Consider the following 62,609-nt stretch of genomic DNA (forward strand, 5'->3'; position numbering starts at 1 on the left):
ACGCTCATATTTATAATTATACGGTTCTTGGAGTGAGTGCATACACTTGTGAAGTTTAGTAACTTCCGGTCACTGCAACAAGCCCAGGTACAGTTTACCGACGGATGGGTGCAGGACCTTGAAATGCACTGTGTAGAAAGTAAAGACCATCGTACGTATCATAAGTTTACCAGTCTCACAAATCGTCTTCATAAATACACATTCGTTAACCGTTTATTAATATAACCTTTGAGCTCAATGGTAATTAATTAGTAGTGGAAATAATTTCTGGTAGCATCACAGAAATGTAGCAGTGACAATAATATTGTATGCTGTAATCGCACTGGGCAATTAGTGATACAAAACAACTGTTTTATCCTGTGAATAAAAGTATATGTTTTTGTCAATGTACCATGGTAATAACAGAAGCGAAACACAATATTGTGTCAGGACAATTCACTATTTATGCACAATAAATAAAGGAGCATAGCGCGACAATTTCTGTTCAGCGCCAGACTTGCTTGTAACCTATATCACTAATTATGTTAAGAAAAATGACGTATTAACTACAACAGAAGACTGACCTTTGTGGAAATGCTTGGACCAGACTAACCTGTGAGCTGGAGTGTTCTGGGACGTTATATTTGCTCTTTGAATGGCTGCAATCCAGGCCACCCGTTGCCTCTTCGTTACTTCGGAAACACGGCTCGAACTATTTCTCTTCAACGACGTAATCCGATAACAACCGATCTCTTTACCCGTCGGCTTTCCGTGGCTGTCATGCGACTGGCTATTGCAGTTAATAATACAACAGCTTCTTGCCATTTTTTGTGTTTCTTTTTATCGCTGTATAACTGATTTCAATTGAAAGCCTGCGTGCGCTAGTACCTCTTGCCACGAGTTCCCAGAATTCTTTGCGGTTTTACCCCTGAGTGACGTCACATTTTCAATCTCTATTGGTATGATCCGAGCTCAGGCACTAAGCGACTGAGCGAGAGGGCGGGGCAGCTGCTGCCTGTGAGTGCGCTGTTGGAGAAACGGAGTCAGCCATACTAAGGAGACCTTAAGATTGACCAGGTACCAAAGCAAATCATTCGTACCATACAAATAATGTAAATATAACGGTGTATCATGAAAGATTGATATCAAACTGATCACTTGACCAATATTACGTTACTCGCTCTTCAAGTGAATCAACAAATGGCGAAATGAAAAGCCGAACAAATGCTATTTTTTTAGAGAGTCTTAGCTTACGTGTGTTTATTTCATATTTTCAGTTCTTACCCTCCCCGACTAAATCGGTTTCAGTAATGTACTGAAATATAAGAATGGACATTAGAGGGTTCTTTCAAAGAAAAAACTCAGGTAAATGTTATTTTATATATTATGCTTTGTATGTTGTTCAGTATATTTCTATGCAAAACAAGAGGAATTTCAGTACACAGCAGGATATTCACATTTGTAACCAGATATTTACATACTCTTTAGGGAGAAAACATAAAACATTTTTACTGTACAACATCAATTTAGAGTAAACTTTTGTTTTAGATAAATATTGAAATATATTTTGAATTAGTTAAATGTCAGAATAAAGAGAGACAGAGCTTCTATTTTTATCACTTTCATCAAATGTAGGAGTACATATACACTAAGTTTATTGTTAATTAATATGAAAACTCCAGACGATTCCATTCTGAGCTGAAGAAGCTTCTGATAGGTTAGTAGAGTCCATGTGAGTAAATTGGTGGCACAGCTGTGGATGCATATAAGGCAAAACACAGAGCCTGTTTCTTTAACATGGGAAAATCAAGAGATGTCAACCAAAACACCAGGAAAAGAATTGTGGAGCTCCATAAGTGTGGCTCAATTTTGAATACAATTTGGGTGTCATTTGCAATTAAGAAATACAGATAGTTTCTCTCTTTACTCTTAAATTTAACAAATATAAATTAAACATTTAGTCTAATTTGAGGTTTTACCTTAAATAAGTGTTTGTGTTTTTATCTGAAGAGCATGTAAATATCTGGTTTCAACTGTATATTTGATGATTGTCAGCACAAAGAGGGAGAGAGGAACAGAGAGGGAGATGGAGAATGAGGACAGAACAGGTGAGACAGACATGTTAGTCAAATGGTTGTTTACCAAAAGTATCACCGTATCATAGGTACTCATGTATCTCGTACCTAGTGTTTCTTTTTAGGTTTGTTATTTTTCAAATTCTGTATTTATTAAGTTATGCAGGCTTGTTTGCACAACAAGGCTAAATAATTATATAAACTTTTCTCAATCTAAATAGTGGACTTTGGTAGAATTAAAAAAAATAAGTGTAGTGCAGGTCTATCATCTAGTTCTGATTGTGGTTCTGTCTTGGTTAAGTCCTCAGTAGTCCTGATTTTGAACTGTTGTAGTCCTGTTTTAATTCCGGATCAGTTCTGGGTCTGGTTGAATTGGGGTTTAGTCCTCGTGTCTTGATACAGCCCCGACTTTGTTCTGCCTTGCTGCTTAATTAAAAAACTAGTTTAAGGTGTCCTGCATATGTGATATATATTTTTCCCCATATGAAGTCACTTTTTTGAACAAAACTCAAAACAGAGCCAATTAATCTTTCAGTCATTTCTAAACCCCCCCCCCCCCCCCCCCAAAAAAAAATAAATAAATAAATAAATAAATAAAAGAAAATCCCACATGCATACTACCCTTTAGGGCTAAGCCCCGGGTGTTTCAAATGTCTGGCTCCGCCTCTGGTTTATAAGTAGTTTTAAACCTTGTGATCCATAAAACAGCATAAGAGTAAAAGAATTGACTGCGTTACAGTCAGTGCAGGAGCAGCGGCTTCGCTCATGCGCAATTCATTTGCAGTTTGGACGCATAGGTGTGAACATCTTCTGCCCTGATAGCAGCTGGGGGAGGACTACCTCCGCCCGTGAGCGCTTTGGAACGGGCGAGGTGCCCACGGCAGCACCGCTGCTTATTGAGACTAAGAGCGATACGCACTTTCACGTCAAAAAGTCGTCATAAATAAGTCTCCAATAATACCAGAAAAAGCCGCTAGATTTATCGCTAGTCGCTTTTTAGAAAAAAAGTCGCTAAGGGGGTCTGAAAACTCGCTAAATATAGCGACAAACTTGCTTAGTTGGCAACACTGCCTCCACCAGGCGCGCAGGAGAGCGCCCTCTAACATCAGAGACTGGAGGTGAAAGCCAGTGTTGGAAAAACACAGACAGGCTGCAAACGTTAAACTTTTTTTTTTATGTCCCATTCTCGTGAACGCCACTATCGTTCTATTTCCACCCTTTTATCAGACACAGATTTTATTTGTCACATACACAGTACAACATATAGTGAACATGTGGTGAAATGCTTGTGTCCTGAACTGCGGACAGGCTGCAGACATAGCCGCGTCACTCCAGGGCTGGTTTTTAGAATGAGGGATCTAGCCAGAACCCTTACTGGATACTGGGTGGGAACTGAATTTGTGACCTGCACTCCAGAGGTGTGTAGTTTTACCACTACACTATCCAGCTGCAACTAGTCCAAATTCAGCAGGCGCACCATCCGAGCGACACGCAGTCAGGATCTCAGAGAACTGCATGGATCTCTGTGACCAGAACAGTGGACGGACAGAGGAGTGGTTCCAGAAAAGCAGTTTTTACACAGAGAGCTTTGAACACACCGTGAGGTCACCTGCAGTTAATAATAACAGAGTGCTCACCTGTTACTGGAGTTGGTGAAGGAGGCACAGAGCCCGAATGTCCCACCTGTCTGTACCTGTCTGACTTTACAGGCGAAATAAAAATGTAATACTCTTCAGAATAAAAGCTTTTTCTTTTCTTTTTAAACATCACTGGCATCACATACAGGTCATGAGTCATTCTCTGACTCACTGGAAGACAGAGTGACAGATCATGTCGGTCTGTCCACTTACTTTTGACTAGTTCAGAAGATCTGGTGCACCTGTAGAAAATGTGGCCACAGACCCTTCTGACCTGCCGACCATGTTAGAAACATCTGTACAGGAAGTGGATTATTTCAAGTCGATTGAACATTAGTACATGATGAGCAGTAACCATGGTAACAGCTGTTACAGGTACTCCGATACTTAAAAATATTCAGTCCACAACACAGCATAAAAACCAACTGTTTACATGAAGATTACTCAGATTACTGAGAATACTCCAATTACAGTCTTAGGGTGTTTTCACACCTATGGTGTTTAGCCCATTTAAGTCAGACTCGCATTTGTTTTCCCATCACTGCATTCATTTATGGCGTTCACATGATCTGACCTTATCCTATGTGAAACTTTACAAAGCCATCAGCTGACTCGGACCACAGGAAATGTTTAATGTGAGAATGTTTAATCAGAGAATTTAAGAGAAGCTTCACCATCAGGGGGCAGTGTTGCGTGCTTAGTTGTGCAGGTATAAACCAGCTGATAAAGTACCTGTCCTAAGTTCAAGTGGCGCTGTTACAGGAAGAAGGTTCAAAGATATCTCTGTTCTCCCACAGCCCAAACTATGGGATAGTAAAGGTGTGCCTGGTGATGAGCAGGTGACACACTCAGGTACACATGCCTCTCACCTGGTGGCAGTCAGAATCCAGACACACGTACATGATTCTGCAGCATAGCTCAGTTATCTCATCCTCTCACAGTTTATTGTTTTTAGATGTTTTTAGTAAAGAATGAGGATAAACGAGATCACTTTAGTGCTTCGTACCTGCTCTGGTGATCAGAGTCCTCAAGCCGGCAGAGTCATCTGCACCTGCTCACCTGGCTAGTTTGTGGCATTAAAGCCAGCAGGTATAATACTGCCAGCCTGAGGTTAGTTACCATCAGCTCATTTTCATCTACATGTTGGCAGTAAGCTACATTACTCTCTCCTAACTCTTTTAATGACAGAGTAGTAGTTCTGTGTCTCTGTGCCCTTTATTTAGATGCACTGTCATCTGAAGATCAGCAACAAAAATAAAAAATAAAAATTTTATTTGTATGTTTCATTTGGATCAAACCATAAAGATATGTTATAGTTGTTCAGGAGCAGAAAGCTGAACAATCTGGTCTCACTTCAAAGTCCCCAGTTTCTCTGTGTGCTGTTGCTTCTCAAAGAGTGAAAACATCGTCACAGCTTGTGTTTCTGAGAAAGTGTTCAAAATCAACAACGTGAAGCTCTTAAAATGTGAAGAGGTTTTTTGTTTTTTTTTTTTTTTAAAAGGGAAAGATCCCTGAATTTTAATTTGGAAATTAATTGGAAAGACAGTCTTCAGATTAGAAGACAGAGTCGTTTCCTGTCACGTTATATTCTATCTGCTGTGGACATGAATCTTGAGTCTATAGGTTACCGTGGCGTAGCAGAGCCAGGACACACCTGGCAACCTGCAGGTAAACACTTAGCTCTCTGAATAACAAATAAAAACATTTGAACAGCTTCTGAATAAAGACTGACCTTTGACCCCAAGTTCACAGGTAAACAAAGGTGTTTAATTATTCAAATGGATCAGCCAATCAGAGCAAAGATAACACAAATAACATGTAAAAATAGATTTCCAGACTCCACCTCCTCCCACATGACACATTGCTGCCATGCCAATAATTCTGACCACAATGCCCTGCAGGACATAAAGAACATGGAACACACAGCTAATAAGAGTCTGTCCTAATCTATAATCACTAATAAATATCACAAACGCTATGAGCATTGATCGGCTATCTGCTTCCATTACTTATTGGCTTCTTCAGAGTGGCCGGGGCCAGGCGGCGCCCAGCAGTCAGAGCAGTTCATACTGCCGCAGGTGCATCCGCTGGATGATGTCACGGCAGTCGTTGAAGACACGGCGGATGTTCTCGGTGTCAACAGCACAGGTGAAGTGAGGGTAGCAGTAATGTTTGCCGTCACCACTCGCTGTACTGATCCTCTGAAACGGGAGTCGCATGTTAGTCTGAACACGCCATCGTGTGATAGCGTGATGTCAAGGCGGGAAGCGATTTTACCAGAAACTCATCTCTGATGAAGAACTTGGCCCTCATCACTTTGGGGTCTTCATCAGTGTCTGGAACAGCTGAAACAAGTGTGCATGGTCAAGAGGTGTGTTCACGTGCTCGAGGCGCACTCACGTGTTGGTGGGACAGATTTCAATTTGTGTTTATTCAACCAGGAAAAAATAAAAAGTCTCAAGATTAAAAGTCCCAACCAAGAATGACAGCATTACAGGCGTAAGCTACACATATATATACACACAAGTCATACAGCAGTCAATCACACAAAGGGGGGGGGGGGGAGAAAAATCACGTACAGACTTCAGTCACAATAAGCCTTCAGAAGCAACGCTCCAAGGCCAGAAACAAAGCTAATAATATTCAGGAAAAACCATTTGCATCCTGAATTAACTGCATTCAGCTCATTTAAAATGGCCTTAAACTCAGTCAAACCTTAAGTCTCCTGCACATTCTGCAGCCTATTCCAGGAGGAAGGAGCAGCAAGTTTGAAATTCAGTGCAAACCTTTGAGACAAGGACATTAACTTTCCACACTCTTTGGATATTTACCATCAGCAGGAAGCTGGTAGTTGTTATATTCTGGGAAATAATCCTCCAGCTTCGACTTTCCAGCCAGAATCTTCTCAGCAAGAACATCCTGTTTGTTCAGGAAGAGGATCACTGAAATAGTCTTCAGGAACCTATGGCCAATCAGAGAACAGGACAGTCAACTACATGTACTCAGTTGGTAGGAAGTGTTTAGAAGAAAGAAGAAGAAGAAAGTGTACTTTATTGGTCCCCGTGGGGAAAATCCCTCTCTGCATTTAACCCATTCACTCAGTGAAGCAGTGGGCAGCCATTGGGCGCCCAGGGAGCAGTGTGTAGGGACGGTACCTTGCTCAGGGGTACCTCAGGGTAGCTGTTCAGGGGAATCGAACCCCCGACCTCCCGATCATGGGGCCACCACTCTACCTACTGAGCTATCCCTGCCCTGTTTAAGGCAGCCAATCAGAGTGTAATTGGCAACTTCAGTCAGTCAGAGAACCTGTTGGTCCAGATGGATCTGAAGAGGTCCAGAGATTCTCGCAGCCGATTGGTGGAGTTGTCCTCACGGATCACCATGTTGTAGCTGCTGCTCGCTGCCACGAAGATGATGGCGGTCACATCTGGACGCAAGTGCACACACACATCAAACTCCCTGCTGCTTTCAGGCTCGATCGATAAAGAATCTGTTTTTTCCTCACCGTTGAAGCACTGAATCCACTTCCTGCGTTCGTCCCGCTGTCCTCCTACATCAAACATACTGACACACACAAACACGGTTAGAGCTGTCTGTCAGCATCAGTGATGGGAAGGTTACTTTAAAAATGTATTCCACTACCGACTACATGCCCCAAAATGTAGTTTGTAATTTATTCTGTTACGTTACTCAATGAAAGTAACGTGTTTTGAATAGTACATGAATGTCCAATTGCTGTGTGATTTATTACTATTACTGAAGGTTACTCTCCATACCAACACCAGCTAGATGTTTAAATCTTAATATAAATGAGTAACAGTAGGTGGACATTAGGTAAGGCTGCACTTTTTGCAGCAATCTCGTATAGAAAACTGTTTGGCACGTATATAAAACAGGTCCGCGGCTCCGAACCATAGTAAAGGGACCTCTGGCTAATACGTCGGGTTCGTGTTGGGCTTGTAGCTGAAAACTAGCTTTACTTTGTTGTCTGGGTCGACTTTGCGAGAGACACAGAGAGGCATTGAAAGGCTGCTCCAACTGAACTTATTGTTTGGGAGGAAAACACGAACACAGTGTACAGTCGAGTCTTACCAGTCGATTATTGTCAAGGTGATGAGTAGTCGAGCAGAGCCTGGAAAGCTCTGCCTATTTCCCCTCATTAAAATTTTTTTTTTGAATAATGATTTTTAAAATTTTTAAGATTAGGCTTAAAACTTTCCTTTTTGCTAAAGCATATAGTTAGGGCTGGACCAGGTGACCCTGAATCCTCCCTTAGTTATGCTGCAATAGACGTAGGCTGCCGGGGCTTCCCATGATGCATTGGGTGTTTCCTTTCCAGTCACCTTTCTCACTCACTATGTACAGTGGGGCAAAAAAGTATTTAGTCAGCCACCGATTGTGCAAGTTCCCCCACCTAAAATGATGACACAGGTCAGTAATTTGCACCAGAGGTACACTTCAACTGTGAGAGACAGAATGTGAAAAAAAAATCCATGAATCCACATGGTAGGATTTGTAAAGAATTTATTCGTAAATCAGGGTGGAAAATAAGTATTTGGTCAATAACAAAAATACAACTCAATACTTTGTAACATAACCTTTGTTGGCAATAACAGAGGTCAAACGTTTACTATAGGTCTTTACCAGGTTTGCACACACAGTAGCTGGTATTTTGGCCCATTCCTCCATGCAGATCTTCTCGAGAGCAGTGATGTTTTGGGGCTGTCGCCGAGCAACACGGACTTTCAACTCCCGCCACAGATTTTCTATGGGGTTGAGGTCTGGAGACTGGCTAGGCCACTCCAGGACTTTCAAATGCTTCTTACGGAGCCACTCCTTTGTTGCCCGGGCGGTGTGTTTTGGATCATTGTCATGTTGGAAGACCCAGCCTCGTTTCATCTTCAAAGTTCTCACTGATGGAAGGAGGTTTTGGCTCAAAATCTCACGATACATGGCCCCATTCATTCTGTCCTTAACACGGATCAGTCGTCCTGTCCCCTTGGCAGAAAAACAGCCCCATAGCATGATGTTTCCACCCCCATGCTTCACAGTAGGTATGGTGTTCTTGGGATGCAACTCAGTATTCTTCTTCCTCCAAACACGACGAGTTGAGTTTATACCAAGAAGTTCTACTTTGGTTTCATCTGACCACATGACATTCTCCCAATCCTCTGCTGTATCATCCATGTGCTCTCTGGCAAACTTCAGACGGGCCTGGACATGCACTGGCTTCAGCAGCGGAACACGTCTGACAGTGCGGGATTTGATTCCCTGCCGTTGTAGTGTGTTACTGATGGTGACCTTTGTTACTTTGGTCCCAGCTCTCTGCAGGTCATTCACCAGGTCCCCCGTGTGGTTCTGGGATCTTTGCTCACCATTCTCATGATCATTTTGACCCCACGGGATGAGATCTTGCGTGGAGCCCCAGATTGAGGGAGATTATCAGTGGTCTTGTATGTCTTCCATTTTCTGATGATTGCTCCCACAGTTGATTTTTTCACACCAAGCTGCTTGCCTATTGTAGATTCACTCTTCCCAGTCTGGTGCAGGTCTACAATACTTTTCCTGGTGTCCTTCGAAAGCTCTTTGGTCTTGGCCATGGCGGAGTTTGGAGTCTGACTGTTTGAGGCTGTGGACAGGTGTCTTTTAATACAGATGATGAGTTCAAACAGGTGCCATTCATACAGGTAACGAGTGGGGGACAGAAAAGCTTCTTACAGAAGACGTTACAGGTCTGTGAGAGCCAGAGATTTTCCTTGTTTGAGGTGACCAAATACTTATTTTCCACCCTAATTTACGAATAAATTCTTTACAAATCCTACCATGTGAATTCATGGATTTTTTTTTTCACATTCTGTCTCTCACAGTTCAAGTGTACCTCTGGTGCAAATTACTGACCTCTGTCATCATTTTAAGTCGGGGAACTTGCACAATCGGTGGCTGACTAAATACTTTTTTGCCCCACTGTATTAATAGACCTCTCTGCACTGAATCATACTTGTTATTAATCTCTGTCTCTCTTCCACAGATTGTCTTCATCCTGTTTTCCTTCTCTCACCCCAACTAATCACAGCAGATGGCCCCACCCCTCCCTGATCCTGGTTCTGCCGGAGGTTTCTTCCTGTTAAAAGGGAGTTTTTCCTTCCCACTGTCGCCAAAGTGCTTGCTCATAGGGGGTCATATGATTGTTGGGTTTTTTCTCTGTATTTTCTCTGTATTATTTTAGGCTCTACCTTACAATATAAAGCGCCTTGAGGCGACTGTTGTGATTTGGCGCTATATAAATAAAATTGAATTGAAAAATATTTCTTCACATCATTATCTGGGCCGCAAGTAGAGGTGACATGGGCCGCGAGATTGAGACACGGGCATTAGAGCCTCTTAATGCGTGTTTTGTTTGGGTTTCCACTGTGTGTGGAATTACCAAAAATAGAGAGGCCATAGCCTAATATATGACACAGGGAAATACCGCTGTGTAATCCATTTATTTCAACAAAGTAACTGTATTCTGATTACCACCTTTTAAAGGGTAACTGTAATGGAATACAGTTACTCATATTTTGCATTTTAATACGTAACACCGGTACATCTATTCCATTACTCCCCAACACTTGTCAGCAGTGCATTGTGGTTATTCATCAGTGATCTACAATCAGGTTCTCTGATGGGGCTTATGGTTTTCTTTAGGAACAAGAAGTAATTAAGTAAGTAACAAAGCAAACAAAGCCAATCTGAGCCAAGAGCTTCCCAAATACAAGCAGTATATTAAATGCCCGACCAGAGAGGAGAGGACCTTGGACCACTGTTACAGCACGATCAGCGGGGTCTATCGCGTGGTTCACTCGGACTTTCTGACCACGTCATGATCCACCTAATCCCCGCGTACAGACAGAGGCTGAAGCTCTCCAAACCTGTCGTGAGGGCTAAAAAAAAAAACCAAAAAAAACTGGAGCAACGAGGCTGTGGAGGAGCTTCGCACGTGTTTGGAGTCTACAGACTGGGACACAATGAAGGCTGCTTCTAACAGCTTGGACGAGTTTACGGACACTGTCACCTCCTATATCCACTTCTGTGAGGTCAGCATTGTGCCATCACGCACCAGGGTGAGTTATAACAATGACAAACCCTGGTTTACTCCTACACTCAAAAAGCTGTAGCTGGAAAAGAGAAAGGCGTTCAGAAGCGGAGCCAGGGACTGCTACAGAGAGGCCAAGTACAGGTTCACTAAAGAAGTGGACATTGCTAAACATCAGCACTCTGAGAAGATGCAGCAGCAGATCTCAGAGAATGACTCGGCCTCTGTGTGGAAAGGTTTTAGGAATATCACCAACTACAAGCCTAAAACCCCCCACTCCACTGACGACTTGCTCTTAGCCAACACCCTTAACGACTTTTACTGCCGTTTTGACGAGCTATCAGGCAGCCTTCACACCTCCAACGGCCCCAACAATAGAGACACTTTGGACACTCATTCCCCCACCTCTCCCCCCTCCATAGAGCCATCACCACCTTCAAACACTTCACCTACAACACCCCCCTCCTCACCCCACAAAAAAGAGGATTTCACACCACCTCCTCCCACCACAACTCTTCATATTCAAACAGATGTGAGGAAGCAGTTTAAGAGTCTGAATGCTCGGAAAGCTCCTGGCCCAGACGGTGTGTCTCCTGCCACCCTCAGACACTGTGCAAACGAGCTGGCCTCAGTGTTTTCTGGCATTTTCAACTCGTCACTGCAGGCATGTCATGTGTCTGCCTGCTTCAAGTCCTCTACCATAATCCCTGTCCCCAAGAAACCTAGGATCACTGGACTAAATGACTACAGACCTGTGGCTCTGACATCTGTGGTCATGAAGTCATTTGAGCGCCTGGTTCTCTCCTACCTCAAAACCCTACGGCCCCCCTCCTGGACCCCCTGCAGTTTGCATACAGAGCCAACAGGTCTGTAGATGACGCCATCAACATGGCCCTACACTTCATCCTGCAGCATCTGGACTCCCCAGGAACCTACGCCAGGATCCTGTTTGTGGACTTCAGCCCTGCCTTCAACACCATCCTTCCAGACCATCTCCAAGGCAAGCTTTCCCAGATGAATGTGCCCGATCCAATCTGCCGGTGGATCACTGACTTCCTGACGGACAGGAAGCAGCATGTGAGGCTGGGAAAGAATGTCTCGGACTCCCGGACCATCAGCACCGGCTCCCCTCAGGGCTGTGTTCTTTCTCCTCTGCTCTTCTCCCTGTACACCAACTGCTGCACCTCCACCCACCAGTCTGTCAAGCTAATCAAGTTTGCAGATGACACCACCGTTATTGGACTCATCTCGGACGGGGATGAGTCTGCCTACAGGAGGGAGGTTGAACGTCTGGTGCCCTGGTGCAGCCACAACAACCTGGTGCTGAACGCCCAGAAGACAGTGGAGATTATTGTGGACTTCAGGAAACACACAGCCCCCCCCCCCATCATCCTGACTGACACCCCCATCACCACTGTGGACTCATTCCACTTCCTGGGTACCACCATCACCCAGGACCTGAAGTGGGAGCCCACCATCACCTCCGTCATAAAGAAAGCCCAGCAGAGATGTACTTCCTGAGGCAGCTGAAGAAATTCAACCTGCCAACACGGACGATGACGCAATTCTACACTGCAATCATCGAGTCCATCCTCACCTCCTCCATCACCGTGTGGTACGCTGGAGCCACTATCAGGGACAAACAGAGACTGCAGCGTGTTGTGCGCTCTGCTGAGAAGGTGATTGGCTGCAGACTCCCACATCTGCAGGACCTGTACGCCTCCAGGACACTGGGGCGTACAGCTCAGCTCACAGCTGACCGTTCTCACCCTGGACACAGTCTGTTTGACCTGCTCCCCTCAGGCAGGAGGCTCCGGTCCATTCGCACCAGAACCTCTCGCCATGAGAACAGTTTCTTCCCCTCTGCTGTTGGACTCATGAACAATAACCACATGACTGTTGGCACCACTAACATATGACCCTATGCTGTGTTCACTGCATCATTCCATGTTTGCACTGATCACCACCTGCACTCATGTATATAAATCTATCTACTTAGCACTTATTTTTATTTTTGTTTATTTCAGCGTTGTCTGACAGTATGTTTGCACTAAGTACCACAGCAATTTCCTAATGTTGTAAACCTGCTCAACATTGGCCTGGTAAATGGCCTGTATTTGTATAGCGCTTTTACTAGTCCCCTAGTAAAACCCTTTCTGATTCCGATTCTAATTTCCTGTCTGTGAAACTGTTCTGCTGGTCGTTCCACTTACTGGAAGTTGACTTTGTCCACCTGAAAACTGGTTTCAAAAATCCCTGAAGTCAGAACTCTGCAGCGCAGCAGGTCCTGCAGGAGGAGAACAGCGAGTCAGCAATAGGTGAGTCATGCTGGGTGCTGCTGTTTGATTGGCTGGTTCGTTACCTGGTCGGTGGGTGAGTAATCGGGCCTCCGAACTGATTCCAGCCGATTCAGGAAGCTGAAACACAGGATGAGATAATGATGAGAAGCTGTACAGGAGTGTTGTGATTGGTCCACTGAGATTGCAGAGTGTGTGATGGTTTGTATATCTTTATGAGGACACAGTTCTCTTTGCAGTGACAGTGCAGTAGCATTCAGGTGGGGCCTATGTTTGATTGTGAACTGACTACACCTGCCAATGGGATGCCTGAGAATCTTTGGGTTACCAAATGATACAGCTAACTTCTTTTGTAATTTAAAGTCAAACCCATGCTTCTTCAAGCTCTGGTCTCAGTCTCCACATTTATGCTTTTGAACCAAGTTGTAACATGAGTGAGGGTCAGAAGCGGTATCTGTGCTGAGGTGTGCCAGTGCCCTGGGTGTAATGAAGGCCCTCACAAAGACTGGAACATGTGAATGTGAGTGTCTTACTACTGAGCGCAGTCAATCAGCTGATATTCATTGGCACGCTCAAAGCACGCCTTCACACCGTCGTCCTCCCACAGCTTCTGAGCATGCTCAAAGAACTCCTGAAAGATCAAAAGTTTAGCTTTGACGTTTCCTGTCGAAGCATGATTGTGAATCCATCAGCATATCTGCAGGGGGAAAAGGGCGTAGACAACGAGGAAGAGACGGCACACTTTTTGGAGATGTGTTTTCCCTTACATCGTCTGACTGACTGGACGACTTCATATCAGAAGTGAGGAAAAGCAAAGTCAAATGTGATGAGACCGTAACATGGAGATTTTTTTCCCTGTGGACATGCTGATGGATGTTAGCATGATTGTGTTTCAGTAGGAAATATTTTGTGCTGTGTGATAACCTGTGATGCTGTAAACTGTTTGGTTGTGTTGGCTAAGAGACTCATTTATAGCATAAAGTAGCACTGATAGCTGATCATCTGCTTTGCCCAGCTGATTGGCTCGATACACCCGGTGTTGCAGGGAAAAACTGGAGTGTCGGACTCCAGCCGTCGGTCTGGGGACTCAAACAGGCTCTCCACCTCCACACTCCTCGTACACAAACACCAACCTCACAGCTAACAGCTGTTTCAGTGCAGCACTTCCTGCTACAGACAGTAAAGTGGACAGTCTTTCCTGGTTTAACATGAACTCACTGCTGCAGCACTAAAGTGATCCCGTCACACTGAAACCTTGATCCAGTTCGGGACACAAAGGTAGTTTATTTCATTCATTTTCACGTGTTTGCCGTTCAAACCCAGGCTTCCTGTCTACGCAGTAGAATGTCACAGCTCTGTAACCCTCCGGCCACACTGGTATGTCAGTGGGCAGATGTTGTTAAACATGAACTCACAGGTAGTTGATTTTATCATTTATAAATCATGTGGTGCTGACTGAAGGCTGGATGAACAGAGCTCATGTTGCTGGTTATTACAGTAGCGTCCACACCTAATCTACTGAGGAGGAGCTGTGATTTCCACAGTTTAATATTTTTAGGGCGGCTGACACGTTGGCAGGGCGATGTCGGCTGACTGGACAGCAGTGACTGCGCCGTGAAGCGTGTGAGAGTGAAGCAACGCAGGAAGACATTTGTTTTGAGTCTGAGTCTTCAGAGACTCCACTGTTTGGATAATGAGGCCTCAGGTGATTCCCTGAGGCAGGTGTGTGTGCGGCTGAGGTGAAGCAGTTACATCATGTCATTAACATCATTAAAACAAACAAGATTTAAAGCAGGTCTCCTGGTGCTGCTTTAAAGGTGCAGCTCACCTGTAATCAGGTAAGTCTTCTCTTAGCTGCTGACGACTGCAGACAGCTTCAGCCGAGCTGCCTGTATGTGTCACACCTTGGTCTCACCTGTCCTGCAGGAAGTCCTGACCATTGGTCACGAGGTGACAATACGGAGATGTTGGATTAACTTCATCGCTTTCAGTGATTATTTATATTTCTGTGATGGCTGGAAACTTAAACACAAACTGATCTTTACACAGAGTGGTGAAGAAAATCCTTTTGACAATTCACACAACAATCACACCCCAGTGATGTCACCCACTTCAAATCCACCAGCGTCAACCTTTAAAACAGAAACACCTTTAACAACTTCTTTCTTCCAGCCAGTCAAACGTTCACACGCCACACGACCTCCGACCGTCATGTGACGTGTCTGATTTCCTGCAGGACTGAAAGAAACTCGCCTGTTTATGCTCGCTGCGCCAGCTTTACAGGTAAGCAGCCTCACCTCTGTGTGTGTGTGTGTGTGTGTGTGTGTGTGTGTGTTACCTCGGTGTATTCAAAGTCAGACAGAGGACCGATGCTCTTGATGTAGTCCGCTCTGAACTGGTTACCAGGGTTACCCAGGGGAATGGGCGGAGCCAGAATAGTCATAGCTGACACAATTGTCTAAAACAAACAAACAAACAAACAAACACACACACACACACACTTGCTCCAGCTGTCCGTCACCACCTGTGATTAACCTCCAACTGGAAATTGTTTTTCAAATGTTTGAACCAATTACTGAGGTTCTGTGTTCGCCATCATGTCACTCACCACGATGGCGTCCTTCACGTTCTTCCTGATGTCCTGAACCTTTTGCTGCTTCTCCCTGAAAGACCAACATGAAAACTGGCTCAGGTAAAACATCCTGATGCCTCAAGAGTCTGAACATGTTCAGCTGCAGTTTGTTTAGTCCTCAGTCTCCATCTACACCCAACGTCTTGTCATTCAAGCTACACTCCACAAGATAAAACTTTATTCCAATTCAAGTCACAAACAGAGACACATCTGGGCGTCTCCACCTGTGATGATGTCATTATTAGAAATATTGATCCAAAAAACACTTATTATAATAATAAACACTTTGACATTAATGAGGGATTAAATATAGTGACTCCAGCATCTACCGAGGCCATTCATAAACATTTTTAAGGATTTTTCACAAGCGGAAGACAGCTGACAGTTTTTGTTTTATACTTTGTGAAGCACTTTGTGATCTTTCTATCTAGAAACGTGCTATATAAATAACATTTTACTTACTGACAATTTTCCTAGGAATGGACATCCCAGCAAATTCACCCCAAAGACTGAACAGGTATGGACAGTTTGCAAAGCTGCATCGTATTAAACCAGAACACTTACACTTTTATACAATACCAAAGTCAAGATATTTGTTTTTTTATAATGCGCATGTTTGGAGAAAACCATGGTTCTGTCTAAGACCTATACATCATGCCTATTGGCCAGGGTTATGTATTTAACCAACCGCACTGCAGTCAGCTGATGCTTTAAAGCAAGTGGATCTGCTTTGTGCAGTTTCAAACTTTTCTTTTAGATGTGTTGGTTTAGCAGAAGCATAACTATATTTAAGGATGCATGAAAGTTTTCACAGCCAACCTTCATGTGCTTTGTGGTGTGGAAACAGGGTGTCCTGTGTCCTGCTGAGGGTGCATCAGTAGTATAGGGTTAACTATCCAGTCCCTGTACCATATACAGTGGGGCAAAAAAGTATTTAGTCAGCCACCGATTGTGCAAGTTCCCCGACTTAAAATGATGACAGAGGTCAGTAATTTGCACCAGAGGTACACTTGAACTGTGAGAGACAGAATGTGAAAAAAAAAAAGAATCCATGAATTCACATGGTAGGATTTGTAAAGAATTTATTCGTAAATCAGGGTGGAAAATAAGTATTTGGTCACCTCAAACAAGGAAAATCTCTGGCTCTCACAGACCTGTGACGTCTTCTGTAAGAAGCTTTTCTGTCCCCCACTCGTTACCTGTATGAATGGCACCTGTTTGAACTCATCATCTGTATAAAAGACACCTGTCCACAGCCTCAAACAGTCAGACTCCAAACTCCGCCATGGCCAAGACCAAAGAGCTTTCGAAGGACACCAGGAAAAGTATTGTAGACCTGCACCAGACTGGGAAGAGTGAATCTACAATAGGCAAGCAGCTTGGTGTGAAAAAATCAACTGTGGGAGCAATCATCAGAAAATGGAAGACATACAAGACCACTGATAATCTCCCTCGATCTGGGGCTCCACGCAAGATCTCATCCCGTGGGGTCAAAATGATCATGAGAATGGTGAGCAAAGATCCCAGAACCACACGGGGGGACCTGGTGAATGACCTGCAGAGAGCTGGGACCAAAGTAACAAAGGTCACCATCAGTAACACACTACAACGGCAGGGAATCAAATCCCGCAGTGCCAGACGTGTTCCGCTGCTGAAGCCAGTGCATGTCCAGGCCCGTCTGAAGTTTGCCAGAGAGCACATGGATGATACAGCAGAGGATTGGGAGAATGTCATGTGGTCAGATGAAACCAAAGTAGAACTTCTTGGTATAAACTCAACTCGTCGTGTTTGGAGGAAGAAGAATACTGAGTTGCATCCCAAGAACACCATACCTACTGTGAAGCATGGGGGTGGAAACATCATGCTATGGGGCTGTTTTTCTGCCAAGGGGACAGGACGACTGATCCGTGTTAAGGACAGAATGAATGGGGCCATGTATCGTGAGATTTTGAGCCAAAACCTCCTTCCATCAGTGAGAACTTTGAAGATGAAACGAGGCTGGGTCTTCCAACATGACAATGATCCAAAACACACCGCCCGGGCAACAAAGGAGTGGCTCCGTAAGAAGCATTTGAAAGTCCTGGAGTGGCCTAGCCAGTCTCCAGACCTCAACCCCATAGAAAATCTGTGGCGGGAGTTGAAAGTCCGTGTTGCTCGGCGACAGCCCCAAAACATCACTGCTCTCGAGAAGATCTGCATGGAGGAATGGGCCAAAATACCAGCTACTGTGTGTGCAAACCTGGTAAAGACCTATAGTAAACGTTTGACCTCTGTTATTGCCAACAAAGGTTATGTTACAAAGTATTGAGTTGTATTTTTGTTATTGACCAAATACTTATTTTCCACCCTGATTTACCAATAAATTCTTTACAAATCCTACCATGTGGATTCATGGATTTTTTTTTCACATTCTGTCTCTCACAGTTGAAGTGTACCTCTGGTGCAAATTACTGACCTCTGTCATCATTTTAAGTGGGGGAACTTGCACAATCAGTGGCTGACTAAATACTTTTTTGCCCCACTGTATGTTTACCTTACTAGCTATGTTCTGCATCCTATTCATTCTTGGTGGGCTCTGCCAGACTCGCCTTTTGTCAGTCTGTTCATAGAACTTCATGGCGTATCCAAGTGATGGAGGGATCTGCTTTGATCTCTCTGCACTTTGTGGATTATGTGATTCTTTTAGCACCGGGTGCATTGGTAAAGCAGTGGGAATGAGAAGTCCAACTTCTGATTCTCAGATAGAAAAGGGTGCAGTGTCTACTGCACATGAGGGGCAGAGTGCCTAAGTCCCAGACGCACTGCTCACTCAATAACAGCAGAGTTTCAACCTAGCCTGGGATTAACATCAGCACAAAGACTGAGCCAGAAGCTTCATGACGTAGGTTTCCATGAGCCAACACCTACTGGTTATGTACACTGTGATGTATGCATGCGTGTACGAATGTGTATGTGCTAATGGCTTTAATAAACTCACTCAGCATTAAAGCCGTCCACATGAAGAATCCTCATCTGTTTGACAATGGTGCTTTTACCCGATTCTCCTGCACCTACAGTTACAGAGAGATGGATGGACAGATGCGATCCTTACAGTCAACATGGTCTTCCTCACACATAATATTCAGAAAGCTGAGCCAGGTTTTAGTGGATAAAATGAGTGGCTGCTTTTTTCTTCTTATATCACCTACTGGTGTAAACACATGGAGTCTCATAGCTTTCATGGGTGACGAGCTCAAGAGCTAAAGTCTGATTAGAGATGTCAAGTATTGTCATAATTTATTGTTGGGTAACTAAATGTTTGGCTAAAGTTCAAAATATTATATAAGCTTTGTCAGAGGACCCAAAATCTGGTGACATGACGGTGCTACTGTGACAGAAAGCCTAACATAGCCTTATTGTGCCCCATATTTGGAACTACTTTTTAAAGTTAATTCTGAAATTGCTCAAACAAAAATAGATTGAAAGAGACGGCGGCATCTCACCAAGCAGTAAGAGTCTGTGTGTAGCTTTGTACGTCTGTCGTTCCCTCTGCAGCTGCTTCTCAATCTTCTTATTTGCTTCTCTCTTTGCCTTTTCATCCAGTCGTTCTTCATCTGTTTTGCCGCCCAGACAGCCCATCTCAACTGGAACCATAGAAACCAGTAAGAACCGGACAAAGACCCACCACACAGCGCATCTTTGTTTTTTTTAATGTGTGTAAATTCTTGAGCCATCCCTCAGGTTTTTTTTATAGCTCAACTTCCTGGTGACTTTTAAAGTGGTCTTGAGCAGTTGTTTTTCAGGCTTTGAGGAAGCTCCTTTAAACTTCTTCTTTGGCTGCTTTTTTATTCATGTTTTTGACTGTTGGCTGACAGCTTGGCACATCGTAGCAGGGACGGCGTAAGGGGGAGAAAAGTCCACTTTAAGGATCGTTGACAGAAATAACATTTGTTTACCAACATTAGTTTTGTTTTCTTTTTGGCAAGGAGGAATAAATCCAGTTAGCTTCTGGCCCCGCCTCACCCCACCTCATTTCATGATTTGGTCCAGGAGCACGCCCCCCAGCTGATGCCGAGCAGTAAGACGGTTGGATGGCTCCATTAAAACGTGAAGCCTGGGATAGACAGACTAATGAAACTCGTAGTGTAGGAAGCTCAAGCAGTTTCTTCAGTGTTAGCTAGCTAGCTTCATTCCTAAAAGGAATGTTTTTGGTGTGTATGGGTCTGCATGTATTTTGCCGCTGCTCAAGTGCTTTACTTAAGTACACTTGTACTAAAAAAGCAGATCTCCAATACTGAAAACCAAGATCTAGCGTAGCATAGATCTTGGTTTTCAGTATTGGAGTTTTTTTAAAATAGAAATCTGATATCAGTAGATGAAAGTGTTACTGTGAAGAGCATTTGAAGAATGTGTATAATTGTTCCGAGTACTTTTACTTTAAATGCTACAGGTAGTTTATTTTTTAATTGAAATGCTGAGTTTAAATTGTAGAAGTTGTTTAACACAAACCAGATTTAAAATCCTTGCAGTCGTGTGGGGACACGGAGCCAAACAACGTTTCCTACACTGGATTTGCTTTTTCCTCCTGGAAACATCCTACATGGTGGATCACAGACAGCAAAGGATTTGTGTATTTGTGCTTTTACCCTTCTTCACAAATACTTTCTGGTCTTCACAGCCTGGTTCATGCCTGACAGGTCTCTCTGTCACACTCACGTAGATTTATAACAAGCAATAACAAAAACAAACCATAGAGGAAAAATGGAAATGGGTTTGAATGGAAAACGAAATCTTAAAAATGTAAATAAACAGTTTTCACTCTTATAATAAACTGATTGCTCTGAGATAAACTACATTCTAAACTGTAAATGAGCTGGGTACAGGACCCTAGCACTGATCCAGTTTAAAAGTCTGAAAGGTACCGACCCGTGATGTCTCAGCAGCTCAGGATCAGTCCGGCCATCAAAGTCCACGAAGAAGAAGAATACAGAGTTGTTGGCCCAGGTCCAGTTTCAGTCCAGTTCAGGCAGACGGAGCAGATTGCTGCTGCTCGGGTGTGCTCTTCTCTGAGTAGTGACACACCTGAGCAGCTCTCTCCCACCTGCCTCCCCTCTAAGGTCTCTAACGGTGCCTCATTAGGCATCTCCCCATCTCCTTTCCTTTGGGGGATCTTTGCTGTTTTTCCTCTTGTGTCAGTTTGTTGCCTGACGACTAGTGGCACAGACACAAAAACAAACTGGTTTCAGGCAGGACTCTGTTGGACCAGAACAGACTCCAGTCCAGATAAAAGGTCGAAACTGATGTTTGGGAGGAAACGGGTGCAGGAATAAAACTCGGAAAGACAAATCTGAGATATTTCAACATGCGATGCGTTTCCTTTGTAACCTTACTGAAATAAATGAAGCTTTGGGAGATAACGTGACTGCAGTTTTTTCAGCAGCTCCTCGTACAAACACCTGAACTCCTTTTATTTCTTCAGCCATGCAGCGACATTAACATGTGGCTCACATGCAGTCAGTGTAATCTGAATCATAAATAAAGGTTTTTGTCCACAACCAACTGCAGCTGTTTTAAACACCAAACTGCAGAAAGCTCTGAATCTCTGGCTGATTACTCTGAGCTGCATGCGTGTGATACAGACCATAAACTGTTTAAGCAGCAGGGGCGCTGCTGCACAGGGACCAGTACACTCAGCGTTTCACCACCTGTGCAGGCTCAAGGAGCGCATCTTTTTTTCTTTTTTTTTTTTCTTTTTTTTTTTAACTGTGGGCATTATTCCCCTCATATTTATTGTGATTATTAAAATATTTTGTTTGCGTTTGTTCTTTGGAACAGACATCATTTCTCAAGTGCTCCACCAAGTTTGTCTCCACCTGGTGGATTGGTCAAGTCACTGCAGCCTTTCAAACTTTAACCATGGCAATGAGCTGTTACCACTAAAGACAATAAGAAATAAAACATAAACAAATAAATGTCAGCACGTATCGATTATTGTAACGCTCTCCTTTCTAGGCTACCAAAGAAAAGTTTTAGAGGTTTACAGATGGTGCAAGGCAGGCATGCTCTGTGGGGGTTTTTAAAGCTAAGTTGAAGACTCACTTGTTCATCCGATCCTACATGTCTTAATTCGCTGCCTTTAAAAAAAAAAAAAAAAGAAGTTATTTTTAACTTGTGTTTTTAAACGTGTATTGCTGTGCATCACTTTTATTTATCTCTTTATTTTCAAAGAGGTGTACTTTGTCTGAAAGCACTTTATAAATAAAATCATCATCACTACTACAACAAATAAAAATGAACTCACTGACTTCTGCTCTTTGTTTTTATTTGTTGTCTTCAAATATATTTTGTCCGTATTCTGAGGAGAAACTTAAATACTAAACTTTGTGTTCTAACAAAAGAAACTGAAATGTGTCTCTCAAAGACATATGCTTCTTTACTGGCTGGCTGGATGCTCCACCCCCGCCTCGCCACCCTCCGAAGACTTCAACCTGAGGTGACAAAAAATGAATCCTGAAGATTTAACGTCTGACAAGTTAAAACTAGTCTGGATCAGTTAAGTGTAAGATTTAAAACAAAACTCAAACTCGATCTTTCCGTGTGAACAGGTGGAATCAGACTGACCTCTGCTGTTGTTCAGCGCAGAAGGAGCTGAGTCGCTGCATCTCAGACTGGAAAAAACAATTTTTGGATCAGGTCTTAAAAATTCAACCTTTGGTTTGGAAGAAGCCACAACTTTTCATCAGCTTATGTTTTTCTTGGTTGTTCAGTGCATGTACTACAGACTCATATATTCCTCAAATACACCTCACTGTCATTAGTAGTAGAAGTAGAGATAAGTTTCTCGGGCCCTGCCCTGTTCCCCACCACCAGTCCTCATTTGGGCCACGGTCACTTTAAGTTGCAGTGAGTTGTCACCACATCACCATGAAATGCTTCCAAAGTGGACGTAGCTTTAGGCCTGCTTTGACAATCTCAATGAAGAGAGCACTACAGATGTGAAAGCAGATGATAGAGTGTCAAGAGAGCAACTTTCAGGAGTGGCAGAGAAATGTGTTTAGAAATAAAGTTAAAGAGGCGAGGCAGAGATGGTTTGGAGATGTGCAGAGGAAATATCTTAACTTTGGGGGTTAAGCTGAGGAGAAATGGAAGCTTATGCATAAATGCTAAACATTTTAAAATAAATTTTCAAACTACAACTTTGCAAATCAGAGGCCGTGATTTAGCACTCAAGTGTTTGAGCATGTACACAGACTGTAGTATTACTGCAGTCTGTTGTAGTACCTGGATCTGAGTGGTTAAGGAGTTCAGGTTTGTTGAGTTTTCTTCAAATTGCTTCACCTGATCAGACACACCCTTTTCCAGCCTTTGTAGCAGCAATAACCTGCAAACACACAAACACACAGCGCTGTTTAGTCTGCTGTAGCTGTTGTTCTTTCAGTCTGTATTATTCTGTTTTTCAATTCAACTTTATTTATACAGCGCCAAATGAGAACAGTTGCCTCAAGGTGCTTTATATTGTAAGGTAGACCCCACAATAATCCATACAGGGCAAAACCCAACAATCATATGAACCCCTATGAGCACTTTGGCAACAGTCGGAAGGAAAAACTCCCTTTTAACAGGAAGAAACATCCGGCAGAACCAGGCTCAGGGAGGGACGGGGCCATCTGCTATGATTGGTTAGGGTGAGAGAAGAAAAACAGGATAAAGACACGATGTGGAAGAGAGAGAGATTAATAACAAGTGTGATTCACCAGAGAGTCCTATTAACCCACGTTGAGTGAGTGAAAGGTGACTCGAAAGGAAAAACTCAATGCATTATGGAAATCCCGCAGAGGGGCCTGAAAACTGAAGGCTCTGCCTCCCATTCTACTTTTAAATACTCTAGGAACAACAAGTAGGCCTGCAGAGCGAGAGCGAAGTGCTCTAATAGGGTGATATGGTACTACAAGGTCATTAAGATGAGATGGGGCCTGATTATTTAAGACCTTGTATGTGAGGAGCAGGATTTTGAATTCTGGATTTAACAGGAAGCCAATGAAGGAAAGACAAAACAGGAGAAATATCATATCTCACAGTACAATAATATTGAACGGGTTGCATTGTTGTACATGTCATGTCATGTTTCTCAGGTCTTTGTCTGAATTTCTTATGAACATTACTTGTTATGTTCTCATGTTGTTGCTAAGGATTGTCTTATTGCACTGGAGTCACACTGGGTTAAATATTTACACTTGGGTTTTAAGGGGTATTTATTATTTTCTTCACTATTTTATTTACGGGTTGTACGGAAGCCCCAAACGCAATTTCATTGTTCTCTGACAATGACAATAAATAAATAAAATACTAAAATACTAAATATGCTCTCTCTTTCTAGTCCCTGTCAGGACTCTTGCTGCAGCATTTTGGAATAACTGAAGGCTTTTCAGCAAGTTTTTAGGACTTCCTGATAATAATGAATTATAGTCGTCCAGCCTGGAAGTAATAAATGCATGAACTAGTTTTTCAGCGTCACTCTGAGACAGGATATTTCTTACTTCAGAGATGTTGCACAAATGGAAGAAAGCAGTCTTACATATTTGTTTAATATGTGCGTTGAAGGACATGTCCTGGTCAAAAATGACTCCAAGGTTCCTCACAGCGTTACTGGAGGCCAAGGTAATGCCATCCAGATTAAGAAACCATATTTCTAAGATTTTGAGGGCCGAGTACAATAACCTCAGTTTGATCTGAATTAAGAAGCAGAAAGTTAGCGGCCATCCAGGTCTTTATGTCTTTAAGACATTCCTGCAGTTTAACTCATTGGTGTGTGTTATCTGGCTTCATGGACAGATAGAGCTGGGTGTCATCTGCATAGCAGTGTAAATGTATGCTATGTCTTCTAATGATGCTGCCTAAGGGAAGCATGTATAATGTAAACAGAATTGGTCCTAGCACTGAACCCTGTGGAACTCCATAATTAACCTCAGTGTGTGTGAAGAGGACTCTCCATTTACATGTGCAAATTCGAGTCTATTAGATAGATATAAACCACTGCAGTGCAGTACCTGTAATACCTTCTGTCATTATTCAATGTTATGAGTGTTTGTTCTTTATGTGTGACTCCTCCCACCAGACAATGGCTGTGGGTTTTTCCTTTTCTCTGTCTCTTAGGGATGGACACCTGGGTGTGCCTGCTGAGTTGTTTGGTGGAGTTGGTTCCTGTCCTGGGATTGGATAATTGGTTGATCACCCCCAGTACTTAACCTCCAGCTGAACATCTGTAGGACCAAGGAGCTGGTGGTGGACTTAAGGAGTCAGCACAGAGACTACAAGCCTATTATCATCAATGGAGGTCCAGTGGAGAGTGTGCAGTCCTTCAAGTACATCGGTGACCACATCTCCTCAGACTTGACATGGTCTGCCCACATTCAGGTCCAGACCAAAACAAAAAAACAAAAAACTAGGCAGCACATGTATCATCTCCGACAACTGAGGAAGTTCAGTTTCTCTCCAGGGATCCTCAGGACTTCCTAAACAATTAAATTGGCTACAGAAAAACACCATTGTGTGTTGTAACAGGAACAGAAAGTGATATTCTACCATAGAGGAAGTGAACACCCGGTGACAGCCTGCCTAAGCTTGTTCAGATTTTTATAATATTATAGTTTTAGTTGTAAAATCAGTTGCTCTGCTAGCAGTACAGCTGTGCATGTTTATGAACATGCTCATAGCTCGATAGATGAACCCCTGAGTTGTCTAATCAAGTAGAAAACTAACTTCTTGTGAGTGATGATGTAAAAATAAGAAGTCAAAAGAGATCCTGGGTATGGAGAAGTGGATTCTGGGGAAAGGGATGGTGTATGCTGTACCTGTGTTGATGTAGAGCCATGAGCAGGGCGGACACATGTTGTTGTTGCTCCTTTAGCGAAAGAAGAATTTCAGTTTCAACTTTCTGCCAGTGGCCCTGAAATTTGAGTTACTGATTATCTAATCACAGCCAATAATAAAACCAATAATCAATAAGATGTGGTTACTGACAGTGAAGTGTTCCTCCAGCTGTGCTCTGAAGGTTTTGATGGAAGCTGTGATACCATACATCAGGTCTGACTCTGTCACTGCTCTCAGCTCACAAGTCTCACTGTCCACAGGTGGTCCCGCCTCCTCTGTTAACAGCCCCGGCTCTTCAGGTGAGCGGTCTATAACCAGGTGAGCTGGAGCAAGATTATCAATCATTTTAACTTCAGGCAAACTGTGTGAAAAGTATAAGAATTTACCTGTCGACAGTGGTTTAGATCCTTCTCCCTCTTGTTGAAACGCTGCCCTTCTCTTGTGGACCAACTCACCCTCAGTTTGATCTGACAGGTAACCTAAATACAGGAACAGGTAACAGGTAACCTAAATAGATAAATGTATAAAACCCTTTATACACTGAACAAAAATATAAACGCAACACTTTTGTTTTTGCTCCCATTCGCCATGGGATGGACGTAGAGACCTAAAATTCATTCCAGATACACAATATAACCATCCCTCCCAAACAGTGGTCACAAATCAGTCCAAATGTGTGGTAGTGGGCACATCTGCTATATTGAGATAATCCATCCCACCTCACAGGTGTGCCACATCAGGATGCTGATCTGACATCATGAGTAGTGCACAGGTGTACCTCAGACTGCCCACAACAAAAGGCCACCCTGGAATGTGCAGGTCTGTGCACTACTCATGATGTCAGATCAGCATCCTGATGTGGCACACCTGTGAGGTAGGATGGATTATCTCAATATAGCAGATGTGCCCACTACCACACATTTGGACTGATTTGTGACCACTGTTTGGGAGGGATGGTTATATTGTGTATCTGGAATGAATTTTAGGTCTCTACGTCCATCCCATGGGGAATGGGAGCAAAAACAAAAGTGTTGCGTTTATATTTTTGTTCAGTGTATAAAAAGAGTCTTCAGGTTGTGAGTAAAAAAAAAGAAAAAAAAAAAAAGAAATTATCAGCTAAAATGAGTCATGTGGGTTTGGTCATTCTTTTTGCTGTCAGTGTTTTTCTGTTACATTTCTCACAGGTCTGCAAAAACAAATGATTAAAAAGGTGTTTCAGATGTCATGAAAGTCAGTTTGGAAGTGACAAATGTGGAGGCTGAGAAGAGCACACCTGAGTCTGGAGCTTTTCTTTTCCTGAACACTTCCTGCAGGAAGAAACAGGAAACTGATAAAAACAAAACAAAAAAAAACAAGAAGGAACAATGGATCTGAAAAGAACTATCAAAGGACATGAACCTGCTCCAAAGGGAAGCTGCTTTCTTCAAAGTCCTGGGAGACCTGTAGCTCCACCCCTTTAGGGTCATCTGACACCGGTTCTATTGCATCTGGCAGGTGAGTTTCAACAGTGACATCGCTGACAGTATGAAAACCTGAAATAGAAAACAAAAAACAGACCTGTAGAGGACAGGAGATCATTACAGTTCTTCCTGTTCAGAGAGGTTCATTTATTTTCCTATAGATGGGACTGGCCTTTAGCAAAGCACAATATTATCCACAGTTAAGCCTATTCAAATGGCAGCCCACGGGCCACATGCAGCCCAGAAGCAACCTGTGAGTGGCCCCGTCTGTGGTCGTGGAAGAAACGCAAAAAAAAATTAATTTAAAAAAATTAAAAATTGAAATTCCTACAGCATAGTGTAGACTGAATGAAACACTCCTAGTAGCCTAGCAATATTTAACCCACAATGCACTGTGACGTAAACATATTAAATAATCATCGTAATATAGGATGCGACAACAGCATGTCTTTCTCAGTCCAAACGCGTAAAATTGACAATGAAAACCTTTCGGTTTAACCCTGCCTGGACTGACAAGTACTTAATCATTTTACCGCCAAATCCAAACACCAAACCTATGTGTTTAATTTGCCGTGAGTGTGTGAAGGCAACACAATGATAAACACCAGACTTCCTATACAAACTTTCCAGAGCGATCGAAGGAGAGGGCTGCAAAAGCACAGTTTAATTGCGAGTTTAACTGCATCTTACAACCGGAGTTGCACTACGATGATGAGGGTCCTGCACAGCCCAAGAGACATGCAGCAGCTTCCCTTCATGTTTGCTGGATCTTGGTGAAAAAGAAAAGGCCTTTCACAGATTCTGAAACAGTGAAATACTGCATGCTGGCCGTGGTGGATGTGGTGATAAATGATGAAAAAATTAAAGTGAGTGTGACATCTGCTATTAAAAACCTGTCACACAGTTCAAATATTCATAGAGTTGAAGTTCTGGCATCAGACGAGTTCGAAGTGCTGTTAGATGACCTGAAGAAAACTGATGCCTATAGCAGGAGATGGGTTCACAGACAGAACTGATAATGCACAGTTGTGCATATATGTCCGTTTTTTTGATGGCAAATTGCTAGGCTTACTACCACTAAAGGGACACACAGCTGGCGAAACAATGCTTGAGAAGATTTCAGCTTTTTTTGAGGAAAGTGGTCTGGATTTGAAACTTGTCTGTATACTTGTGACGGAGGAGGCTCCATCCATGGCAGGAGAAGTGAGTGCTTTGGCAGCACGGTGGTTGGCTGTTGAACAAGATGGCGCGGCCACGTCCAGACGCCTTCCTGACCGCTCCGCTCCGACTATCCACTTTTCTTGTTTTTTTACCTATTTTTTGCTCTGGTTTACATCCCAAAATCCTCTAGTCTTATAGTATACGACAGCGGATCACTTGTAAACATCGGTGCCAAGGTTGCACATCTAATCTTGGCCACTTTTAAACCTGACCCTTCCTGGCCGCCAGAGATTCTACGCGGCGTGGAGAACAACAAAGGACGGGCCGCTCATCCGAGGCGCAGAACAAAGAAGCGCCGGGGAAAACGCGCTGGTATTAGGAACAGACTGAGACAGCAGGCGCATCGCGCACCACTGCCCAGTATCCTACTGGCCAATGTACAATCCATGGAGAACAAGCTCGATGACCTAAGAGCATGGGTCACCTTCCAACGTGACATGAGGGACTGCAACATTCTGTGCTTCACGGAGACATGGCTGACCCCCACCGTGCCGGACCAGGCCGTAACTCTGTCGGATTCATTCTTTGTGCTCCGCGCGGACAGAACGGCAGAGTCGAACAAAACCAAAGGTGGAGGAGTGTGTTTCATGATAAACAGAAAGTGGTGTGATGCCATGAGCATTTCTACTCTCTCCAGCGGCTGCTCGCCACATCTATAGTTCCTGAGCATTAAGTGCCGCCCTTTCTATCTGCCCCGTGAGTTCACCTCAGTCATCGCCACGGCGGTCTACATCCCACCCCAAGCGGACACAGGTATGGCTTTGTCCGAATTACATGATGTGCTGAGCTCGCTTCAAAACAAGGACCCGGGCGCAGCAGGAGACTTTAACAAAGCGAACCTCAGACAAGTCATGCCAAACTTTTACCAGCATGTCTCGTGTCCAACGAGAGGGGATCGGATTTTGGATCACTGCTACACGCCATACAAGCAGGGCTACAAAGCTGTATCACACCCGGCTTTTGGGAAGTCTGACCACAACGCCATCTTCCTCATTCCCCAGTATAAACAAAGCATACGGAGGGAAGACGTGACCAAGAGGGAGGTAAAACGGTGGACTGCCCAATCAGAAGCTACGCTACAGGACGCACTCAACGACGTCGACTGGGACATGTTCAGAGCATGCGCAGTCGACATCAACGAGTTTACGGAAGTAGCAGTATGCTTCGTCAATATGCTAGCGGAGGAGATTATCCCCACTGCCAGAGTCACCACATTCCCAAACCAGAAACCGTGGATGGACAGATCGATCCGCACTGCAGTAAACGCCAGGACCGCCTCCTACAACGCGGGTCTCGCCACTGGCGATATGAGCGCCTACAAAGCGGCCTCATATGGCGTGCGGCGCGCGGTGAGAGATGCCAAACGCCGGTACCGGGAACGTGTGGAGTCCCGCTTCCACCAGGGCGACACACGGAGTATGTGGCACGGACTACGCACCATTACGGACTACAAAGCCAGGGACACTGCGCCGATCAACGCCGACTCTGCATTCACCAACGAGCTGAATCGGTTCTACGCCCGTTTCGAGGTTAGCCAGGCGGCTAATGCTATCTACCGCCTGACTACCGAGGACAGTGACGTCATCAGCGAGAGACCGGTGACCAGCATCGCAGAGCATGACGTCCGAGCGGCACTGAGGAGAGTGAACACAAGGAAAGCGGCGGGGCCAGACGGCATCACCGGCTGTCTGCTGTGCTGCTGTGCTGACCAGCTAGCAGGTGTGTTCACTTACATCTTCAACGAGTCCCTGGCGAAGTCTGTGGTCCCCACATGTTTCAAAAGATCCACCATCATCCCCGTGCCCAAGAACAGCAAACCCTCATCCCTGAACGATTACCGGCCAGTTGCACTGACCTCTGTAGTAATGAAGGTGTTTGAGAGGCTGCTGAAGAACATCATCTCCTCCTCCATCCCAGACACCACAGATCCGCTGCAGTTCGCCTACAGATCCAACAGATCCACAGAGGATGCCATCGCCCACGTCCTACACACCACTCTCAGCCACGTGGACAAGAAACAGGGTAACTATGTGCGAATGCTGTTTGTTGATTACAGTTCAGCGTTTAACACAATAGTGCCCTGCAGTGCCCTGCAGACTGTTCACAAAGCTGAGGGATCTGGGACTTAACAGCCGTCTGTGTGCATGGGTGTTGGACTTCCTCACTGGCAGAACTCAGGTGGTGAGGGTGGGCAGGTGCTTCTCCAACAGCATCACCATCAACACAGGAGCACCTCAGGGATGTGTCCTCTCGCCACTGCTCTACTCCCTCTACACTTCAGACTGTGTGGCCACCCATGGCTCCAACACCATTGTGAAGTTTGCTGACGACACAGTGGTGTTGGGTGCCATCTCCAACAACGATGAGGCGGCCTACATGGATGAAGTGAAGAATCTGGCATCGTGGTGCCAGGACAACCACCTCCAGCTGAACGTCAGCAAGACCAAGGAGCTGGTGGTGGACTTCAGAAGGGGTCAGCACAGAGACTACAAGCCCATCATCATCAATGGAGCTCCAGTGGAGAGGGTGCAGTCCTTCAAGTATCTTGGTGTCCACATCTCCTCAGACCTGACATGGGCTGCCCACATTCAGGTCCTTCTTACTTGGCTCTCGGCGAAGGCGGTCGCACTTTTCTCCTCTCCTCCTTCCCCTTATCTTCCCTGCTTAGCCTCTTGTGTCCTGTCTTGTCTCACGTGCACTACTTTTCCCTGGAACAGTCTCTCACTGTCGTTCTCTAAAACCTAACAGAGAATTATGGATTTGATCAACTGGTCTCTGAACGCTATTGACACCCTCTTCTCAACGAGAAGTCTGGGCTCGGGAGAGCCCGAGTGCCCTGGAGGGACTTTCCCTGCCGGATACACGATGGATGGGTGGCAAACCTGGAGGATCTTGTGCCTGGCGGGACTGTCTATCGAGGACGCTGAGGATATTTACCTATTCGGAACCATGATAACAGGGTTCTTGCTGATCGGAGCTGGCTTGGCCCTGACTTATCGGAGAAATAAGAGAGCGGAACCAGCTGTTCAAACTCCCCCTAAGCTGACCGCTGGAATTGAAGCGATGGGACAAGGCGCGGCCTCCCACACCGAACGCAGCATGGTTAACACCTTGGAGACGCTTACAGCTGCCGTGAAGACTCAAACTAACACCATTGAGCGTATGATGGGATACATCAGAGAGGGGCCTGCTCACAATAACACCCTTGAGCGAAAGTTGGATAACATCGCAGAACGGCTCACTGCAGCTGTGGGGTCTCAGAACCAAAAGAATGACAACACCACGGAACAGAAGCTTGATACCATCATGGGGAGGCTCGCAGCGCTCCAACGGGAAATCGAGGCCCCAGTGTCAGAGTGCTAAATTCGCTGCTCGCATAAAGGAGAAATCAACAATATTCAACATTTGGACACCACGGCGCCAGCTGCTAGGCCCAAGGCTGGAGCCCACCAAAACAACTCCCTGATAACGACTGTGTGATGACTATTCTTCCCATCCCATGAAGGACACCTGGATCGGCTGGAGGACTGTTTACTTAGCCTGATACAGCGAAGGACACTGTCTCAGCTGAACTATGGACACGCACACACATACACTTACACTGATAAGCACGCACTCATCCCCCTCCCTTCCAAACGCCTTCGATGCTTGTTCCTGCGGGGGAAGGCAGCGGGTCTGCGTGCCGCGCTGAAATGATAGCATGGTGCAGGACGACTGCTGTGTTCCTTCGAATCACCCCCCACCCCCCTATCCATCCCCTGTGGCTTGTCATGTGCTCTGATGTTGTGATGTGGACATTAATGTGCTCTCTGTGCAGAGGAGTTTTTTTGTTTCCTGTTCTCATGCTGTCCTCCCATAGGTTGCCCAGCGTGTTGTACTTTTCCCAATGTTGTGTAATTTTTTCAGTGTTATTCTCCCAACGCTGCCGGTCTCCGACTGTATTCCCTTGTGTTGTCTTGTTGTTGTGTGTGTAAGTCGGGGGGGGTCCTATTCCTCTGTGGGGCAACCTGCATATGGCCAATAAAGCATTCATTCATTCATTCATTCATTCATCCATTCATTCATTCATTCAAAAGGCTAGGCAGCGCCTGTATCACCTACGACAACTGAGGAAGTTCAGGGTCTCTCCAAAGATCCTCAGGATTTTCTATACAGGCGCTGTGGAGAGCATCCTCACACAGAACATGACATCGTGGTTCGGGAACAGCTGTGTGAAGGACCAAAAAGCTCTCCAGAGAGTGATCCGTACAGCAGAACGCTGCTGCAGGATTGCTCTCCCCCCGCTTCAGGACACCTACACCAGGAGATGCCAGACTAGAGCAGCGCAGATACTGAAGGACCCGTCCCATCCTGGCAACAAACTGTTCCAACTTCTGCAATCTGGTAGAAGGTTCCGCATCATCCGGGCAAGGACAGAGAGACTCAAGAGGAGCTTCTATCCCCAAACCATCCGTGCCCTAAACACACACACCCGCCCTCTCACATCATCTATAACTGACTGAGTCAGGACTCTTCCAGACACTAAACCAAGGCACAATGTACATTTCAATTCCTTTAACTTTAATATGTTTATATTGTCTATCCTGTAAAATAGTCAGATGTCTATTCATATTAATGTACAGAATTCACCTGCTTGCTGCTACTGCACATTCACCCAGTGTATATACTATATACACACACTATATATATTCAAATCAAATCAAATCACTTTTATTGTCACATCACATGTGCAGGTACATTGGTACAGCACATGTGAGTGAAATTCTTGTGTGTGTTATACTTGTATAACTATGCATGTGACAAATAAAGAACCTTGAACCTTGCACTGCATTGTTCATCAGACTGTGTTGTACACAAAACTAAGTGCGGAGCTCAAAACCACAATGGACAGCGTCATGGCTGCAGTTTATTTTATTCGCTCAACATCAAGCCTCCAGCACTGCTTATTCCGCATGCTGCTCGCAGAAAAGTCTGCTGAGCACCATAACCTGCTGTTGCACAACGATGCCAGGTGGCTGTCCAAAGCCAGGGCACTGGAGCATTTCTGTGATGTCAAAGAGGAGATCACAGCAGGCAAAAAAAAGCAGAAACTGCAGATGTGACCATTGTCCTTTAAAATGTGTCTGTTTCAGCAAAATATTTATTTTGAAAGGGAATTTTCAAAATGTTTTGTTTTTTTATTTCAAATGTGCAAAGAGTTTAGTTAGAGCTCCCCTTTTTAATGGCCCTTTTTTGTGAGCGGTCACCAGATTCACAGGGAAAAAAAAAGAATAAACATTACTTGTTTTTCACTTGTGTGGGTTTGAAATGGATCATGATCTGCTGCTTACTGACTGCAACAAAAGATCAGTTCCTCGGTTTCAAAATCTTTCCCAACGATTGAGTTGAATAGCCGTGATTCACAGTGATAAACCACTGAGACGTTCATTTGTTTAGATCTTTACAGTAACTCTAAACTTCGAAATAACCCGGGGCTTAAAGAAGAAGCTAACTTACTGTGACATCCAGACGTCGTGTGTCTGATTTGATCAAACAGGACCTCCGCTGCACTTCTGGCTGCAGGCTAAAAGCAGAACCCTGAAGGTTAGACATCAGAAACAAACTGTTTATTTGTTGGCGATTGTTGTTACCTTGGATACAGTGGAGTCGTCTTCACTGCTCGGAGACGACAGAGGTAAAACTATGGAAGGAGAAAGGTTAGTTAATTTGTAACGATAACACAATGAAAGCCATCTCCCTCTGATGATGGTGCGGTGATAACAATTATGTACAAGTTCAATGAAGATGTGACTCACTCTTAAGCTGGCTCTTACTTGGCGCCTTCTTATGGCCATACGCTCGTCTGCCATGTTTGTTTGTAGTCGAGGCCTGGGCTGTACCGCCTGGATCTTTGACATGTGGGGTATTCTGCACTTTCTGTCAGAGTGGGACATCATCAACATGAAATAGACAGACTAATATTAATTCCACACAGGAAATTTACTTGTTACATCAAGAGACCGGAAGACAAAATAATAATAATAATAATAATAATAATAATAATAATAATAATAATAATAATAATAATAATAATAATAATAATAGATTGGGTGCCTTGAAAAGCGCTATATAAATCCAAAGCGCTTTACAATACCACTATTCATTCACTCTCACATTCATACACTGGTGGAGGCAAGCTACAGTTGTAGCCACAGCTGCCCTGGGGCAGACTGACAGAAGCGAGGCTGCCATATCGCGCCATCGGCCCCTCTGGCCAACACCAGTAGGCAGTAGGGTAAAGTGTCTTGCCCAAGGACACAACGACCAGGACCTCACTAGAGCCCAGGGATCGAACCGGTGACCTTCCGGTTACAGATGCGATTCCCAACCCCCTGAGCCATGGTCGCCCCCGAAAATAAATTCGTGATTACTAGAAAAACTTAATAGAACAAACAGTGTGCAATAAAGCTAAACACTATAATACTTACAAATGGATGCTATTTACAGTAAATAAAGTCTGAATATTTTTGCAGACAGCTATCACAGCTGTGTACTGCAGTCTGCTGTGGGGATGAAGGGCCTACGACCCTGCTCCTACACCGTAACTAACAGCCCACTGCTGAAGGAGCTGTTCAGGGCCTCCACAGTCTCATGCAGGGGGTGACCAGTGTTGTCCATAATGAACAAGGCCCAGCATCTCTATGGGGTCTGGAGGACTGTCCAGGATAGAGCTTGCCTTCTTCACCTATTAATCTGTTGCTCTCCATCTCTCCCTTGCCTCCCCAGCAGACAACTGCATAAAAGATAGCTGAAGCCATCACAGTGTAATAAACACTCTTCACTAATATCCTGCACATGCCTGTCCAGCACATGGAGCCCACTTTAAAACAGCTTGTACAGTGCGTGAGCGTTGTGTGTCCAGTTTATTGTTAAGGTGAAGTACCCAGGGATCTTTACCTGTCCCAACCCTGATGTCCAAACAGGTTTGAACAGACACTCCACTCCCCCAGCCCAATCATCTCTTTTGCAAACCCCCGCGTCTTCGACAAATGTCAGCTTTTGTTCCCATGATTTCACACCTCTCAGCCCTCACCCACTCTTCTGCTACACAAGACTCCATCTCACAGCTCCCCTCCTCCACCACCATCCTGTCCCTGTCAGTACTTCAGGCGAGGAATGGCTCAAGGTCAAGGTGAGAAAGGCTGCAGGTCTGGATGGCATCAGCTCCAGGCTCCTGAGGAGCTGTGCAGACCAATTGTGTGGCATCCTGGCATACATGTTCAGCACGAGCAGGGGAAGCTCCACAGCTGTGGAGTGGTACTAGTACTGAAGACCACACATCCTGGATGGACCTCAACAGCTGATGAAGACCCTTGAGAGGTTGGTACTCAAACATCTTCGCCCTCTGACGTCTTAATTGGATCTGCTGCAGTTGGCCTACGACCCTAGCACTGGGCTAGATGATGCCAACATCTACCTCCTGCACCAAGCTCTGACTCACTGGAGTCTGCAAGCAGTGTGGGGATCATTTTCTTTAATTTCTCAAGTTCTTTGGGGGGGGGGGGGGGGGGGGGTTGTTTTTGTTTTATTATTCATCTTCTCTAGTGGTTGTTATGCTGGATGCTGGTTATGCAGGTTAGATTGGTAAAACAAAAGGAATGCAGAGAAATAGAAATAAAAGAAAAGGGTGAAGTAAACAGAGTTCTCTAACAAAGCTCACTCATATGATACACAGCACCTAAAGACAAAACAGAGGGGGCACACAAACAAATATACAGCTTGTGTGTGTGTGTGTGTGTTCAGTGATTTAAAAAATCATTGTGAGGCTGCAATCAAGAAACCCTTCTGAGACCCAGCAACCAGACCAATCCTCTACCCTTAATAACAAAGGGATGTAGATGCAGCGAGCCCTAGATCCAGGCCTGTCCACCTACACCTTCTGAAGCGTGGATGGGCAGGTGGCCCCGTGCTCTGCAGTGATCCCGGGTGCAGTGTACTCGCCCCCACAAAGATGTTGGGGACTCCCTGGAAAGAGAGAGGTTCAGTAAGCACCGCCAGTTCTCACACCCTGCCACAGGGCAAGAAAGAACGGACCAGTGTTGAGTGCAGCACCAAACTGGAGGCCAGCACCCTTCCTCCCCACCACAGCGAGTACTCCAGCTCAACCTCTCAAAGCACCAGCACATCACTCAACCGACAGTGAAGACAGAAGAACAAGACAAACTAGCCTGAATTGGAGACAAGCCACAGCACCAGCTCCCCCAAGCCATCTAAACTGCTCCCTCTCCTGAACATGTGAGGACGACAACAGACCCCCCACACTGACACCAGTGAACATTCAGGGAACGGACCTGTACCTGGGTGTTCACCTGAACAATAAACTGGACTGGAGTCCCAACACTGACGTTATTTACAGTATGGGTCAGAGCAGACTCCACCTGCTGAGGACAACAAGATCTTTTCAGGAGCATACCCTGCACTCCAAGACCTCTGTTGTGGCCTCGGCCATCATCTATGGTGTTGTCTGTTGGAACAGCAGCTTCTCTACAGCTGAGAGGAAGCAGTTGGATAAGCTCCATACGAGGCCAGCTCTGTCCAAGGATGCCCCCAGTGCAGGTAGTAGGAGACAGAAGAACTCCAATGTCTCCCAACCCGTGCATGAAGCTGTTGCAGAACTGGAGAGCCCCTTCAGTGACAGACTGCCGCATCCACAGTACACAAAGAAGCGTTATGGCAGGTCCTTCCTCCCAGCAGCTGTTAGACTTTTATAACCATTGATGCAGCTTCTCATAACACCAAGAAATCAAACAAAAAATAAAACCATGGCTCAGGTACAAATTCAAGTCTGAAGAGAGACCGGTTATCAGAAGAGAAGCACTGACAGATTTAAACTACCTGTGTCACCTGTCTAAGACACGCAGACTGCAGATCTGATGATACAATTACAAATATTGATCCTTGACCAGCAGTCATCAAAACCTTTTTGTTCAAACATGGTAGGGGTTTTTGTTTTGTTTGTTTTTTTACAGGAAAAACTGATTAGAAGTCCAATAACAGAACAGTCATCACTGTCTTTGCGAGTTGGCGAGACAGAGCGGCAGGCTGACAGGACAGGTGGTGAGACAAACCATTACCATGAACACTCTCCCAGCTGCCTCTTCCAGTTCTTTGTGGTGTTTGGAGTTGAAGGTCAGCTCCACTGTCTGGCCTCTGACATTGTGGTGCATGATGGGATTGTTCAGCCAGAAACTGAGGACCGTCTCTTCCCCAGGGCATCATGGGAAAAACAGAATTGTCCAATTCATGCTCTGGTCCTACTTATACATGATCTAACATACCTGAATGCTTCAACATGCTGGATTTTAGGGTTAAAGTTCTGACCATTCTGTTTGACCTGCAGACTGTAATGATCCACCTCCTCCTTCGGCACATGAATGGATCCCCACAGGAAACCCTGAACAAAAACATAACCAGAACACAGCAGGAGAAAAATGTGAATATGCAGCCAAACTCAGTGTCCAACTAAAACTTCAAGGCAGTTGTTCCCTTTGGTGCTTTTAAACAAAACCTTATTGCATTATTTGACACAACATTTTATTTGAGGGTGCCTTTCAGAAACCCAAGGTCACCTTACAAAGCAAAAAATGAAAGGGGCAATAATTATAAAACAAGTTATCCATCCATCCACTTCTCTTTTTCAGAGTTGTGGGGGGCGCTGGAGCCTATCCCAGCTGTCATAGGGCAATAGGCGGGGTACACCCTGGACAGGTCGCCAGTCTGTCGCAGGGCTAACACACACAGACATCCATTCACACTCACATTCACTCCCACATTCATACCTATGGACAATTTAGTTTAATCAATTAACCTATCCCCACAAACTGCATGTCTTTGGACGGTGGAAGGAAGCCGGAGTACCTGGGAGAACATGCAAACTACACACAGAAAGACCCCGGCCTGATGGTGAAATTGAACTCAGGACCTTCTTGGTGTGCAGCAACAGTGCTAACCAGTGTGCTGCCCATAAAATAAGTTAAAATTGCAAAACAGAACTTGACAACAGATAAAAATCAGCAAAAAAGTGAATAAGCCAGTTTGAACAGATGGGTTTTGAACTGTGACTTAAATATAGGAAGAGAGTCTACATTTCTTATGGCTGGAGGAACAGAGATCCAGAACCGAGGAGCAGAGCAACTGAAGGCTCCCCATAGTGGTAAGATGAGGAGAAGGAACAACTTGAATGGCAGACGAGGATCTGAGAGGCGGGAAACAGTGTTGGTATGAAGCAGATCACAGAGATAAGGAGCAGATTTATGGATACACTTCCAAGTGAGAAGTAAGATTTTAGAGTTTATCCTGGCTTCTATTGGCAACCAGTGAAGCTGCCGAAGAATTGAATACAGCTTATCAAGCAAGCCCCCCAAAACAACCTAAAGTCTGTCAGTTCTACAGTAAAACTTCATAGTATGGAGTACTACCTGAGGCTCATCAATGAAGAAGCTGACACATCCTGAGCCCGTGTTAAAGTCTATCCAGAACTCATCTAGTTTCTCATCTTTTGGACGAAAGAGCTGCACAAGAAAACATACAGAGTCTGAATACAAATGCCAAAAAAAATTACGTCCTTTTTAAAAAAAATTTATTTTTCAAAGGGTGAAAAATGTACCTGAGTGGAACTGAGAAAGGCACGGAGGCAGGGAATAGTGTAGACGCTGAGAGACAGAACACAGGTAACTACTGTGATCAGAGTTCTCCGATTTACTTTATATTAATAAATATTTAAATATGGTTCATCACCTCCCCTGGTTTCCATGGTAGCAGTTGACAAAATTCAAGAATCGTCTGCAGTCCTGCACAGTGAGACAGATGGCTGACTTACTTCATAAAAAAATTAAAAACCTGTATAAAGACAGTTAAGCCAGTTTCCCAGATATGCGGTTCAGTTGGCGTCATCGATCCACGACGTGATGAGACCCTGTTGGTTTATCCCAACCTCACCTGTGGTCACAAGCCGTGGCATGGACTAAAAGACACAGAAAATAGCTTCCTCTGGCTCTTCCTTGAGATGGGGTGAGGACTTTGGTCATTTAGGAGGGGTAGAACTGCTGCTGCTCCACATCAAAAGTGACATCTCCTCGGTGAGGTATTGCAGGAATGGAGGTCCAGGCTAGACCCAGGACATGCTGGTTAGATTAGAGCAATTGGCTGTCTGGTTGGGTTTTTATTGAAATTATTTTCTAGACTCCACCTCTCTGGGAACATCTTAGGCTCTCCGAGGAATGGAGGCCCATCTCACCTCACCACACTCCCTGCCAGTGGCTGATGCCCTCAGACGTTGGTGTGTTTGTGGTTCTTGGTGTCTGGGGCCGAGAGCTCATGTATGTACCGATTCATGGCCGATTGGCGGGCCCTGGTGCCTGTGGCCCAGGTGGGCCTCTTCCGGGGTATAGGGTGCCCTCAGGCCTGTGGGCATGGGGCTTGGTCCTCTCTGGCACAGCTGGCTGCCGGCAAAGCATGCGGGCACGTCACAGCAACCCCCTCTGGCCTTTGCTCCGTGGCTGCTGGGTGACCTCTCGTTTGGGGCTCTCCTCAGCTCTTCCCAGGAGGGTGGCACGGTTGCCCCCCTGGTGGTCCTCCTTGGGTTCTTGTACTCTGGGACCTGGATCTCCTCCATACTTGCTATATGCCCTGGGGGACGGGGCTATGGCTCCCCACACTCCCTAGCAGACCATTACATGGAGAAACCTTTTGAATACAAGTGTGCTGATCCACACAGGTGTGCACACAGACACAAACTACACCTTTCTTGGCTGCTGCCTCAAAGCACATTGTGCACTGTTGAGCTTGCGTACTGCACAATAACATGTAATATTTAGTATCTACTGTTAGCTAGTTTATTGTGATGGTGCTGTATTTATTATGTTGCTCTTTTTTGTTTGTTTTTTAATTATAATAAAAGGTTTACCAATTGGACCAATATGGCAAGGCCATGATGATCCAATTGGTAAACTAAATCCGCTTGGCATCTTTTTTGGCCTTCAGACATCAATTCTGACGCCTAAGATCCAAACGGGACAGGCAAAAAAGACAAACAAACAAAAAAACAAAACAGAAAATAAATTATTTTCTACTGTGGCCAAAATGACCTTGGTTCACTTTAGTCAGTTCAGTTTTATTTGTATAGGACCAAATAACAACAGTTGCCTTAAGGTGTTTTATCAAATGACTCTTGCACAAATAATGTTTATGTGAAACACGGAAAACAGTGATGCCAGAATGATAGCTGGCTAATAAGCTGTTACATTAATGCTGCATGTTTAGCCTAAAAGCTTCAAGTTATATTAGAGAAGATTGTTGTTTGTTTGTTTTTTTAATATACAAATTGTCAGAAAAAAAACAACATTTTTTTCCCTTCAAGATCACATTAATGAAATACTAATAATGCTTTGTGGATGTACTTGTTTTTAGGGTATGAATCCAGTCCAATCTTGTGGCTGACCCGAGGTAGACTTGGAGAAAATTTAAAGATTCACTTTGATTACTCAGAAGGTTCAATACAGGCTTAACAACCTGAACTGTGTGTGTTGTGTTCATCACACTGTGGAATTTAAACAGAAAGCTTGGAAATGACATACAGAGTGAGACAGCTGAGAACTCACCGACTCAAAATCAGCATCTCTGATGTCACAGAAAGCCATGCTGATGTCAGGGATGGAGAACCACTGACTGGCTTTCTGCATGCGGTCTCTGCGTGGAGTCATGCGACACAGAGCTTCTGACAGGCTGACCTGCAGCTCATAGTCTGAAACGGAGAACTACAAACGTGGCTGTCTGTAATAACACTTTTATTCTAGGCCCTTTCCTGTTTACGGGCTTCCTGTCTAACATAGAGGTGACAAACATGACGCTTCTATATATTCACTGCTAACAGCACTGAGGGGACGGTGTGCTCAGGTGTTCCAAGTGCAGAGTCAAGACTCGGCTCTAAACTCTTCTGTTCACACTCATGAGACTTCCTCAGGACATCGTTTAACCACAGCGATTCTAAATATCCGTAAAGCATTATGACAGGTGAAGAGAAAACAATCCCAATAAAGAAAACAAGAATCGCTCATGTTGAATATTCGGTGCGATTTGCTGTAACTCACCTCCAACTGTCAGAACTGCTGCAGCCACCTGGGGTCTGTCAGACAGGCAATCAAGCAGATAGTACTGAATTTAGATAGGTATACATGTGCTGGTTAGAAACATTTCAATGTAAAAATCTCAGTGTGCACTACAGACAGCATTTGGTTTTGATTCTGGTCATTCTGGATCAGTCGCCTCTGTTCTCGGCTCAGAGACTCCAGCACGCTGTTGAAAGTCCTGATGGCCTGAAACAAGAGAAATTACACTGAGGTCAGTCATCCAGATCACGGTGATCTAAGGAGCGTGGAAAGAAAAGCCACTGGAGTTCTTTGAGTTTCTTTGAGAAACTTAACTGCTCCTTTGGTTCATCCGCTTCTCTTTCCACGCTCCTTAGATTGCCTCTGTATTGTCCAAATACTATGTGACCCAGCTGTTCTTTAGAGTCAGAGCAAAGCTGTGTACAAAAACACATCACAGCCCAGCACAGACAATGAAAAGCACACTGTGTCAGTGCATTACCTCCAGTCTCAATGGGAAGTGAACTTCTGTTTCCAGAGTCAGATGAACCAACTGCAGAAGAACTACTGACAGCTGACTCACTGAGAAACGGACAGGTAGTAGATGACAGGACGGACAGGTGAGACTCATGCTTCGGTGGGAAATCTACATCATAACTTACACTGCCACCAGAAACTCATTTGATCCCTACACTGTAACCTTCCAAGAAATGTACCTACATGTCACTGAACTACCTGGAAGGTTGTGGTTTAGGGATGAAAGGAGCTGCCAGTTAACGAAGCTAGGACATCATCATCTCCAGCAGAAGTCTAAATGAAGCCTAACACATGAAGATCAAAGCAAAGACAGAAACCAACCTGGAAGAGAAGCTTGGCCAAGCAGCTGAAACGAGACGATAGAGAGTGTATTTAATGAGCCTGGTTCATCTCCCAGCAAACAGCAACTCTTACATCCTATGTTACACTGAATTAATGTGGAAAAGATTTTAATGACGGTTTCACTCCATCAGCAAAGTGTTTAGCATTGACCCAGTTATAAAATCGATCAAATTAACTGCATTAATCAGACATCTGCAGCCAGAGCCTGTAGCGAGCACAAAGTTGTACAAAACAAATGTTTGGGGTTTTTCTGCTTCAGGGTTCTGCGGTAGGACCAGTTCTGTTTACGTTATGAACTCTCTTTGTTAGAGTTAGCAGGAGCTGCATGTACTGAGAGGAAACTTAAAGCTCGCAGAAACTGTCTACAGTGTTGGCCTCTTATTGGTGGATGACTGGATATGTAAAGCGCTTTGGGGTCCTTAAGGACTAGTAAAGCGCTATATAAATACAGGCCATTTATTGTGAGTTTTAGCTCCAGGCTCACCATGAATCCCAGACTGTTCAGAAACACAAGCTGGATGCAGCTTTGGCCAACCTCCAGGAGAACATCTCTCATCACAACAAAGTGAAGGAGCTCTTCTGTCATAGTGGTCATCACTGTGTCGGTTACCTGTAATGCTAAAATAAAGCTGTAGCAGAGAGAGCTTGAAGGCCACCACATCTGGTGCTGCCAGAGTCCAAGACCAGAGCAGAATCTTTACAGTGACCCCAGTACAGGACTTTGGATCCAAACCAATGGCAGAAATGATTTGACTTGGACCGGGAGGTGACATGGATGAATGAAGTACAGCTAGATCCTAATCACCCAGACACATTAGGGAATCATTTCCAGGTCCATCACTATATGTGTTCAACAGGACGTTAGATTTGATCTCACATACTTAACAGTACGAAACAGTAAATGAAGTGTGATGTATTCATTTGGGGCACAGAGTGGAAAAAGGTGTGTCTGAGCATGTCCAGTGGTGCTTTTTATTTCTAAAGTAACAGTTACACATATGAAAGTTTAAACTGGACCCATGGAAACATGAAAGCATCCTGTTCCACAGCCTGATGAATGAATGCGATTGGTTGGACAGGTGTTCTTTGTGTGCGTTCTGCTTGTCCAGAGACTTGGCACGTGAACACATGGACAGTCCGTCTGAGCTGGGCTTCATTCAGCGGTATCGAACAGCGCTTTAAATTTACACAGATCCATTTGAAGGTTTTACAGCTCTAACGTATAACCTGTGAAATAATCAGCAGTACTGCATTTTACCACCAAATCACCAGAACCCATTTCTGTAATCCCAGGAGTTTGATTCTGTTCATCTGGACATTTTTAGTGGGACAAACGTTTCATCGTCAGGTGACTTCTTCAGTGTCAGCTGACTGCAGGTTTCCCCAACCTTAGACACAATCTGAAATCTGTGAGGTCAGTTTCTTCTTTCACCATCTTACAGTGCTGTAATCACAGCCATTCCCCAACTCTCTGTGAACTGTACTATGTCCAGAATCAGCCTTTTGGGATTTCCTTACCTGGATGATTGAGCATGCATCAAGACCTTTCTGCAACATTCTGCTACCTTTTACAACACTGTAGCATTTTATTCATGTTGTTTATAGATTTTTAATCACCAGTGGATAGAAATAATTTCCTGTGCAAGACAATGAGCTACATCAAGTCATATAAGCTGTTCCTTTCAGATTGATAGAATGCTACCAACACCACCTTTAATGTCAGCATGCAGGGTGTGAACACAGCGAGTTGATAACCAGCTTAACAGTTTATGGTGACTGCTAACATCAGGGTAAGTGGATTCAGATAAAAAACCCTGGGTATGTCTGTGAAGGTTCTCAGACATCCACGTCATCGTAGTCTAAGGAGCTTGGAAAGAAAAGCGTCTGGACTTCTTTAAGTTACTTGAAGACGTTTCACCTCTCATCCGAGAAGCTTCTTCAGTTCTAAGGTCAAATGGTGGAGAGTCCCAGAATTAAACCCAGTGGAAGTATCCCACTGGGTTACTCCTTCGTACCTCTTTGGGGGGGATACTTTGGGGTGAAACATCTTCAAGCAACTTAAAGAAGTCCAGACGCTTTTCTTTCCAAGCTCCTTAGACAACCCTGGGTATGTTAAACTCACTTTATAGAATAAGTCCCAGGTGAGATGTTTAGCATCTGTTACCATGGCGATTCAACAAGTAAAACAATATTGGCCTTATCGACACAGCTAGCTAACACATGGATGTGGCTCCACAGTTATAGCCCTCTGGGTAGAGAAATGTTCTCACCAGGAAGAAGTCAAAGAACTCCTCAGTGAGATTCAGCAGGGGGGTGGAGATTCTCTGAAGGTCAGAAGTCAGCCGTTCACAGACCGCTTCAAACCACATCAATGCCTAAAAGGCAAACAACAACATGAAGGTAATGTGACGCATGACATCTGACCCGATTTATTCTGACAAATTTAGACAGATTACTTTAGCAGTCAGTCCATGACCGATGAGCATCTGCAGGTCTTCTTTGTTCTCTGCCAGAATCCCCAAAGACTTCAAGACAAGCATAGCTCTGCTGAAACCAGAATCACGCAGCTCCTAACAACCAAGCAAGCAAACAGGTGTGTGGTAAGACTCAGTCATGCTCACATCACTCTGATGCTTTATTGATCCTGCAGTGGAAACGGACGTTACACAAACAGGAGCATAAAGAACACAAACCTACTACAAACCAAGTAAAACGTACCACAGAGGCACGCTGAGGCCTTTTAACGTCAGGCAGGCCAGACGTTTCACGTACAACAGCGTGACTCAAACACCTCCACATGGAATACTTTGTTTGACATGAAACTTTGATTATGAACATGTCGGGTCTTTATGGCTGCTTGGAACCTTCCAGAGCGCTTGCTTTAACATGGACAAAACTAAATGTAATCAGTGGACTTTCCACATCAGCTGGTATGAAATATGAACTTATCGTGCAGATTTTTAGTCCCAAACCCAGGCACTCTCAGAGGCATCAACACAAAAGCCCATTTCATTTAGCAGACAGACTGAGGAGCATGCTCAGTCTGACTTCATTCTGGCCAATGATTTTCAGCCAATCACAGAAAACATCCTGAGGTCATGTGACTTGTTAAAGGTAAATGACATCATTTACCTTTCTGTTCATCATTTAAACTTCATTGTTTTCTAAAAGCTGTAACAGGAGGATAAGATGATGCCTGAGCTCTACAGCATCTTTATGTTAACTTTGATCTAACCTGTCACCAGGTGAGAGGCAGGTGCACCTGAATGGCAATGTGGTGGTCAGCTTGGCCCAGACAGGACGTTTAATCTTCCGTCTGTAACAGCACCAACTGTTGCACCACCCTGACCTCAGGACAGGCACTGCATCAGGTGGTTTCTAATGGCACAGGTCAACAAACCAACACAGTGTGGGCAGACACTGCCCCTTGGTGGTGAAGGTTTTTGTTAAATGCATAAACTTTTAAAGCTTAAGTGAACATTTGTGGTGAACATGGAGAACTCCTGTCTGTTAGTCATGCATAGAGAACAAACAGTTACCCCCTTACCTTGGTAACCAGCTGGTCCAGCCGGGTGAGGGTGCTGCTGGTCAGTCCTTCATAGTAGAGCAGAGAAGCCAGATGGGACGTGTCTCCATGGAGCATACAGTCCTCCACCTGAACCTCGAACTGAGCGACAGGGAGATGCAGGTGTGTAAAACCATCAGACATAAAGTGTGCTCCCTGCACCAGACCCCACTGACATTCACTCTGATTTAAGAATCAGACGTTTGTTTGCTCCCAGTTTAAATGCAAAAGGATCACTTCCGGTGACGGACAGCAGGGGGCAGTACAGGCTGGACTGTGTGGCACAGGGGTGGACAAAATAACAGAAACACCCGCAGAAGCTGCTGTTAAACACGTTTTTAAAGTTAAAAACGATTTTGAATCGATATAGAAGCGTTATTGATTCCTAGTATGTGATGTCATCACCCTGATCTATGACGCACTGCAGTTTTCGGAGTTTCATAAATCGAGCAGGGAAACAACCAAAGTTCATAAATATACTTCCAATCGATACTTGACTTAATGATCAGTGATCATATCAAACTGTGAGTTTACCATCGCGTCTCCTCGTCCTCCCTCAGCTTCTGATGTGACGGGGGCGCGCACAGCTGGAGGTCATTAACTCATCACAGAGAAAGTAGTTCCGACACGCGAAGGAATATCGGCTTCTTTTTTGTGTACTTTGAGATTCTCACAAAAAATTGTAAATAAAATTAATGAAAATCTTAAAAATCAACTTTCATTTAAAAAAAAACTGTTTTAATGAGAAACACCAAAAGTCTCTCTCACACACACACGGAGGCGGGCGCGCAGGTGAGCAGGTCATCAGGTGTGTCCTCTAATAGATGACTAATGAATTTGTTTGTTTTGGGAGAAACACTGACGTGTTTACACAACACACACGGACAGATTTTTTCAAAATCAGCTTATTTATTTAGAAGAAAAATAATTAATAAGAATAATAAACAGCTGTTGTTATTAATGTGGCTGTTGTTCAGAGCATTGATTGATTATTGGTGATCGTCACGAGGCTGCACACTTGTTTTTGTCTCGTTTGTATTTTTAGTTTTTCTTCCTCTCTCACCTGTACACACCCCCTCCCGCTCCCTCTTCCCTCCGCAGGCTCGCGACTCTCTCACCTGTCCTCTCACTTCTACCTGAGTCCTCTACAGAGCTGCACGCGCTGTCCGGAGTCACGCGGATCATTTTGAATGTTTTATTTCACCTGCGGACTTCCGGTTTGAAAAGAGGTTTGAAAACTTTTAATTTGGCTCAGATTCTAATTCTTTGATTTCGAAAGAACCATCGGAGAGCCGAAGAGGACAGGGTCAGGCCCGCCAGCGGCAGGAGGATGTCCCGTGCCGAGGAGCGCGAGGAGGCGGACTGCGTGTGTTCCGTCGGGATGAAGTTAACGTGGGACATCAATGACCCCAAGCTGCCCCAGGTACCACGTGATCCCAGTCATCCTTTATTGATTTTAAATGTAATCAATAAAAAAAGATTGAGAGGAAATAAGAAGGAAGCTTAAATTAGGCAGACAATGAACGGAGTCTGGAGAAGCAGGGAGTCAGGGCCGGAGACGTTTGTTCATCAGTGATCACAGTTTGATCCGCTCCGAGCACAAACGCGGCAAGAAGAAACAAACAGAAAAAGCAAAACACGAAAATAAAATTAAAGTCAGATGTTTTTAATTAGCATAGAAATAATCCGAGTTTGTTTTAGAATTACAGGCCACCTCTGGAGAATTGTCGTCACATCTGGAGCTCAAATTAAATTAAAAAAAAAAAGTGTTTGAATTTAGTTAGATTTTTTGCTTTCGAGAAAATGAAACGAAAAAAAAAGAAATAAATAAAATAAAAATGTGAAAGAGCAGCAGGTCTGAGAGTGTGAGCGAACACACAGTGACAAACCCAAATATCCACGTTTAAAAATAAGCTTTTGAAAACTAAACAAATATCTGAAAAATAACTCGTTCATGCAGAATATTTACACACATATAAGTGTCACAATAAAAAGGAATTCGTTCATTAATAAGAGCGTACACACTGCTTATTATATTATAACATTATTTGAATTTATAAGTCTACAGAAATCAAAGTGAGCAACTCAATAAATGTTTCTTATTTTATTTATTTTGATTTTGTGAGATGGTCTAAAGAAAACGGTCCAGTGTGTGATTTACATGGAAGCTTTGACACATCCCAGCGCGAAACCACGTCCATTCCTGATGCACGTAATTATCGATAATTAACTAAAAATCTATAATGAATATATGATGCAGTAACTGACATTACAAACACTCAGTCGTGCATGAGGAATTAGAGGAGGGCAGAGGTCGAAGTTTAAAAGGGTTACAAAATTCAATTCAATTAAATTTTATTTATATAGCGCCAAATCACAACAAAAGTCGCCTCAAGGCGCTTCAAAATAAAAACACAATATTGAAATCAGCTGTTCTGCATCGAGAAAATGTTTGTTTGTAGTTTCTGGATTTTTCTGCCTTGTATGGAACACATGAACGTGTTTGATCAATAATCAAACCATCGACCTGTTTTTATTTACATTCACAGGTCGAGTCTTTGAAAGTTTGATTGGATTATTGATCAGTTATCGATAATCGGTCACTTTCACATCATTAAACACGTTCTCCAGTATCTTATTCTACAAAACTTTATTTAAACAAACTGTTCAGAGGATTTAATAAAAAATAAAGACATTTATTTGTAGTGTGTGTGTGTGTGTGTGAGAGAGAGAGAGCGGACTGAAAAACCCCACATTTAAGAACAAGCAGAACAAATTATATTTCAGTTCTTTTTAATGTAATGAATGTGAAAAATGTCCGTTGAATAAAATCATGTTTCTCCTGCAGGCGTTTTTTCAGACACGTTTTTATTTATTTTTATTTTTTCATGACATGCGCAGATCCAAACAGACGAGCCTTCACAAACACGTTTTCATTAATTTGGTAATAATAATCAATAATTATTATTGATAATAAATAATATTTGTATTATTACTTCAGTTCAGTGGTTTGAATCAGGAGAATGTGTCACGCGTGAAAGTTTCACACATTCCCACAGACCGGTGCAGAGTCAGAGGTTTTGTGGAGGTTGTTTGAAGGTTACGTGAAGCCGCCGTGTGACCCGCGCTGACTCGGCTCTTTGACTCTGTTTTTCTGGAGGTTGTTTGAAGGTTATGTGAAGGTTCGTGTGACCCGTGCTGACTCGGCTCTCCGCTCTGTTGTTGCTCAAACAGAAAAAACTGGTTTGTATATTTTTGTTTCCAGTGAAACCAAACACACATCTCCCATCGCACACAGCTCCCACGCTGATCGATATCTGTGATCGATCCGGGACACAGCTTTTACACTCAGAGCTGATTTTTCAGATCGAATTCAAATGATGGAGCTGATGCAGGATAAATAGTGTGGTTCAGAGGCCGCTGAGGGCCACGGCCTGGACTAGACTTTATCTGGCTTCACAGCCTGACTCCCAGCCGACTGTCCACGCTCCGTGTCATGATCCTGGACGTGGACATGGGTAAGAATGTTTGCCGAATGGTTTCGGGTCACGTGGAAACGGGGTTTGGTTGTTTGTTAATTCACTGCCTGACAAGAAATTCAAAATTTGCTCCAGAAATATTTACGCCCAAATAATTTTAAGTAATGAGATTACATTTCACGAATCGGGTCAAATGATTTTTTTGTTTGTACGAATCAGAATCAAGAGTTTTATTGCCAAACGTTGAGCAGATTTGCAACATTAGGAAATTGTTGCGGTGCTTTGTGTGAGACATTAATAGATATAAATAGACATAAATAATCAGTAATTATTTCAATAAACAAACCGTTGACTAGTCATCTACATTTAACTCAAAGTGATTCAAAGAATCGCTTTTTGGAGAGCTGCGTGAAAATATGTGCAGAGGATTTTCCACGATCGCACTGAACCAGCCGTTTTTAATCTGGGCTCCTCCGCTTAAAGTGCCGTGGGCTGGTTCATGTACCGGGCTCTCGTCTCTGGTCTCCTGGGTTTGGCCCACTATGATCCTCTGATGTCTCTGACTGGACGTCCTAGACTGGATTCTGGAGATATAAACCGGCCGCTGTTTCAAACTAAACACGAGTGCAACTCCGTGGAACGGGCCGTGGTGTGAAGTCGCTGCTACCTGAAGACTTTGTTGAAGAAACCCTCCCAGTGAGGACAATAATAAGCAGCAAGTTGGTGCTGGTCAGACTGGAGCTGGCTTCTGTCCTGTGATGCGAGGTCTACTCTATTAGCCGCGTAGGTACCGACGTGTTCCCACCACGGCGATGAGCCGAGACGTGTCTCCAGTGTAACGTGGAAATAAAACGAGTTTAAAATGTGCGGTTCCTTGTTTGAGTGAAATTATGTAACTGAATGTTTGTATGAATTTAAGGTCGTTTTCAGTGTTTTTTCTGTTTCCTGACTGTGAGTCTGGCGTTTTTCTTTGTTAAAGATAAACTTTTCACACTTTACTGATAACGCTCACACATCTATTCACAGAATCAGACAAAGATTTACCAACATCAGTAAGCACGTGTGTTTTCTCGGGGCCACCGTACATTTCACACAGCGTTCAGGGCTGTATCCGATCAGGATGTGTTACATCATATTCTATAAGGATGTTATGTGTTTGTAGACTTTCTGCCCAGTTTGACCCATTTAGCAGACGTCAGCCTGTTTAAGGCTCTGATATCTATTCTGTGTGACTTACAGCAGTTATGACATGGTCTGATTTTCTCACCCAATAAAGGAATATTTCATATATCAGTCTACTCTTCATTCTATCAGAAACAGTTATCACAGCTCGTACATTTTCTTTTTACACATATTTGTAAGCATTGAGCCAAATTTAGTAATGCCAACATATTAAACGAACAATATTTGTCTCTCATATATGATACATCTGTATATACACTGTCACAGATACTTGAGTGTCTTTGAGTGAAGATTTAAGGTGATAGGAAACATAAATGACTTCAACTTGAATCTTTACTGAAGCTCAGTGTTTGACACAGAGTTCACTCACATGTGCTGTACCAGTGTACCTGCACATGTGATGTGACAATAGAAGTGATTTGATTTGAGAGTTCAAACTCACTGCTGTAATAACTAATAATGATTAATATAATAACTATAACATTGGCCATATTATATTTACACTGACTTTAGTCTCATGAACAACATTAACTAATTGTTATTTACTAACTAATCTTATATGACTGTTCAGTACAGATATGAAGCCCAACAATCATGTTTTACAGTCCTGTGGTCTCAGCCTCAGATACTTATTAAATCACACAAAGCTCGTGTAGAAACAAACAAACAAATGAACAAAATATGTTCTCCTTCATTTCTGTCAACTACACGTTTCCAGCTATCATGGTTGCTAGGCAACCTGGGCAGCGCGATGGAGGCTAGACCGCCCATTTCACAAGCCTCGCACTTCCGGCCTTAGCGGTCTTTGAGTACGCGGCCCTTGAGGACCGTTGAGGCTGCGTACTTTTAGACCCTGAATTGGGGTACATCCCAGGTCTGTTTCAGTGTGAGGGCATCGGTGCGTCACACCGTCATCAGCTGATCGATCACTGCAGTAATCTATTCCTGTGTAGCGGCCTTTGACTCATAATTTCGCCTTTATTTTCATTATTATATCATATTATATTATTATGTCAGCAACAATAAATACATAAAGCGCATTGAGTCAGAGCTTCAAAGTCTTACCCGTGTGTGTGTTCGTCTGTCTGCAGGACACGAAGCAATTTGACCCGTTCCAGGAGTGGACAGACGGTTACGTTCGGTACATTTACAGCGGTGAGAAACTTTTTCGTGTTGCTAAGATTTTTTTAAATTTTTGTTTATTTAAATTCTGTCCAAACATAAAAGACATGATGTGAAGATTTATGAGCCTGTAGGTTGATTCCCACTCAGCTTTAATCATTTTTAAACTTTATTTGACCTTCTCAGTCATTTTCTTTTAGGGAGCATGATTACATGTCAAAATATATATGTACAAGTTATTATTGTGAAATTGTTTTAAAATGTCATAAACATGCTGCAGTGTTTGGGTAATTACTCAAAACATAATAAAAGGAGTTTGTTCAGTCAGCTGAGTTAAGTGCATGTCTGACCAGAGAAAGAAAGTCACGACTTACCATGGCAACAAGTAAATAAAAAGCATTTTAGTTCAGTTTAGTTAATTTTTTTACCAATATAGTCCCAAATTCATGAGTTTTATGTTGTAGAGTAGAGACCCACAGCAGGGTGTCCAACTGTCCTGCAGGTTTTAGATGTGTCCTTGATCCAACACAGCCGATTTAAATGGCTAGATGACCTCCTCAACATGTCTCGAAGTTCTCCAGAGGCCTAATCATGTGATTCAGGTGTGTTGACCCAGGGTGAGATCTGAAACCTGCCCTCGAGGCCTGGAGTTGGACACCGCATGCACTTTGGCGACAATGGGAAGGAAAAACTCCCTTTTAACAGGATGTTAAAAATGTGAGGATTTAACGGGGAGTCAATGAAGGGAAGCCAAAACAGGAGAAATCTGCTCTCTCTTTCTAGTCCCTGTCAGGACTCTTGCTGCAGCATTTTGGATTAGCTGAAGGCTTTTTAGGGAGTTTTTTGGACATCCTGATAATAATGAATTACAGTCATCCAGCCTGGAAGTAATAAATGCATGAACTAGTTTTTCAGCGTCACTCTGAGACAGGATATTTCTAACTTTAGAGATGTTGCACAAATGGAAGAACGCAGTCTTACATATTTGTTTAATATGTGCGTTGAAGGACATGTCCTGGTCAAAAATGACTCCAAGGTTCCTCACAGTGTTACTGGAGGCCAAGGTAATGCCATCCAGAGTAAGAATCTGCTTAGATACCATATTTCTAAGATTTTGAGGGCCGAGTACAATAACCTCAGTTTTATCTGAATTAAGAAGCAGAAAGTTAGCGGCCATCCAGGTCTTTATGTCTTTAAGACATTCCTGCAGTTTAACTAATTGGTGTGTGTTATCTGGCTTCATGGACAGATAGAGCTGGGTGTCATCTGCATAGCAGTGTAAATGTATGCTATGTCTTCTAATGATGCTGCCTAAGGGAAGCATGTATAATGTAAACAGAATTGGTCCTAGCACTGAACCCTGTGGAACTCCATAATTAACCTCAGTGTGTGTGAAGAGGACTCTCCATTTACATGCACAAACTGGAGTCTATTAGATAGATATGATACAAACCACTGCAGCACAGTACCTGTAATACCTACAGCATGTTCTAATCGCTCTAATAGGATATTATGGTCAACAGTATCGAACGCTGAACTGAGGTCTAGCAGGACAAGCACAGAGATGAGTCCACTGTCAGAGGCCATAAGAAGATCATTTGTAACCTTCACTAAAGCTGTTTCTGTCTTGATTGGCTGTGGCTAACCAATGAGATGTTGGAGTTGGTTGAATACATTTTAAAATATACACCATGAAATGATTTAATTAGGAAATATAATTGCTCAGTGGTCTAAAAGTCACTGTTTGGTGGATTTTGTTTTGCAGCTGAAGATAAGAATGCTCAGAGACATCTGTCTGGCTGGGCAATGAGAAACACCAACAACCACAACTGTCAGATCTTGAAGAAATCGTGTTTAGGTGTGGTGGTTTGTTCTCGAGGCTGCACACTGCCTGATGGATCCAGACTTCAGCTTCGACCTGCCATCTGTGACAAAGCCCGGCAGAAGCAGCAGAGTAAGAAGAGCCTGGACCAAAGACTTCTCAGGACTTCCTCACCTGTGTTCACGTTCACCTGACCAGTTTATTTTTCTTGTGTGTTTCAGAGAAGCTTTGTCCCAATTGTAATGCTGCTCTGGAGCTGCTCCCATGCCGTGGTCACAGTGGTTACCCTGTCACCAACTTCTGGAGAGTCGATGGAAAGGCCATCTTCTTCCAGGTTGATTAATAATAATGGATTGCATTTATATAACACTTTTCTAGGCACCCAAAGCGCTTACAATTCCACTATTCATTCACTCTCACATTCACACACTGGTGGAGGCAGCTACAGTTGTAGCCACAGCTGTCCTGGGGCAGACTGACAGAAGCGAGGCTGCCATATCGCACCATCGGCCCCTCTGACAATCACCAGTAGGTGAAGTGTCTTGCCCAGGGACACAACGACCAAGACTGTCCAAGCCGGGGCTCGAACCGGCAACCTTCCAATTGCAAGACAAACTGCCAACTCTTGAGCCACGATCGCCCCAATTTGATTATCAGCACAACTGGTTTTCTAGCTGTAACACTGTCAGTGAAAAAAAATTGTATTTAAAATATTTAAACATGAATAAATATTTAAATGATAGCTAATAAGAAATATTTGCTCATTTTGTGTTTGGTTTAAAACTAACTGCAACACATTTGAATAAAGCAGTTATCAAAGGGCATCATCGGGTCTTCGTCAACCCTCTGAACACTGCAGCCTTTTCGTGTCTACAAGTTTTTTCAGATTCTCCAAAATCTTTTGTCAAATGATGAAACACTGATGATAGAATCACAACGTTAATTGTGTTTATCTGCATTTTCAGTGAGAGAAATGTTTAATGTTTTCTGGGATTTCCTTACCTGGATGATTGAGAAGGATAAAAATCAATCTTTGGATTAAGGCTCGGATCACGCTAACGCTAACAATGTTCGGTTTGAACTGTTGAATTATCTATAGTTGCTGGTCCATCAGGTGTTTATTGCACAACCTTTGCTGCAACTTTATTGAAATGTATTGCTGCATCTTTAAAAAGATTTAAGTTTTGATGTGTTGATTTTGTTCTGTTTATCATGAAACAATGATTTCCATCATATTTTATTCGGTACAGTTTTAAACAGGTTTAAACTACAACTGTCAAAATTAGGGTACAAATCAAATTCAGTGTTTTTATTTATGTATCTATTTATCTAAATGACATTTTTGTGAATTTGATGTTACTATTATTGTCCTCCAGGCAAAAGGCGTTCATGATCATCCCAGACCAGAGTCCAAATCAGAGACTGAAGCCAGAAGGAGTTCAGTAAAGAGACGAGTCAACTCACCTCCATTCACACCAAAGAGACGACTCATTGAAACACAGGTTGCTACCAATAAGCCACAAACAATAACCACTGTTTGTTCACATCTCTGCTGTTTACTTACTGTTTCCCTGTAATTTTCCCTTTAGGCTCTTGGCCCTGCGCTCCTCTCCTGCGTTGAACCAACGGATAGGATTTCCTTCATTGAACCAAACTTCCCTCAGCACTACCCAGCATTCCAAAGCCCAGAAACCTACTACAACCCCCACAATGCACTGGGAGAGAGCACACCAACACTTCAGAAACCAGCCAATCCCAGGCTTTATATGAGCAGGCCCGGATATGACTTCCAAGGATACCTGACCTCACCTTCATATCCTGTGACCTCTGACCTTTGCGACCCTAGGTTAGCTTCAGATATTCCTCAAAACAGTTTCTGGTAGTGTAAAAATAATAAAATGCACCATAAATGACATGTAAAGTTTCACAGGTTTAAACCAGATTCTGGTTTCTGTGCAGAGTGGCCCCGGTCCTGGGTTCCTCGTCGTCCTCGTCTCCATCGTCAGCTCCTCTCTCCTCCTCCTCTACCTCCTTTGACCCCCAGACAAAGACCCCTTCTGGATGGAAAGAACTGCTGAAGAACTCTGCCCCCTACAGTGACAACCACCATTACTACAGCACAGAGTACCCTTGCCGTTATGCCAGCAACAACCCGGGTTCACCAGCAGCACTGCAGACCATCATCACAACGACAACCAAGGTGAGTAACCCTCAAAACCTGAGGTTTGTCTCAACTTGTAGAGCCTGCAGGAGACATGCGTAAGAGTCAGGTATGAGATACGTGTTTTGTAGTTGGACTTGCACATGGTTGACCTTGTGTATTTCACTGTAAACTGAAAACAATTGGCTGACATAGAAGCTTGAATATCTGTTTCACCTGTAAATAATGTCGTTGTCACATTATCACCTCCTGTGTTCCTCCTCAGGTCTCCTATCAACCGTGTCCGAAGCCTCCTGCTGCCCTCCCTCCTTACCAGTCGTGTCCCAAACCCTCTGTCGGCCTGCCCTCTTACCAGCCCTGCACTCCCTCCAAACCTGCTGGCCTTCCTGGCTGCTCCTCCTTACTAGACGACCCCTCCTCATCCTCATACTCCACCGAGGTGAAGGTGACAGAGGATTCGGGTGGAGTCATCAAGTCTCTATCTTTCCAGCCTGAGCCTCTTCAGACCAAAACCGAACGGGCTGACGGCTACGACTACCGCTACTCGTACCCCAACACGTACCGCTACGACGACTACTGAGGGAGCAATACATCCATCACTGTTACCACTGCCGCAAACTTCCTATGGCTGCTAGTATCACTGGACCATTCAGGTACCAAGAGGATCAGTCTGAATCCAGGTTTTGGTCCCTGAGAGACTTTCTGGAAAAATTCACTTATCAAACGATGATCTTTTTCACGTCGGACGTCAGAGAATCACCTCTGGAGACGTTCAGGGGAGGAACTCAGGCAAATGGGAATATTTGCAACCAGTATCCTGTTACTGGGCTGGTGTTTCTGGAGCTCACCCTTTAGGTGCTTCTCACAAAAGAAAAACAGCATAAATCATTAAAATACTGTGTATATTATTTATTATCTTTCAACTTTCTGATATTTCCTGAAACAGGCTGACACGCTGATTCGTGGTAATCTCCAAAATCTAGTCAAGACACAACAAACTGTACAGCATATTTGAGCAGAAGGTTTTATGTTTTCACCACAAAACACAAATTTGTATTTCGATGGATAGTCTTCATATCAACTTTGGCCAAAGTTTCAAATAACAGAGCCTAACAGTCTAAAGCTAAGCTTACTGCTCTGAACACTTGGTTTCCTGCTGGGTTTTTTACACTCTGTATCTGTAATTATCATTAAATATCATATGACATCACATTGATGTCACAGAGATAGTCATAGATTGTATAACCTATATAGATCCCATCTCATCTACGTAAGATATAGAGTCACAGAATTAAACTGGCAGTGAGTACAGGAAGTCATCATGTCAGAATGAGAACATTTGGCTCCATCAGCAGACTGAGATTCATTACTGAATAACCAGCACACACGTCGCACTGTTTGTTGGACTGGATTTCCTTTATTTCAAAACCCATTTAATCATGTTTCATATTTTTAAGAACATTTTATTAGTTTCACTGGAACAAATTTCTGTGAGCATCTGAAAACAGAGGGCTGCAACAAAGGGGCGATGTCAAAGATCAAAACTGAACTATAAGTGTCTCTGTGTGCCGAGGAAGACCCTGAGATGTGACTGAAAGCTGGATCCAAACATATATATATATCCATAAATAAAGTAGAACTAAAACGTCTGAAAAGACTTTCACGTGAGAGACTTTTAAACACTCTGCAATCAGAAATCATAATGACCTGTATGCACTTGGAGTATTTATTCTATCTGTTAAAGCCACTGCCTTTTCCTGAACCTGGAAGAACAAACAACGTTTGACTGAGGAGATCTGAACCTGTTGAAGTGACACATTAAAGCAGCTGATCTTCACACTCTGCTGTTTCTCGATTCTTTCTGAAATCAAACCCACACTCATGTCTTTAACAGTATGAAACAAACTGGTGGAATGGCCCTTTAAGATCTGACAGGGGTTAAATGAGCAGGCTCTCAATCAGCAACACACAATATCGACTATAAGTACACATCATCAGTTATAATTTTATCATTATGATAAAAACAGATAAAAATGGTTCCTATAGCTTTAGTGTGAGACTGTGCTAACTATAAAATGAAACAGATTGTGAATTTAATAAAGCAACGAGCTGATTCGGGGCAGAGTGAATCAGCTGTGGTGTTGCAGGGACTTTACAGGGCAGCAGAAACCTTCAGAAGGACTGTTGTGCAGAATTAAAACCGTATAAATAAAACTGTGTTTTCAAATGGATGCTGAGAAAGTGTAAAGCAGTGAGTGGACAACAGACCAAACGTGAGTAACCTTCATCAACAACAGACAAAATAACCCAGACAAGGATACTGTTGACTGACATGAGTGTGTAGTTAATACGTTGAATGGTTACCTAGGCAACCAGGGGTCTACCTGTACCAGAGTCGGTTCAAGGTTACACAGTTTTGTCACAATGACCTTGGAAAGGAGACAACACCATGAAGTTATCAGCGTCTGTCACACAGCGACTCACACCTGGCTCGTCCTCAGTACAGTTCACGCTAATTCAGGCACGCAGATGTTTTCAGGAATATTAATATTGAATGTTAGTGGGACTTTCTTTCTTTGAGTTTGCTGATCTCAGAGCTTATTTAGAGAAAAGTTTAACAGGATGACGAATTAACATCTAAAACTGCCACAGGTGTTTCCAAGTCACAGGTAAGCCTAGTGCACAGGTGAAGGCGGCCTTTAGTGAGTCCAGCTTCATTCAGCAACATGGATGTGAAGTCATCACTGAGACCACTGTCAGAAGGACCCCTTGTGGGCTCCGAGCCTCATAGTGAGCACCCTGCAGCACAGGATCAAAGCGCTGCTGTTTGGACATCTGCGGGTTTCGGTCTGAGTAATAAATGTTGTTTTGACAAGAGCATGTCGGGACAGGACTCACTGAGCTGTCCTCAGGGTGAACCTTTATGTCCTCGCAGACGCTCTTCGACCGCCTCATCTTCCTCTCTTTCACTACGATCCATTACGATCGCTCACTCCTCAGCTCACTTGTTACCTGCCTTCAGTGTACGCTAACATCCATCAGTGGATGATTATGTTCAGAGGCTGGCAGGCGGCGGAGCCACCCAGTCTGATCCTCGCACACACACTCACAGTAAAGTGTGCGTGTTAGTCCCCATAGGGAAATAGTTCCTCTGCATTTAACCCATTCACCCAGTGAAGCAGTGGGCAGCCACCAGTGCAGCGCCCGGGGAGCAGTGTGTAGGGACGGTACCTTGCTCAGGGGTACCTCAGGGTAGCCGTTCAGTGGAGTCGAACCCCCGACCTTCCGATCATGGGGCCACCACTCTACCTACTGAGCTATCCCTGCCCACCTACTGAGCTATCCCTGCCCTACAATCCTGCAGATTACTCCATAACAAATCTGAAACTGAGATATCAAAACTCTGCTTCTGTCCAACAGCCTAAAAGAAAACTCGCTCACATCATAATGCTGTACACAGCGAGGTTAGAGTTAAAACTATTCTCCAGTAGGATGACGACGATGATGATGATTTTCATATCAAAGAGATTTGAACGGTAAAATGTAAAGATATAAGATATAAATATAAGAGGATTTTCTGCACCTTAAGTACCAGGTGAGCAAACAATGTTTCCACAGGCGGGATCTTCTTCAAGCAGACACTAGGCCACGATCTTCATCTTCATCATCCTCACATGTGATAAATTTATGTGAAGGTGACGAGTCTGACAATACTCATCCAAATGCTCACGTTACACACACACACACACACTCTCGGTGATACTTCTCCTCTCTGCCCCTTACCCTGAATAAACCAAATATCTGCACCCGCCAGCAGCCATGTTTGCTCTGTCACTGTCATCAGTTGGACCGGGATGCTGAAAAGGAACATCTTTTCAGACTTTATTGCTCAATAATCAGATGATGATTGATGGAGACAGGCAGGAAACATGAAATTTTTCCTCCTGTATGGTGCCAAAAAACCTTTGAAATCAGGAGGTTTGGCGCTTTCAGGTAGTTCAATGATGTTCTAATCAATACTTGTTATTGATAAGTTACAGTAACCTGTGCTGAACGTATCCCTGCTGAGGAACACCGCATAGTTGAATTCCTGCACAAGAGGTTTCTGTCTCCTGACTCACCTGGTGCCTCACCTGTCTCTCACCTGTAAACCAGGTGAGGCTGAGTGCAGATAATCCCAGACTGTGTAATTCTATCCTTTCCCCAACAATCACCTCATCCTGTCTCCTTATCTCCTTATCTTCTTCTTTTTCTTCTTCCTCTCCGCTGATTTCCATCGCCGCTCTTTCACACGCAAATAATTTCATCCCTCCTCTTCTTCTTCTTCTTCTTCTTCTTCTACTTCTTCTCTGCTAAATAAATCATCGTCTGCTGACATGAGATACCTTTCCAAACAACGGCACATGTGCCCTCCACCCCTCCATCCACCGATCCCTCCACTCTGATGTGGCTTCACGCTAATGGATGTTTTCAATTTGATGCTACATGGTTGTGATTCCCGACAGAGAGACAGACAGATGGAGCGAGACAGAGGCAGGATGAGGAAAGACGTGTTAACGAGAAGAATAACCTTATTGTACAATAACGTCCAACGACCGTCTTAGAGCCAGGGAAACCTGTCCAGACTTTAAAGTACATTAGAGGGTCGCTGTGGTTCACCTGCTCCATTTTAACTTTGTGTTCCCATTAAATCGACACCGTCCTCTGAGAGATTCAAGGAAACAACAAGTCTGGCTGAACAGGACCAGGTGTAGGATTAACTGCTTCTCTGGTCTCGTGTCGCTCACTTTAATTTTAAACTGTGTAATTTTAAAACTGTATATACTGTATATTCTTTGTATTTGTTATCTCACTCTTATTGCCTGTTCTTATTGTCAACGTTATGCTGCTTTGTTGTAAGTTAATTGCCCCTTGGGGATAAATAAAGTCTTTCTGATTCTGATTCTGTGTCATTCTTTCAACTCCAATAGCACGATGAGTGCAGCTGTTCTCCCAGGAGTCACAAAAAAGTTTAATGTGCAGGCTTCCCGATGCATCCATGTTCTGACTGGGATTTCTACACTGGAACGTCCAGCTCTGGATGTAAATGAACACATAGCAATGACATCTGTGAAGTCGGGCTAGTTCACTTATAATGATGTGATGATGGTGACACAGAACAACTATGCTGCACGCTTATCTCTCACATCTCAAAGCTCGCTATGAATATCACTGTGCTTGCATTTGGCGTCACACACACAACTTTCCTCTTTTACTAAGCAACCAAAGGCCAGGTGTTGCCATATCATTTTTTGGTTTGCTGCATTTTTCAGCCAATAGGAAGAGTGTGTCATGTTTTTTGCTCGGAAGCATCTTCTCTTTGAAAAGTCTTGTTTTTTCAACCTTTCCTTCCTGTAGCAAACATGGCAACAGTACTGAGGGAAACTCTGGTTTTACTTGGTCTATCAACACAATTTAAAAACTGGTGCATAATTTGAAGTCCATTCAAGTTGAAACAGATACTCGGTGAGGGTGTGTCTTGCTGCTTCGTCATTTAAAACCGATCCTGTGATTTGGACGCTCTGGCGCTTCTCTGGCTTCCTGAGGATTTGATTGTCCTGAAAAAAACTTGAGGGTCTTCAGAGGGCAGAGACAAACACCATCATATGACATGAAGAAGGTATGCCAAGAGATGGTCCATCCACACCAGAAGGTCAGTTATTAACATGAAGAACAAGTTCCTGTCTCAGGTAAACCAGGGCCATCACAGATGACCCCTTACCCCCCTCCCCACCACCCTGTCCCACACCTCCAGACTCACAACCTCTTCCCCTGGGGCATACTACGCCCCCTCACCAATCTGAGCCGTGGTCTGACTAACCCTCATCACTCAGTACACTCACACATGGACTCTATACGCAGACAAAGTCCCTTTGCACTGCTTCCAAGCACTTTTCTCTCCAATCGCTCTAGACTGTGTATTCCCCTCTGTTTGCTATTATATAATGTAATACATATATATTTTCTTTACTTTGTGTGGAGCTCGCCAACTGTTTTGTTTTACATGTTCTATTCTATTCTATAACGTCTGCATCACCTCTGTTGCCTAACTGTGGATCCACCCCTGCTGCTGTGTGGGTTTAACATTAAAATGCCTCATTTCGCCGTCCAGTCTTTTCCCATCATTGGACCGTCTGCCTTCTGCATCAGCTTTCCTGTCTGTGTTAGTTACTGTTCTGATTTAGTGATGCTGTGGCGTCCATCTCTTTAGTTTGGCATGTGCATCAGCATTATATTAAACACTCTGTGTAGGTAATAATGGGAGAGGGCCACCAACACAGCCTTTAGCTGTAACAACAGTATGCAGATGACAAACAGAATATGAGCCTATTGATTTTAACGGTCGATGATGGTGATGGAGCGATCACCGAGTGTGAAGATTTGTTCTTGAAAATCCCAAGAAAGGACAGAAAATAAGAGTCTTTTCTGTCACAGAGGCAGATACAACCAGAAACAGGTCAAAGACGGAGAAGCAGAGCTGAGGAGAGAAATCCATCTGAATCCAAACCAACGTACAGTTTCAAGGATTACTGTGATGGAGCTGGAAAAGAAGAAGATGGAGGTGTAGCTGATGATGGTGGAACGACGGAGGGTGATGATGGAGGTGGCCCCTATAAACAGTCGTCTGCTGCAGAAAGAAGTGAAAATCGTATCAGCTTCAAAGGCAAAAAAGCAAAAAACAAAGATGAAAGATAAAAACTATCAAAGCAGACGAATGCAGCGCTCCTCGTTTACAGTTTACAGCACACATGTGGGCTGTTGCCATGTTTCCTGTGTTGCCTGTAGTGTTGCCATGTGCCTGTGGTGGAACTGTTGCCTACGGTTTCTTGGCTGTTGTTGGTGCCGTGAGAAGTCTTATCGGTGGAGGACGACTCACAAATGTACTGTCTTCTTAAAAAAGGCGTGACAGTGCCGGTCCGATGTGTATCTGCCTGCGCTGTGATAGCATCGCTCGGCCTCATGATGACTGAAGCTCCTGGAAAAGAATCAGGATATTCTGAGTCAAACGCA

The 62,609-nt window shown here is 43.9% G+C and overlaps 3 protein-coding genes across 5 annotated transcripts; 1 reads left to right on the plus strand and 2 right to left on the minus strand.

Annotated features, from left to right (window-relative positions):
- Positions 1-5,397: 5,397 nt before the first annotated feature.
- Positions 5,398-22,093, minus strand: LOC308385562 (guanine nucleotide-binding protein G(olf) subunit alpha-like). Of its 2 annotated transcripts, XM_080864551.1 has the most exons (16): positions 21,976-22,093; positions 21,774-21,808; positions 20,601-20,885; positions 20,184-20,270; positions 19,178-19,318; positions 18,673-18,745; positions 15,672-15,726; positions 15,402-15,521; positions 13,597-13,694; positions 13,129-13,183; positions 12,980-13,053; positions 7,197-7,255; positions 6,998-7,118; positions 6,523-6,653; positions 5,969-6,036; positions 5,398-5,892 (listed from the first exon to the last, which is right to left on the minus strand). In XM_080864551.1, exons 5-16 carry the CDS (start codon positions 19,311-19,313, stop codon positions 5,746-5,748), a joined length of 1,137 nt encoding a protein of 378 aa, XP_080720677.1. In that variant the 5' UTR covers positions 19,314-19,318; positions 20,184-20,270; positions 20,601-20,885; positions 21,774-21,808; positions 21,976-22,093; the 3' UTR covers positions 5,398-5,745. The 2 variants fall into 2 exon arrangements, with proteins under 2 accessions (XP_080720677.1, XP_080720676.1); XM_080864550.1 differs by having other exon boundaries at positions 19,178-20,885.
- sycp2l (synaptonemal complex protein 2-like) lies at positions 21,833-45,957 on the minus strand. The gene is made up of 24 exons (XM_080864549.1): positions 45,776-45,957; positions 44,685-44,798; positions 44,499-44,603; positions 42,208-42,232; positions 41,852-41,931; positions 41,489-41,577; positions 41,353-41,387; positions 40,864-41,006; positions 39,002-39,054; positions 38,871-38,916; positions 38,683-38,775; positions 37,586-37,658; positions 37,339-37,466; positions 34,021-34,141; positions 33,856-33,905; positions 33,722-33,788; positions 26,943-27,076; positions 26,818-26,851; positions 25,931-26,023; positions 25,695-25,867; positions 25,526-25,620; positions 22,956-23,055; positions 22,296-22,342; positions 21,833-22,162 (listed from the first exon to the last, which is right to left on the minus strand). Exons 1-24 carry the CDS (start codon positions 45,935-45,937, stop codon positions 22,108-22,110), a joined length of 2,115 nt encoding a protein of 704 aa, XP_080720675.1. The 5' UTR covers positions 45,938-45,957; the 3' UTR covers positions 21,833-22,107.
- Positions 45,958-46,811: 854 nt separating this feature from the next.
- Positions 46,812-60,236, plus strand: gcm2 (glial cells missing transcription factor 2). 2 transcript variants are annotated; one of them, XM_080864650.1, is made up of 8 exons: positions 46,812-47,216; positions 51,546-51,609; positions 53,342-53,530; positions 53,620-53,732; positions 54,775-54,900; positions 54,988-55,244; positions 55,358-55,598; positions 55,825-60,235. In XM_080864650.1, exons 1-8 carry the CDS (start codon positions 47,124-47,126, stop codon positions 56,137-56,139), a joined length of 1,398 nt encoding a protein of 465 aa, XP_080720776.1. In that variant the 5' UTR covers positions 46,812-47,123; the 3' UTR covers positions 56,140-60,235. The 2 variants fall into 2 exon arrangements, with proteins under 2 accessions (XP_080720776.1, XP_080720777.1); XM_080864651.1 differs by lacking the exon at positions 46,812-47,216 and adding an exon at positions 47,243-49,311 and having other exon boundaries at positions 55,825-60,236.
- The last annotated feature ends 2,373 nt before the right edge of the window (positions 60,237-62,609 follow it).

This window comes from Rhamphochromis sp. 'chilingali' (genome assembly GCF_963969265.1).
Source record: "Rhamphochromis sp. 'chilingali' genome assembly, chromosome: 18".
NCBI classification, from domain to species: Eukaryota; Metazoa; Chordata; class Actinopteri; order Cichliformes; family Cichlidae; genus Rhamphochromis; species Rhamphochromis sp. 'chilingali'.

Coding starts and splice junctions, on each gene's coding strand:
- LOC308385562 (XM_080864550.1), bottom strand. CDS start 19,328: ATGGTTCCAGTTGAGATGGGCTGTCTGGGCGGCAAAACAGATGAAGAA. Junction 15,522..15,671: donor ACGTGAAGGACGCCATCGTG/GTGAGTGACATG, acceptor TGTTTGTTTTAG/ACAATTGTGTCAGCTATGAC. Junction 6,037..6,522: donor CTACCAGCTTCCTGCTGATG/GTAAATATCCAA, acceptor CACTTGTTTCAG/CTGTTCCAGACACTGATGAA.
- sycp2l (XM_080864549.1), bottom strand. CDS start 45,937: ATGTCTGATGGTTTTACACACCTGCATCTCCCTGTCGCTCAGTTCGAG. Junction 42,233..44,498: donor AGTTCTTTGACTTCTTCCTG/GTGAGAACATTT, acceptor GTCTCGTTTCAG/CTGCTTGGCCAAGCTTCTCT. Junction 39,055..40,863: donor GAGATGCTGATTTTGAGTCG/GTGAGTTCTCAG, acceptor CTCACTGTGCAG/GACTGCAGACGATTCTTGAA.
- gcm2 (XM_080864650.1), top strand. CDS start 47,124: ATGTCCCGTGCCGAGGAGCGCGAGGAGGCGGACTGCGTGTGTTCCGTC. Junction 47,217..51,545: donor ATGACCCCAAGCTGCCCCAG/GTACCACGTGAT, acceptor GTCTGTCTGCAG/GACACGAAGCAATTTGACCC. Junction 55,245..55,357: donor TCTGACCTTTGCGACCCTAG/GTTAGCTTCAGA, acceptor GTTTCTGTGCAG/AGTGGCCCCGGTCCTGGGTT.